General features: G+C 38.9%; 2 protein-coding genes across 2 annotated transcripts; both read right to left on the reverse strand.

Moving 5' to 3' along the window:
- Nucleotides 1–33,521: 33,521 nt before the first annotated feature.
- On the reverse strand, nt 33,522–42,273 carry LOC310649302 (mitochondrial amidoxime reducing component 2-like; the record flags this gene model as incomplete). Its single annotated transcript, XM_083377631.1, has 7 exons — nt 33,522–33,648; nt 34,466–34,537; nt 34,653–34,714; nt 35,209–35,349; nt 37,872–38,034; nt 39,427–39,600; nt 42,005–42,273. 7 exons carry the CDS (start codon nt 42,271–42,273, stop codon nt 33,522–33,524), a joined length of 1,008 nt encoding a protein of 335 aa, XP_083233757.1.
- Nucleotides 42,274–47,618: 5,345 nt separating this feature from the next.
- Nucleotides 47,619–60,424, reverse strand: LOC310643610 (mitochondrial amidoxime reducing component 2-like). The gene is made up of 7 exons (XM_083368083.1): nt 60,109–60,424; nt 58,147–58,320; nt 54,842–55,004; nt 53,186–53,326; nt 51,370–51,431; nt 51,219–51,290; nt 47,619–50,403 (listed from the first exon to the last, which is right to left on the reverse strand). The coding sequence occupies exons 1-7, from the start codon at nt 60,369–60,371 to the stop codon at nt 50,277–50,279; spliced, it is 1,002 nt and encodes a 333-aa protein (XP_083224209.1). The 5' UTR covers nt 60,372–60,424; the 3' UTR covers nt 47,619–50,276.
- Between the last annotated feature and the right edge of the window lie 524 nt (nt 60,425–60,948).

Raw genomic sequence — 60,948 nt, forward strand, 5'->3', positions numbered from 1 at the left:
GAGTGGCAAAACGGAAGACCAGCCGCAGGAGATGATCATCGGTCCATGACAGGGGCATAACAATTGGGGAGCCCCCACTGAGATCATCTAACCACCGTCCAGATAGAAAAACCAAGTCAAGGGTGTGGCCTCCCACATGAGTCGGTCCAGGAATTACTTGCGTCAGGTCCATGGCCGTCACTTGCTTCTAGTATTTTAGAAATTATACATCTGTTGATGAGCTTAGAATTGCACTTGCCTTCTCTGTAGTTAACAAACTGATGTTCAGTTTACAATCAACTGTTATTCTAAGATCATTTTCACAAGGATTCTTACTAGGTCAGGTGTTCCTCATCCTACACCTACATAGTTGATCTTTCTTTCTTAAGGGAAATAACACACTTTTGTTTCTATTGAATTTATTCGGTTATCTCTGGGCCATTTTTCCAACTAGCCAACCAGGGTTCTAGGATTTTAGCTATCTCACCCCAAATTGTACAATGTGCAAATACGATAAATATTCCCTCCATTATTTTTTCATTCATATTACTAATGAAAACATTGAGGAGTAGAGAACTCAGGAGAGACCTTTGAGGCACTTGCCCTCCAGTCATCTGGCACATCCTCAGTTTTCCAGAACTTCTTAAAGATGCTATAAGGGCTAGTTCCTAAGGTGCCCTGGGACGCATTTCATGTGGTCCTGAAAAGTTCCACTTCTTAAACAAAATTCCTGGGATAGAATTATTTCTTTCAGAAAAAAAGGTCTCTTAAATATTTCCAAAGTTACTTATTGCACAAAGAGAGGGAAGTTGTAACAATCACAAATAATGGCAACTATAAAATGAACATACCCCCATAGCCTCCCTTACCATGGCAGCTATTTTGAGGGTAGGCAGGTCACCCATAGTTAGGACTACCAGAATTGGATTTAGAGTTTCTCTAGCTCTTTGCTGCCATCTAGTGGTCATTGGATTTTTACAGCAATAGTAACCATTGTGCCAGAGCATTCACAACACTTTCTTAAAATTTCATATGTGTTTGCTGGTCAACTGAATAAATAAAATAAATACATTTAGGGGACTGCTGCTATAATTACAACATCATATTCTGTAGTTTTCACAGCTGTACTTGCTTTTATTTGGAGAGTTGCCACAGGAATTTCTGGAGGGAATCTCACAAAGGCTTCCAGGAATGAAGAGAAAAATCAATTAGTGGTCTTCATCAAGTCACTCTTCCGCTGCAGTTCTTTAGCCTTATTTCTAATATGTTTTGAGACAGAGTGGGATGGGATGGGATGTGGGATGGTTGAGTTCTTTTAATGTGCTTTAAACACTTGGTTTGTTTCATTCTTCTTTCCGCCCACGCAGGCATCTTTTCAATCTATCCTGATATATTAATTCTTGGTTGAAAATTATTGTACCTGACCAGTGGGAACTGCAATGATGAATGTGAAAGAGTCCCATGCACAGAATTCTTGGTACTTTTAGGCACAGATGAAAGTCAGGATTATGGTTTGGGTCTCCCCTGTTCTTGATGTCCCTACTTTGTACATCTGTTGAAGTAGGCCAAGCAGCCAAATCAAAACCCATTCTTCCCACTGAAGGAAAAACAGTCTCTTGTGCCTGGGTGGTGGAAGCCTATTTTTATATCTTCTGTTTGTTTTGCAGGTTGACGCTGTTCGCCACAATCCCACCAAGCGTCTATTGTTTTGAGAAGAATGCTCTTATATTGATTGTTTGTGCGTCAGCCCAGCTTTCTCTGGAGCTGCACTTGGGATGAAATGAGATAATTTCCATTAACAGGACATGCATTATTAGTCCCCTGTGCCAAATAGAGAGGCTAAGCCAAGGTTGCTATTTCTGGTCATGTTCACCTCAGGAAGGAACTTTCTCAGCTTTAATGGGATTTTGCTATTGTTGGTCGCCTTCTGTTTGACAGAGCGCCAGCAGGGTTGAAAATTGTTTAGAAAGCAAGTTGAAATATAATAAATCCCTAACCATTTGCTACAGCACATTCCAATGTGGTGTTTATTTTGAAAGGGGGGGGAGTGTAATTATTGTCTTTGGCAGGGGGGAAATAATAAAAACTGGTGCGTAACTCATATCTGAGGACATATTTCTCACAGCTTTTGAATTTAAAAGCTTATTGCAAATGTCACTGAGCTGAATTGTGTTTGGCTATGTTGCCCTGGCAGTTTCTTCCCTCACAGAAAGCAACAGTTTTGGAGATTGTTCAATCTTGCTCTGGAGAGCCACCGTCTTGGGAATTATTTTAATGGCCACCAGAAGACCATCATAGCAATGGCATTCTTATTCTGGAAAGTTCTCATTCTTCTCTTCGAAATCAAACCAAAGCTGGCTCTTACTAGGTTTTAAAGAAAAAATGGCAGTCAGACAAATGGCAGTCCAGTCTCTTCTTAAAAACTTCCAAGGTTGGAGCATTCACAACTTTTGGAGGCAGGTTGTTCCACTGGTTAATTGTTCTAACTGTCAGGAAATTTCTCCTTAGTTCTAGGTTGCTTCTCTCCTTGATTAGTTTCCATCCATTGCTTCTTGTCCTGCTTTCAGGCGCTTTGGAGAATAGCTTGACTCCTTCTTCTTTGTGACAGCGCCTGAGATATTGGAACACTGCTATCATGTCCCCCCTCGTCCTTCTCTTCATTAAACTAGACATACCCAATTCCAGCAACCATTCCTTATACGTTTTAGCCTCCAGTCCCCTAATCATCTTTGTTGCTCTTCTCTATACTCTTTCTGGAGTCTCAACATCATTTTTACATCGTGGTGACCAAAACTGGATGCAATATTCCAAGTGTGGCCTTACCAAGGCATTGTAAAGTGGTATTAATGCTTCACGTGATCTTGATTCTATTCCTCTGTTAATGCAGCCTAGCACTGTGTTGGCTTTTTTGGCAGGTGCAGCACACTGCTGGCTCATATTTAACTGATTGTCCACTAGGACTCCAAGATCCCTCTCACAGTTACTACTATTGAGCAAGGTACCACCTATACTATACCTGTACATTTGGTTTTTCTTGCCTAAATGTAGAATCTTACTTTTTTCACCATTGAATTTCATTTTGTTAGATAGTGCCCAGTGTTCAAGTCTGTCCAGATCCTCCTGTATCTTAAGCTTATCTTCTGGAGTATTGGCTATTCCTGCCAGCTTGGTGTCATCTGCAAATTTGATGAGTTCCCCATCTATCCCCTCGTCCAAATCGTTGATGAAGATGTTGAATAGCACTGGACCCAGAACAGAGCCCTGGGGCAGCCCACTACATACTTCCCTCCATGTTGATGAAGTTCCATTGAGGACCACACGCTAAGTATGGTCGGTCAGCCAGCTATGAATCCATCTGGTGGTGATGCTATCTAACCCACATTTTTCTATCTTATCAAGTAGTAGGTTGTGATGTACTTTATCAAATGCCTTACTGAAGTCCAAGTAAATTATATCCACAGCATTCCTCTGGTCTTCTAATTTTGATGCAGTATTATCTAAGCTATTCTTTTAATACAAGGAGATTTATTTAATTGGTTTCTCTCCAAGATCTCCCTTGTCAGAGCTACCTGGTGGGCAACTGCTAGTAAAATTGCCAGACTGTGAGGACCTTTCCAGAAGTCAGTGAAAGAATCTGAAGTAAAGTACAGAACTAATGATATAACAGATAGTTAAGAAAATTTGTTCAATCATTCAGAGATCTAATTGGGGGAAGGTTCACTGAATAAAAAAAGACATCTATGCTGCTTTTAACCTACAGAATTTACCATTGCTTTTTTCAGATTTACTAATATCCAGAGGAGGAATGCCACAGGCTCTACATTGGACTTTTAAATATTCCCTTTCAATGCAATGTAATTACATTTGTCTTCTCTTCCAAATGGTAGTTCTTGCAGAATATTTGGAGTGCAGCAATGGTGGGAATAAGTACTTTCTCAGCCTTGACAACTCCCCAAAGATCTATTTTCACATGATATGGCTTCATTCTATAAATGATATTTTATAACAAACATTAATAAAAGCAGTAAGGATCTGGACAGAAAATGCCTAATCTCTTGGTTTTTCCCACATTTAAAGCACTAAAGCATATCTCAGGACTGTGGTTGCAAAAGGACAGAGATAATCCAAGGCACTATTTTTCTTGCATGCTGAACATGAAGAAAATAGTGTACCAAACTGTATAAAATGAAAATGTCTCCAAATATGGCAGGTGTCTGAGAGGAGGGAGTTATATCTTCCTTAATTTTGAGAATCATAGGAATTGTCTACTAGAACCCTAGCACAGCAGTATTTCACTTGTCAGACAGACTCGGATATTTCTCTGCTGTCAGAGACAAGAACTTCAGCTCATTGTTCTGTACCAGCCTGCTACCGGCCCTGCAGATAAGGCAGGGACAACCCCTTTTACAAGAAGGCAAGAGGCTGGAACTAAGCCTGCCAAATTTATTAACATAAAAACATAAACAGAGCAAAGAGAGCAAACACGAACCATGAAACAGGAACTATTCAAACGGTTGCCTTCAGCAAACCAGCCCTCCCACACATTCCCCTTTTATACAGTTCAGGACATGGCTTCTCTCTGCCTCCTTCCGAGGTGCCCCATTGCCTTCCTCTGTTTACTCCTGATTGACTGCCTCCTGCGTCGGGCGTCCTTGAACAGGGCCAGCTGTGGGTCATCTTCATCCACGCTGTCAGGCTCACACAGCTGGGTCTGCGTCGTGACCAGGTGGGAGGGGCCTGGCTGAGGGCTCTCATCAGCAAGCTCTCCAACCCCCTCAGCAACCTCTCCAACACCCCCCTCCTCCTCCTCTGAGTTGTCTGACCCAAATGACGAACCCACAGGCTGACCCTGAATCACAACACTCACCTGGCACAAAATGCTACAGTTCAATATTTCTTAAAGCCCAACCTATCTAAAAGGTGAGGGTCTACTGGGTAAAATGACACGATGCAGAGCAACTCTGTCTTCCAAGAACTGAAGACAGAACTCTTTTTTTAATGAGACAAAGTAAATTGACTCTTTATCTCAAATACAGATAAACTCCATAAAACATATATTCAGTATCTGAAATAAATTCTGGATAGGAAGATTTCATTCATTAGCAATGAAACTAATTGGAATTTCTGAAGGTAATAATCCCAAATATTTGGAATTTCTCCACAGTTTCTCATGTACTGGGTTTTAATTAACATGGCATAAATAAAAAAGGGAGGGAGGTGAAATTAAATGCTATGGGGAAAAAGTAGATAGGTTCAAGCTTTCTTTTCCAAGATGTCTCAGATTTTAGGAAGACCCAGGTTAGCTTGCTCTTTCAACCTAAGCTGTCTCTTCCAGTTGTTGTAGGATAGAGTCATATAAACAATTTTGGGCTTCTTAGATAAAAGGGAGTCTGCATAAGTGGTGTATAATAATGTCTCATGGTGTGAAAAGCATTCATTTATTCATGAGCATCCTAATCAATCAAATATGTAAATCTCTAAATCAGTTTTCTGCTGCCTTCCATGTGTTTATAGGAAGCTAAGGTTCAGCACATAATGTAAATAATATTATGTCCTTCAGCCATTCCAAGTGGACAGAATTTTAATTCTAACTTGGAATGCTGACATGATTCCAAAAAATGTTAATTCCTTCAGAGAACAACAATTAATTTACTACTAAGTTTTTTTAAGTAGTCAAAATTTTCCAATGAAATTATGAACAAAGATTTAAAACAAATTTTAGAAATCAAAATAGGAGGCATGTGCATGATGAAGAACAGCTATAGTTCCTTTTCTTATAACAGTCATCGTCATTAAGAATGAACTTAGTAAAGAATAATTCCATTCAAACCTTCACTTAAATGTGTGCTGCATAATAAAGATTGCAATGTAAATTTTATTTTTTTAAAAAGAGCAAAGCTCTAGAGGATCTACTTTTGATGGACACAAATTATCTTCAAGTGCCAAAGAGATTACTAAATTGGGTAAACATTTATGGGTTGTTGGCTAAATATGGAAATAACTGAGGTATATGGCATGCAGAATTAGATCTAGAAAATTTGCTGTTATTGCAGTGTTTAAAATTATGTTTCTGAAAAACTGCAGTTTATACTGCAAGTCATGGTTCTTTATTGTTTTGGGTATCTTGGCTCACACTCATAAGATTGATCTAGCAACCTTTCCCAGTCTGGCATTTGCCTTCTCCCCAGAGGTGGTGGAACTGGAGTTCCCAACAAAAGCAGTAACATGCTTTTGCTATGTCCAAAAATATTTTATTAAAGATATACAGTAAAAAAACTTGTAATTCCCAAATGCTTGTTTTGTAAGAGGTGACTGTCCTCATCTGAGCCCTTGTGTTGGGGCTCTAGTTCTCAAACTTCCCAGCATGTTGATTGGGAATTCTAGTAGTTATCCTAACACACATGAAGGACAGCAGGTTAGGAGAGGCCAGCACTGAGGAACTTCCTCCCATTTATTTTTCACAAAGCCAGCAGGATTCTCCTTCTAAACACATAAAAGGCAAGCGATAGTATGGAGACTTTATTTTCTTTGCAAATAACATTTTGGCTGCCAGATGTCTAAGCACAGAGGAAAAATACAATGAGATAAACAAGATAGAGCTATTGTGTTGACCTTGTCCTCACAGAGATTAGCTAGACAGACTGACTTTGCTGAATAGCAATTCCTTTGACTTCTTCAATGTAAATAAGATTACAGGGAATCTTTCCAACTAGTTATTAAGTTTAAGTGGCTAATTAATAGGTGATTGTTCCTTAATTATTAGAATTTTGGAAGAACAGATTGTAAGATACAGTCTTACTGACTTTCTGTTATAAACTTAGTTTATTGCTTAAATATGTTTGGGTATTTTAAAATGATTGGGCATTAATGAAAGCAATCACTGATAAATTATAACATAAAACTATTAAGTTCATACATCTTAAGCATAGATAGCAATCAGTTTACAGACAATTCATACAAAAATCAAGAATCATGCCTATTTTGCCTTTTAGTCATTTTTGGCCATTAGATCAAACATCATTTCTGTCACTTTTAGCTACAGACCTTTAACAGGCTTGCTATAAGAATGGAACCACAGGAAAATATATGAGTGATCTGATTTTTGTGATGAAACTGATTTCATCAATGCCAATAAAGTAGCATTTTGGAGGCAAAGTAGAATAGCAGAATAATTACAGTGTTGTTCACATCATCAGCATAGCTGGTTGAGAATTATTGGCACTGAAGTTCAGTAAACTGATGATCACCAAGTGGGAGAAAAGTGAAAGTGCCCTGTGGAGACCTCATCTGAAAAAGGTATGGGTAAGAACAAAAACAAAAAATTCATTTGTTGTACATTTACATTTAATTACAATTAAATAGGCTCCCTGGAATATTCCTTTATCTCATCTTCAGATTAGTATTATGTAAATTCGGGAGGTCTTGAAAGGCTGCAGCCAAAGCTTTTTTTTGACTGTGAAAGAATTGGGGCTACAGGTTGCACGGCTATGAGTTAAAAGATTTGCCAGGTAGTAGTGCAGCAACTACATACATTAAAAAAGGCAGATCTTGTTCATGGCCAGCATCTTGACTTTTTTGACCACATCTATGGATACAAATCTACATAATTGCAAATGCACATATCAAAGGAAAATGGAGTTTCATGGAAATTGCACACTGGGGAAAGATTAGACAACTTGTTTTTCTTCCACTGTGTCTCTACTTCAGAAAAAGGCCCTAGAGCATTTATTTCTCATATTAGAATAAAATGAATGGCTACTTAATTGCTGAATTAGAAGATGGTAAACTGCTTTTTAGGTATTCTGCAGATTTTACCCCGAAATTGACCATTAAATAAATATTTCTCAGATATGAGTCTCAGCAAGTTGGATTCATATATTCTTATTCTTTTAAATATAGCATGAAAGTTACCAGAAGCTAGGGCTATCAGAGTGCCTCAAACATTTAGATGACCTCTAGACTAGAGGTACCCAACTTTTGGGGCACCAGGGACCGGTTCTGTGGAGAAAGCTTTTTCCACAGACCAGAGAGTGTGTGGTTTTGTGTGCTGCCTGTATCCCATGGATGGGGCTTTGCTTGTTAGTGCGGACTGGTTGTTGGCGTGCCACAGCCCGGTACCTGTCCCCGGACTGGAGATTGGGGATCCCTGCTCTAGACAGCAGCAAAGAATGGGTGCCTTCTGTATTTTGCTATGGCCATCTATGATCAACCACATTTTTGCAGCTCAAAATTAGTAGATCTATAGAACATAGAATTTGTCAAGGTATAAATCACCTTAGTAGAGGGTGAAGGACCGTGCTTCAGAGGATGCATGATGTGTATGAAGGAAGGAAATAAAACACGATGCATAATCTTACTAAATACCTTTTAATTACAAAAGCTATATATATATATAGTATATATATATATTGCTTCTCAGCTAACAAAGTGAGATAGAGCTTGTGGCCTAGAGGTAAAAACAACTGCCTAATGTGCAATCAGCCCAGGTTCGAATCTCAGAAGGGTATGGCTGACTGATGAAAACAAATAAGTTTGAAATGCATATCAGTCTCCCTTTAATTCTTTGTTAGCAATCTAAAAAAAATTTACACAAATATGAGCTGTCACTGTTGTGACTACTGCCTGTCGATGGCCTTCAGTTAGGCTGAAACAGGAAATAAAGATTTGTCCCATGTTTGGGGCCTAGCAAGGTAATCTAAATAGTTAACAAGCATTTAACATACACACACACACACACACACACACACATATATATATATATATATATATATGTATATATATATATATATATATATATAAAAGAGAGCTAGCTGACTACATCCTAACGTAACAGACAGCAAAGTGAAAGAAAGTAAAGAATAACTGTGAGAAACTTTTTCTAGACATGCGCACAAAACAGTCTGAAACCATAACATAACTGGTCATATGGGATTCACTATGGTTACCAGATAAGCTATCACCACAGGTGCAGAGAGCAGGGAAATGTACAGTTAGAAATGAACTTTTCTGACAAAAAAAAACATGCAGTGACAGAATTCAATAACTTGTAAAGTAAAATTCCCCAGAATCGATATTGGTTTAGTGATTATGTGGACCAGTGCAGGTGGTTTTCCTGGCAGTGTTTGGGAAATAGGTTTGCAATTGCTTTCTTCCTATAAAAGTTTTTCTGACTTTCCACCTACCCTCTAAGTTTGTTAGTTCTTGATGGTCTTCCATCAAACTACAAGAGGGTGCTGACCCTCTTGACTTTCTGGAGATCAGCCATAGTCAACTAAGTGTGTGACATGCTGCGATTCTCCAGCCAATATCAAATTGCCAACTACTTATTTCTTTCCATAATTTATTATTATCATTGTTTTGAAATATGTCCTTTGTTACATCCTTTCAAATAAAGTCCAGAGTATTGCACTGGATTTTTGTTTTTTGTTATCTCACAGCCACTCTCTTTTGCACAATATCTTCTTCTTCAGAAGCTAGGCATCTTGTTGTGATCTTTTTCCCCCTCTTCCATTAATTTTGTAACCAAAGAATGGGATATAATCTTTGATTACTCTCATTAACTGCCTTTAAGAGCTGTCTGGTTGCATAATTAGTACTGCATCATCTGCATAGCATTTCATTTTATATCCCCTTCCTTGAAGTTTAATCCCAGTTATTTATCTGTCTGCCAAAACTTCTAAAGCAGTTAAAGCGAACAGCAGGCACCCTTTCCTGATACCCTTAGGGCTGTGGTGGCAAACCTATGGCACGGGTGCCACAGGTGACATGCAGAGCCCTCTCTGTGGGCACACACACTGTCGCCCCAGTCCTAGGCCTTCAGCTAGGTTGTATTAAAAAAAAATCGTTTTAGGCCTCTGCCGCCATGTGCAAAAAAAAAAGGTTCAATCAATCAATTTCAACTTCTCGCGAGAAAAAAAAGATCTCGCAAAGTTGGAATTGATTGATTGAATTTTTTAGTCCCACCCAGACTGCCGTTACCACAACAGCCATGCCCACCCAATGGGCCATGCCCACCCAGCACCCGACGATACATAAGTGGGTTTTGGATTGCAGTTCGGGCACTTGGTCTCTAAAAGGTTCGCCATCACTGCCCTTAGGCATTAAATAAAACTTATGAATAGTATTCCATTTGCTGCATTCTTTGCTGTTTGCTATTGATGTATACTTTCCACCCAAATGTTAATTCTTTTCCTTTCCTTCTCTTTCCTGATTTGATATACCAGATGTTTCCCTGGTTTATTTGCGTTCTCAAAACGATTTTGTTCGACATAATTTTAAAGCTCTTCCATTTCTATTAGGACTAATAGTTGTTTCTTTAGTTCTTTCAATACCTGTCATTTGAATTAGCTTCGTTAATGTTTTTCTTCTTTTCTTACAACTGTGAGTTCAATCTACTTTTTTTTATTTTTATAATTCTTACAATAATTCCTTTCATATAAGCTTTACTTGTCTCTAATCTAGTTGTCTCTGACATCCCTGCATTGTATTTACATTAAAAAAAACATTTTAGTTCTTCTTTAGATTTTTGTAGAGTTCCGTAATATGCTTTCTTGGATGAATAGCTATTCATTCAGTTTACATTTGAAAAGCAATTTTTCTCCTTGAAACCATGAAATTAAAATTGGATAATGATCTTCATATGTCATTGGAGAATCTTCACTTCCCTGATAGATGCTATAAGAGCCTTAGAAACCCAACACATATCAATTCTTGAATACACATGATGTCTTGCTGAAAAGAACACATAATCCCTTGCTTTGGGGATTTTTTAGCTTCCAAACATCTGCCAAAACTGTCCATGACTGCAAAATCTTTTGGGGGATCATATGGAAAAAATAAAACAGGATTGAAAGGTGGAAAAACAAAGCATAGTTGGCTAGGACTTACTGCAACAATGAATGCAGTGCCCAAGGTGAACTTCTTATTTCAAATGGCACCAATTCCAATCTTAGAGAAAAACCTACAACACTGCAAAGACCAATCGACAGATTCATATGGAGTGTGAAAGGTTTTTTGTTCTCTTCTGCTATAGAATCTGGGCTTCAAAATGTCAGATGACACAAGACTGCAGCAAAGATGTATAAGGAACTCTACCTTTTTTATTTCTTTATTTTTTATTTTTTATTGAAAAGTTTTATAAAAGGTTACAATATTATCCCCTTCCCAACCCCCCCTAACCCTCCCCCTCCCCCACTTCCCAAAGATAAGGAACTCTAACTTGATGCCATCTTTTTATGATTGACTTGTGTTTTGCACCAGACCTATTTAAATCCTGATTTCAGTGAATGAACTAGAGCAGTGTTTCTCAACATCAGATACTTCAAGATGAATGCACTCCAACTACCAGAATTCATGTTGAATGGGGAATTCTGGCAGTTGGAGTCCCTACAAAATCTACTCAGTATGAAGTATGATTTTGCTTTCTCAGTTTTAGAACCTTAATATAATCTTGTCCTATTGAGCTACCTTTTAAAGAAGACCTGGAACCTGTCTGTGAATTTTTATAAAAAGCAGCTGCATCTGAAGACATGATTTCTGCCCGATGTCAGGAGATTCTGTAATGCTCGGCTGCCCTCTGCAACTAAACAACGGAAATACACTGTAATTCAAATAGGCTTTTTTTTAAAAAAAAAACTTAGCAAATAAAAATATTTTTGCCATTTTAAAAACTAAGAGGTTATAAATATATACAGAAACCCTGGATTCTGCCCAAACTTTCTTCCTTGTCAGCTGATTGCCAGTTCCAACTAGAAGCAATCCTAAAATATATTTTTGCCCAATAGTTGCTCAACCGTTGTACGTATATGTACTGTATATCAGTTAAATAGGATATGGGCTAAAACAGGGCAGGACAAGACAAAAACCAATTGTTAATTAATGACTATTGGTTAAAATTATTTGCCTGTAAAATAAGACACTTCATTTGTAAAATGAATTGATCCTCTATTCGTATTTACAAATCTAAATCATCCTCTCACACACAAACTGCTTTCTTTAACAGATGTTTAGTATACAGTAAATATGTACTTACACAGAGAAAGAGAAATCATGGAAATCTATGGTTAGTCCGAATTGACTTCAGTGGTTCATACTCTCATGTTTGAGCTACACAGGCTATTGCCATGTTGGAGATGAATGTATTTGAGAGTAGAGTAGAGTAGAGTAAGTATAGAGTAGAATAGAATAGAATAGAATAGAATAGAATAGAATAGAATAGAGTAGAGTAGAGTAGAGTAGAGTAGAATAGAATAGAATAGAATAGAATAGAATAGAATAGAATAGAATAGAATAGAATAGAATAGAATAGAATAGAATAGAATAGAATAGAATAGAAGTTGGAAGGGACCATGGAGGTGTTCTAGTCTAGTCCAGCCCCCTGCTCAAGCAGGAGAACTTATACCATTTCAGACAAGTGACTGTCTAGTCTCTTCTTACAAATCTCCAGTGATGGAGTGCCCATGATTTCTGGAGGCAAGCTGTTCCACTGGTTAATTGACCTCACTGTCAGGAAGTTTCTCCGTAATTCCAGGTTGCTTCTCTCTTTTATCAGTTTCCAACCATTATTTCTTGTCCTGCCCTCTGGTGCTTTGGTGAATAACATGACCCTGGCTCCTTGGTGGCAGCCCCTCAAATACTGGAATACTGCTATCATGCCTCCCCAATTTCTTCTTTTCTTTAGACTAGCCAAACCCAAGTCCTGTAGCCATTGTTTGTATGTTTTAGTCTCCAGGCCTTTAATCATCTTAGTTGCTCTTCTCTGAATTTTTTCCAAACTCTCAACATCTTTTTAGTGATATGGTGACCAAAACTGGCTGCAGTATTCCAGGTGTGGTCTTACTAGGGTTTGATAAAGCAGTACTAATACCTCATGTTATCTTGATTCTATGCCTCTATTTATACAACCCAGGATTGTATTAGCCCACGATTGCTGAAGGCAAACTGTTCCACTGGTTAATTGTCCTCACTGTTAGGAAGTTTCTCCTTAATTCTAGGTTGCTTCTCTCTTTGATCACTTTCCAACCATTGTTTCTTGTCCTGCTCTCTGCTGCTTTGGAGAATAGTTTGACCCCGTCTTCTTTGTGGCAACCCCTCCAATACTGGAATACTACTATCATGTCACCCCTGTCCTTAGTCTCCAGGCTTTTCATCATCTTAGTTGCTCTTTTCTGAATTTTTCCCAAAGTCTCAACTTTTCTTTTCTTTCTTTCTTTTTTTTTTTTTTTTTTTGTAGTATGGTGACCAAAATTGATTGCAGTATTTCTGGTGTGGTCTTACTAGGGTTTTATAAAGCGGTACTAATACTTCACGTGATCTTGATTCCGACTGGAGTGGAATTGAGCTTTCCTCCCATTTATTCTCCTCCACACATATAGATGAGTGAATTCAGTGGAGAATAGGTTAGCTAAATAGGTAAAAGTGTTAAAAACCACCATGGAAGCAACAAGGATTGCCTTGCCCCTTCTCACATCATGCTGTCTTCCTTCAGGCTTTTAGTCTTCAGCCATTTGGTTAAATTAGCTGCTTTCAACTATTCAAATCTTCCCTCCCCAGAAGTTATCAGTACGTATTTGGGATATAAAAACAAAATCCTAAAATAAATGCAATACTGCAGAACAAGAAACAACGAATGGATACTAATCATGGAGAGAACAAATCTGGAACAAAGGAGAAATTCCCTGACAGTGAGAACAATTGATTAGTGGAACAACTTGCCTCCCGAAGTTGTGGGTGCTCCAACAGCGGAGGTTTTTAAGAAGAGATTGGACAGTTGGACAGTCTGAAATGTTATAGGGTTTCCTGCTTGAGCAGGAGGTTGGACTAGAAGGCCTCCAAGGTCCCTTCCTACTCTGTTATTCTGTTAAATTTTGGTGAAGGGAGAACAGCCCATAATCAACATTTCTCTACAGATGCACACAAAGAGATGGGAATAGAAAACATGCTAGTGAGGTCAAATGGTAAAAAGGAGAGCCTGGGGTGATTAAACAAAGTTTCTTGTCATTACAAGTGGGGTCTCATTACAAGAGGAAATATATAGATCTATATTTACAGCACAGAAAACAAACTACATCAAGCAGCAAGGCCAATGTTTGCATACTTAGAGCAGTTTCCATGATGGCATAAACTAGTTAGTGAAAATTAAATCGCAACTCTTTATACTGTGCCCAAAAACCCACCCCCACAATAGTAACACTATCATATTTCTCTGTTGCATTCTTTCCTAAAGAATCTTCCTCAAATCCTCAGAGAATATAAAAACAAAAGGAAAGTTCCTCATAAAGATTCTATTTGACCAGCAGATGCCTTCAGAAGCGTCATGCACATACATACACAGTCTTCTTCATAGCAACTTGACAGGATCTACCATTGCCCGCTGATTGATTGTGACCATTATGTTGCTCAACATTCTTTTCAGACTCCAACTTGCATCCAGTTGCTGTCTCACAATCCTGGCTTATGCACATCTTCTGTTGGTAATAGATGGAGACTGCCTATTGTTCCTACCACACAAATCTGTGCCCAGCCACCACCATGCAAATATCAAGTGACAATTTGGTGCAAATGTTAAATGGGCTTGGCCCTAGAAACCCAGCTACCCAAACATTATACCAACACCCAAGACCCTTCTTCCCTTGTAGGAAAAATATGCCATTGCAAATATTTACAACAGCTGATTTAGAGTTATACAGTTTCCCTTCAGCCATAAACCAGAACAAATACTTAAAGATTTATTACATCCTTCCCTCCAGGGACTTAAGTAACTGTAGTTAAATAATACAGCAGTTAAATAACACAGAGTCTCATTATTTTACTTCCAGGATTCCTGAGAGGCATATTGTTTTCCAAAAGGATTAAGGTCTAAAAACTAAACCTCTAAATATGTCTTTTGTCATTCTCAGTGAATAAAAAGGCCATTTGTAAAGTTTTCTTGTATTTGCTACAGTATTACGCTCTGTTGACTCCTGGGCCAATCTCAAAATCTTCTAGGCTTACTAATGGGCGATTTGTACATTTTCTTCTACCTTGAAGAAACCTCTTGAAACAAAGTCCTTGTGATAGCTTCCTCTAGTAGTTGTAATAACCTGAAGATAATGGTCATCATTTTTACCACACCCAAATTTAGTGCCTGTATACATGTCTGATATATATTGTTACAATTGATATTAGCATTAAATGCTGCAAATGGCACAATATAACTAAAGCTGGTACACTAGTGTACAGTTTTTCTATCTTACTAAATGGCATTGTGTGAAAATTTGGTCTTGCTTGACCAATGTCATCATGTGCAACAGCAAACAATATTATGAGCCTATTTAATGATGACCATGGCATATAAGATACTATAATTTTGGATTAAAAGGAATAAAAGGTAGAAGATGAGGATAAATTAACTAATGAAAAAAGGAAGAAAAATAGAGCTGTTGTATAGAAATATAAATGTAGGTTTAATTTCTAATTTAAAAAGTACATGAGCTGGTATTATGCAAAACTTTGAGAAATACAACATAGCTTTATGTCAGGGAAGGACTGTGGATGAGATTTTAGCTCTTCAGCAGATCACTGAGAAATATATACTGTGTTTCCCCCAGCCTCCATTTCATTGTCAGTGGCTTTCAGGAAAAGCCTCTGCAACCAAGAAACAAGCTCTGGATTAATGCACACGGCACCACCTCCCAACCTCCATTTTGCCATGGAAAGGCCTCTGCAGCCAAGAAACGAGCTCGGATAGATGCACATGGTGCTCCCCAGCCTCCGTTTCACCATCAGAAGCCGGGGGGCACCACATGCATCTAACTGAAGCTCATTTCTTGGCTGCAGAGGCTTTTCCTGAAGGCCTCTGATGGCAAAATGGAGGCCGGGGGTGCAGCGTGCATCTATCCAGAGCTCGTTTCTTGGCTGCAGAGGCCTTTCCTGAAGGCCTTTGACGGTGAAATGTAGGCCAAGGCAATGTGCGTGGAGCTGCAAGTGGCCACAGAAGTGGGATGGCAAGGTGAAGCAGGTGCTGGGGTATGGGAGACCTAGCTGCAACTATCGTAAGGTAAGTAGGTGCGTGGTATGTGGGGCAGTTCCACCCCCCCATCCCTAGGTTGATTTTTATGGGTGCGCCTCGCCCCACTTCGTGCAACCAGGTGTAACGGAGTGGGCGGGGTCTTAACTTGGGCTTATTTGGGGGTAGGGCTTATATTGGGTGCACATGTAAAAACCAAGCTAGGGCTTATATTCAGGATAGGTCTTATTTTCAGGAAACACAGTAAATTTGAGAAAGAAGATTTATTTCGTATTTGTTTTGAAAGAGCATATGATGTAATTAATAGGATTATGAAGTTGAAAGTTGGTTACTGAATGCAATTAGCATGTTATATGATGGAGTAAAATGTGAGAAGAAATGGAGTTGCAAAAGGTTTAACTTTGAACAGGGAGTAAGATAAAGATATGTGACATCTGCTTGGTTTCATGTACTTGTGGATAAATGTATATAAAATATTTGAGGGTTGATATCACATGTTAGCTGAAGGGAATGAATGGCCAAACATGACATGCTGTGGGGTGACAACCCAAATCATTTGCAATGAAAGATGATGCAATAAGCACGATTTGAAAATTAATGTATCCCAGACTTATAGTTCTGGGGGACTTTAACCTGCCTTCCCTGGGGGGGTTGTCAGAGTTGGCTTGGGAGTTCATGGCCTCCATGACAGCCATGGACCTGACCCAAGTAATTCAGGGTCCGACTCATGGAGGGGGTCACACATTCGACCTTGTCTTCTTATCTGGACAGTGGTTTGATGATCTGGGAGGGGGTTTGCCAACTATTGTCCCCCTGTCATGGACTGATCATTATCTCCTGCGGTTGGTCTTCCGCTTTGCCACCCCTCGCCACTGGGCTGCGGAGCCGACCAGGTGGTTCCGCCCCAGGCGCCTAATGGATCCAGAACGGTTCCAGACGGCGCTTGGGTCTATACCTATCTCCCTCACTCACAGCCCAGCTGACACCTTGGTGGATGCCTGGGAAAGGGCGGCCACTGAGGCGCTCGACCGTGTTGTACCCTTGCAACCCCTGACCCGGCACAGATCCCGTTGGGCTCCATGGTTTTCTGTGGAGCTCCGGGAGATGAAGCGCCGGAGACGGGGTCTGGAGAGCTGTTGGAGATCCAGCCGGTCCGAATCTGATCGATTGCGGTTAAGAACCTCAACGAGGTCTTATCTCGCCACGATGGAGGTGGCGAAGTCTAACTACTTTGCTGCCCTCATCGCTTCCGCAGATAATCGCCCGGCCGCCCCGTTTAGGGTCACTCACTCCCTCCTTAATCAGGAGGTGAGGGAGGAGCCCTTGCAGGGGCGGGCCGAGGAGTTTAGTCAGCATCTGACGGATAAAATCGCTCAGATCTGGGCCGGTCTGGACTCCGACTGGGCAGTCGGATGGGGGGGAGACGAGCGGTCTTGGAAATATTATCTGGGATGAATTCAATCCTGTGACTCCAGAAGAGGTGGACAGGATCATGGGGAGGCTGAATTCCACCACGTGTTTGTTGGACCCGTGCCCCTCCTGGCTGGTGTATGCAGCTGGGGAGGGGACACGAGGCTGGATCCATGCAGTAATAACTGCTTCTTTGAGGGAGGGTAGCTTCCCTGCCACCTTGAAGGAGGCGGTGGTGAGGCCCCTCCTCAAGAAGCCTGTCCTGGATCCAGCTGTTTTGAACAACTATCATCCTGTCTCCAACCTTCGCTTCATGGCGAAGGTTGTTGAGAGCGTAGTGGCACATCAGCTCCCTCTATTCCTGGAGGAAACTGACTACCTGGACCCGTACCAATAGGGCTTCAGGCCCGGGTACAGCACGGAGACGGCATTGGTCGCACTGGTGAATGATCTCTGGCGGGCTCGGGGCAGGCATTGTTCTTCTGTCCTAGTCCTATTAGACCTCTCATCGGCTTTCGATACCATCGACCATGGTATCTTGCTGCAGCATCTCAGGGAGTTGGGAGTGGGGGGCACTGTTTTGCAGTGGTTCTCCTCCTACCTCCTGGGCCGCTCGCAGTTGGTGTTGGCAGGAGGGCAGAGGTCGGCCCCGAGGCCTCTCGTTTGTGGAGTTCCTCAGGGGTCGGTCCTCTCTCCTCTCTTGTTCAACATCTATATGAAGCCGCTGGGTGAGATCATTCGTGGTTTTGGGGTGGGGTATCATCAGTATGCTGATGATACCCAGATTTTTCTCTCCACCCCGAACCAACCCAGTGATGCCCTCAATGTGATGTTCCGTTGCCTGGAGGTAGTCCAGGTCTGGATGGGGAGAAACAGGCTTCGACTTAATCCCGCCAAGACTGAGTGGCTGTGCATACTGGCATCTCGGATTAACCAGTCTATTCCATCGTTAACTATGGGGGGTGAGGTGTTATCCCCCGTAGATAGGGCCCGCAACTTGGGCATCCTCCTGGACTCACGGCTCAGTTTGGAAGATCATATAGGAGCCGTGGCCAGGGGGGCTTTTGCCCAGATTCGCCTGGTGCGCCAGTTGCGGCCCTACCTGGACAGAGACACCCTACGTACAGTCACTTATGCGCTTGTGACCTCCCAGATAGACTACTGCAATGCTCTCTACATGGGGCTGCCCTTGAGGACCACTCAGAGGCTTCAGCTGGTGCAGAATGCAGCTGCACGAATCGTGATGGGGGTTTCCCGATACTCCCATGTAACACCTCTTCTCCGCGAGCTGCATTGGCTTCCAGTTGCCCTCCGGGTGAGATTCAAGGTGCTGGTGATGACCTATAAAGCCCTAAATGGCATGGGTCCGGATTATCTTTGGGAGCACCTGCTGCCAGCATCAACTTCCCATCGTCCTGTGCACTCCCACAGGGAAGGCCTCCTCAGGGTGCCGCCGGTCAGGGAGTGCTGGCTGGCGGCCCCCAGGAGGAGAGCGTTCTCTGTGGGCGCGCCTGCCCTTTGGAATCAGCTGCCTGTGGAACTCCAGATGGGCCCCGATCTTCGCTCGTTTCATCGGGACCTAAAAACATGGCTATTCGAGCTTGCCGGCCTGGACTGAGGGTTTTTGGGTTAAGGTTTTAATTTTTAATTATTTTGGGGCTATTTAATTTTATTTTATTTTAACCTGTATATATTGTGTTGTTTTAATTTGCCCTGTAAACCGCCCTGAGTCCCTTGGGAAAAAGGCGGTATATAAATCGAAACAAACAAACAAATAAATAAATAAATAATGTAAGCTATGTTTAAAAAGGAAAGTGGAGTGAAAAATTGCAGTCTATATTTAACTGGCAAAAACCTAAAGCAAATATATTAATTTGTACTTTGGCAGGATGTCTACTGAAGATGAGAAGTAGAGAAATTTTAAGATGTGCAAATACTGAGAAAGACAGAGGTAGCACCTGCCTGTTGCCAGAATGAACACTTGTTAAAGGAAGTAAAAATGGTCTTGTGTAATTGTAATTGTACCCTCTTTATTATAAGGAATCAAGAGTTGGTTTGTTAAGAGAAACATAAAAGTTGAATGCAATGGGAATGGGGTACTTAAAGAATGTGTGTGGTAAAACAAGGAGAAAGTCAAGAATGAATGAAGGTATAATGAACGTAAATAGAAAGAAAAGTGAGTACAGCAACCAGCATAGAGAAGTATATTATGTTCTATTTAATAATATAGAAATAATTAATTATGTTTCAGCAAACTAAACATATAAAGGAAGAATGTGTGGATCAAGAAGAAAGAAGAGACTGAAAAAGTCAAACTTAAATGGAATTGACGTGAATCTCAAAGATAGATAAGAAATTTAAAGAACAAGTACATTTGGGCCCAGATATATTGGACTCATGGGAGTAAGGATGCTTTGCAGGAAAAGAAAGTTATGGTGAGATATAACAACTTGCGTTGTTGTAAATTAGTTTTAGCTGTGTTTACTTAAAGACCAATGGAAAACCATACTGTTGCCATGAAGTGAACAGGAGCCAAACTTGATTCAAGAGAATTCTTACTTTTAGATCAGGGATACTAACAGAGGCACCAAAATCAAAATTGTGGGAACTAAATTCTACTTAGTTTGACTCCAACTAATAATAAAGAATTGCCAACAATTTATCCAGTGAGGAATTAATTTAAAAGGTCTATCTGTATTCCTGAATGCTCTGCACTTTGGGCTAGAACTAGAGATCTGGTGAAGGCCCTAACTGCATTACAACAGATTTGTATCCTTCTTTAACAGCTATAAAGGAGGTAATTACTGTTCCATGAAAAGAAAAAGAAAAACAAGCAGTACAGAGTGATGAGGAGGGAGGCCATATTAACAGCCTTCTGACAACAATGTGCTTCAACTGACTCAGACATTCTCTCCCTCACACAAAAACATAAGCATACAGACCCAAATGTTGTGTGCTTCGCTTGGTTTGAAATATAGCCTAGCATTTATCTTGGCTACATTAACAAGATCTGTTTTACCAATACATTTGTATTTATGATGACTAAGGGCAGATTATAGCTGTTAAAGTTGGTCCTCCTGACATGAAAACACGACTTTGTCATTAATACATTCTGTAGTATAAACTGTGATGTCAGGTCAGTGGAAAGGGTGAAAACTTTCCTAAAGTATGCGCACACCACTTTTTTTCCCCCCAGCAATTGAGCACTAATGGAATAACAAAAGGTCATAATAACAAACCATTACAGCTTTGGTCTTGGCAACCGGGCCCACAGAAGAATCTGCAAGAAACAGCCATCATTTCTCCAGTGTTATGGCATAAGGCTGACAGAAATGGTACACAGATGTGAGTACAGCATGGCGGTAGCTATGTGAGAGCTGAACGATCAATTAGTCTGTTGTTTACCAAAAGCTTTCTTAAGTGATGCTAACCAGAGCTCAAAGCAAGAAAGAAGATCCCAGAGACTGTCATAGGAAGCTCTCAGAGCATGTGCTCAGAGGCTAATATGACAGTTTTATTCAATCTAACATTTCAAATGAGCCATCAGTGCAAGACGCAAGAAAGGATGGGATTGAACGATCCTCCAATTTTCTTATCCCATCTCACAATTGAGTGCATGCAACATCTCAAGTTAAGGGCGCAAAGGAAAAGCAACTTCATATATAGTTATCAGACTCGACATTTTGCAGCTAGACCTTAAATGATGCTACACAATGTTTTTCCTATCTTACAGTTTTCAAACATTTAGTTGCCATTTGATAGGAGTTGGCTGACTTTGGAGGGCCATGAGGTACACTTCACAGTTTAGGAGGCTAAAAGCAGCAAAACAGTTGGAACCGTGGTGGGAAATGCATGGCTTTCTTTTTTAAAAATAAATAAATAAATGTATTTTTACATTTTTTAAATAATGAGGTGCTTATTTGAGGATTTAAGCTACAGTTCTCATGTGTTTCCCAGTTCAAAATGATAGGAGAATATGCAGTGGTGGGATTCAGCCAGTTCGCATCCCTTCGCCAGAACCAGTAGTTAACTTGTTGTTGCCCAGGCCCAGAATGGACTTCTGGAAGTGTCATCCACACAGAGAACTGGTTGTTCACATATTTGAATCCCACTACTGAAAATGTGCTTAATATTTAACTATTATGACTGGAAGGGGAACTGTGAGTGTCATGTAATGCAACAGCAATAGCACTTAGACTTACATTCCGCTTCAGAGTGCTTTACAGCCCTCTCTAAGCGGTCTACAGAGTCAGCATATTGCCTCCAACAATCTGGGTCCTCATTTTACCGACCTCAGAAGGATGAAAGGATGAGTCAACCTTGAGCCCGGTGGGACTCGAACTGCCAAACTGCTGGCAGCCAGCAGAAGTAGCCTGCAGTACTGCATTCTAACCACTGTGCCATCAGGACTAATGTAGGTTGCCTATTACTTCACTAAGATACATATTGGGGGTGCAACTGTTTCATCTCTTTTGCTTGTGAATCTCTCTTGTCCTTCTCACCTCTGAAGACTTAGCAACATAGATTCCAGGAGCAATATGGACTTCAAGGAAATGCTGCACTTAGAGCACAATCTGATGTCATTCTGAGGTTTCTTTTATATTGTGTTTCAGAAATAATATGAAATTTACTTCTGGGAAGGCGGTTCTTACTTCTAGAAGAGGGGGTGTTCATACTGGACCTCATGTTCTAATGGATAAACCACATTCTCCTCAGTGATACTGATTTCAGAATATATTCTGTTTGAATATATTGATATATATATATAAACATAAGCTATCAAAATATACAGTGTATTTCTGAATGGATCAAGAAATGACTTCTAGCCTTTGGCACAGTAAATTAGCTAGTCCTACAGGAATTTTGTAGCCTTTTCCAATTACTTTCAGCTGTCTTGAAAATCGACTTTGCATTTTCATACTGTACTAAGAAATTCTAATACTACATAACTTGCAAAAATTAAAGCAAAGAAGACAAATCATGTTCTGAAAAAATTATACAGAATCTATACTGTATGTTAACATTTCTCCAATCAACCAAGCACTTACAGGGAGTGTGTTCCACAATACTGTAAATTCACATGATTCTTCCATGCACACTTAAAAAAAATAATCATCCCCAGCTAGATGTTCTGCATTCTCTATTGTAATATTCTAGTACTTTATGCACAGGGTTTTAGATTTTTAAACATTCTAATCTTATCAACTCTAAAAAGTTTCAAAAAAATGGGAGACTATTTTGTAAATATACTTCAGAAACAGATCATACATGCCACAATTGCAATGAACAAAGGGTACTTATTATTGAAAATATTAGAAAAAAACCTAAGATATCTACATATATAAACATATGAAAACACTTATGCATTCATACACAGATGCATACTGCTATTCTTTCCAAAAGGATTATAAATCAGGAATGATAAAATTTATTTTTGAATACTTATTTCAAATTTTGGCAACTCCAGTTTAAAAGATTGGGTCTGGAAGGATATACAGTATGTGTGAGAAATAGTATCAGAGAACATAAACTTAAGGACTAGGTTCTTCCCAACACTCAGCGATAATATAGTTGTTGCAGTTTGGCCTAATGTGTTAAGTGATCCCAATCACTATGGCTTGACAAATGTGGCTTGTGGCCTAGTAAATGAACCCAACTGTAGTTCATTCAATAATCCATAGTTAAGCAAGCTATGGCTTAGCAAATATGAACCACATCATAATCTCAGCCAGCTCGATATTGCTTTAGATATTGAAGGAAAATAATTTGAGTTCCACAGATTTCAAGTTAGTTCTACATTGGTCCAAACAGATTAGACCTAGTAAATATAATTGAGACTAAGCAACGCACAGACATACAAGGAGATTCTAATATTTCATCTAATCTGTTTATCCATAGTTTAACTATAGTTTTTGAGTAAGTCATATCTGCCTGTATTTACAAATATACTAAGGCTAAGCCATATACTAAGGTTTATACTGTACATCACAATGGCTATATTCATACAACATGCTAAGCTAAAATCAAACTCATTGTCTCATTTGACTCTCCTGGGTGGCTAGAATTAGAGCAGAAAGCATTAAAAAGGCTCTTATCTTGGCTACATTTTAATTTATTTTCGTGGCAGCAGCACTGTTGTCGAACAAGTGATGAGGTTGTAGGGGTAGGAATGTTTTTTGCTATTTGGACATCTTGGAGATAGAGTGGTAGAAGAATTATTTTCTTTTGACCATTTACCCAGCTGAGATTTAGTATCCTGTCGTGCTAAACTCTTCCCACCCAGGCATGGAAAGCACTCTGCCAGAAGAGCTATTGGGATGATTATGGAAGACCTTTGTCCACTCTAATTTATGGTGCCCCCCCTGAAAAGTTTATACTTAGTTATATTTATAATGGCTTAAAGGCTCTGTAAAAATCTGGACATTGACTCTGTTCTGCTAAGATCCCCAGACTTTATTACACAAAATGAGGATGAATGCTCTGATGTTAGAGAACAGATGACAGGAAGGGAGCTTGCGAGATCCTCTGTGTTATCATCAGACTTGTCAAGCAATCAAAGAGTTATTAGTAGCTTAACAGGATTTTAAAACTGTTGATTAAGTAACTAATAAAACTAAATAGATCTGTATATTACCAAAACTCTGATACCACTACCTTCTTAAGTTGGTGAAAAGAAGAGTAAATTAACTTGCAGTGGAATAAACAAAGCTACCACTGGCTGTTACAACTATTACATTGAATATATTTTTACACTGCTTATTAGAGAAATCCACCAGAAGAAACATAGATCTTAAAACATATGCAAATGTTTACTGAAGACATGCTGATTCTTAAGCCCTACTGTAGAGAAATATGGAAGTGTGGTGAATTAATGCATACTTATTAATACATAGTTATTTTTAATCAGAGATGGAACTTGTTTACTTTCCTGTTATTATGCTGAAAAGGGCTATTAATATTCCGCTCAGCTAAGAATGCTGTTCATCACTTGGCGATATTGTAAGAAATAAATGTAAATCCAGCAAAAGCCATTTCGAGCATAACAGCAGCCCTTGAACTTTACTGTGAGACAAGCCTACATGGTTATCCAAGCAAAAGCTTGGATATCCATAATCTGAGCAAGAATTTGCTTAGATTACAAGCAAACATTTTGCTGTTGTTGTTGTTGATATGGTCCTTCAAGTTAATCCTGATGCCTGGATTATTACAGGAACAAGTCCATGTTGTTTTCTTGGCAATCTTTTGCTGAAAATTGCCACTGCTTTCCTAGGGTGAAAGAGTGAGCAATTGACTCAAAGTCACCCAGTTCATGCTTAAAACAGGATTAAAACTCATGGACTCCTGACTTCTCATCCAGCACCTTTTAACCATCACAGATAATCCTCCCTTAGCAACCACAGTTGGGACCAGCAACTTCATCATTTAGGTACAAAGCTTCCTAAGCATAAAATCGTATGACCACAATGGACTTATGTCACTTCATTCAATCATTTAGCAAGTCACCGTGATTGTTAAGCAAGACATCACATGACCACAACTTGCAATTTGACTTCGACATTCTGCATTAATTCTGTGTAAGCCAGTTGGGAAGCATGAAAATGATGATCACATGACCATGGGATACGGCAATCATCATAAATGAGAAGACTTTGTTGTAACTTTGAATGGTGGCTAAACAAGGCAGTTGGTAAGCCAGGACTATCTATACACCAAATTAGCTCTTCTAAAAAGGATGGACAGATGGCAAAACAATCCCAGTGATCACTAGATAGCAGCAAAATATTACAGCAGAGGTCCCCAACCTTTTGAGCACCAGGGCCTGGTTCCGTGGAGAGAGGTTTTTCTGTGGATCAGAGGTTTGTGATTACATGTACTGCCTGCATCCCGCAGATGGGGCTTTGCTTGTTTGCATGGACCGGTTCCTAGCATGCCACAACCTGGTGTCAGTCCACGGACCAGGGGTTGGGGACCCCTGTACTACAGTATAGCTTTCTATATCTCTTTGCTGCCATCTAGTGGTTGTCCAACATGCCTGTGCTTTTCAATACCTTTGATTCCATCCCATAACATGCCAATTGACCTCACTTCCCAGATAACACATCTCCAAACACTCAGATGTTTCATACCTTGAGGACATACTAGTGTGTTGCTGTCAGCTTATCATAAGAAAATCATACTTTAAAGCAAATATCCCTCCCTTCTGGTAGCTTCCCAGTTTTGACACAACGAATTCTCTCCCAACCTTCTTTATTTGGATTCAGTTTCTTGAGGTTTTTTTTCAGATCTGCCCACAACACCTATGCCCAATTTTCAAAATCAGCTTCTCTTACAAGTTCTAAAAAGATAGAGAAGATAGCAAGACCCCACTTTTTAGTTGGAGAACACTGGCCATGTAAGTACTATTTCTTTTAACAACATTCAAAAATAACTAGACTGCTGCTATTCTATTTCAGGAAATCAAAGGACATTTTTGCACTTTTCTGTTTTACAAGAACTCTGAAATGTATGTTTTTCTCTAGATGCAGCACTCCTGCTTGTACTCAGTGCGAAGTTCAGAAAATAATAAGGTGTGTTTTTTTTATTTGCCAATTTCTTTACATTTGTCAGTTTCTATCATGTTCCAGCTCTCTCTTTCAAACAAGGGCCTTGTTTTCTGAGCAGCTAGTCAACTTAAGCTTGACAGGATCCAGCTAAGTTGCATAATCGTGGCAAGTCTGCTTCCCTTCATTCTTAATTATTTCTGTCCTAGTTTCTTCCCATGTGATTTCTTTGCCACATTACTGACACTTGGCAGATGCCCAAATGAAACATGGGAGGAAGGGCAGGCAAACCAGCCTTTGCCATTCTTGCTGCAGAGCTTGGCTGACAGGTGTTTTCCCCCTTGCTGATGACATGCTGAAAAGGTATGACAACAAAGCCAGAAGAGAAAACAAATCACCTTATCTATAAGGAGTAGTACGCTTACAGATCAGGACAATGCAGTGACTTGCGGCAGATAGAATAGAGAAAGCAAAAAGACTGGCACTGGGTAGGCAGATAACCATTGAACTTGTACTGAGGAAAGGCTCTGAGTATCTATGTAAATGAAACTAATACACCAACATTACTGATTTGATAGAAAGTATGAGTAAGCCTTTCAAGGTCATACGAGAACCATACAGCTTTTGCCATCTATCTGGGTTTCTTTGAATATACATCCAGTCTTCCTAGTCCTCCAGAGATAAATATCTCTACAGTTGAAATAAATGGATTAAGTGAACTTCTGTAGTGCTGAATTTTAATGATTTCACCATCTACAATAGCTCCAGGTAGTTCTACATAGGAGTCAAACCACAAATGTTATTGTTGCTGTTAGCTGCGAAGTCGTGTCCGACCCATCACGACCTTATGTACAACGTTCCTCCAGGCCTTCCTGTCCTCTACCATCTTCTGGAGTCCATTTAAGCTCACGCCTACTGCTTCAGTGACTCCATCCAGCCACCTCATTCTTTCTTCTCTTGCCTTCAATCTTTTCCAGCATTAGGCTCTTCTCCAGTGAGTCCTTCCTTCTCATTAGGTGGCCAAAGTATTTGAGTTTTAGCTTCAAGATCTGGCTTTCTAAAGAGCAGTCAGGGTTGATCTTCTCTAGGACTGACCGGTTTGATCGCCTTGCAGTCCAAGGGACTCACAGGAATCTTCTCCAGCACCACAGTTCAAAGGCCTCAATTCTTAGGCGCTCAGCCTTTTTTATGGTCCAACTTTCACTGCCATACACTGCAACTGGGAAGACCATAGCCTTGACTATACACACTTTTGTTGACAGGGTGATATCTCTGCTTTTTAGTGTGCTGTCTAGATTTGCCATGGCTTTCCTCCCAAGGAGCAAGCTCTTTTAATTTCTTGGCTACAGTCCCCATCTGCGGTGATCTTGGAGCCCAGGAAAATAAAATCTGTCACTACCTCCATTTCTTCCCCATCTATTTGCCAGGAATTGAGGGGGCCTGATGTCATGATCTTGGTTTTCTTAATGTTAAGTTTCAACCCAAGTTTTGCACTCTCCATCTTCACCCGCAACAAGAGGCTCTTTAGTTGTTCTTCACTTTCTGCCATTAGAGTGGTATCATCTGCATATCTTAGGTTGTTGATATTTCTTCCGGCAATCTTAATTCCAACTTTTGATTCATCTAGCCCTGCCTTTCTCATGATGTGCTCTGCATATAAGTTAAATAGGCAGGGTGACAGTATACAGCTTTGCCGGACTCCTTTCCCAATTTTGAACCAATCAGTGGTTCTGTGTCCAGTTCTCACTGTTGCTTCTTGGCCCACATATAGGTTTCTCAAGAGACAAATAAGATGGTCTGGTACGCCCATCTCTTTAAGAACTTGCCACAGTTTGTTATGATCCACACAATCAAAGGCTTTAGCATAGTCAGTGAAGCAGATGTTTTTCTGGAACTCTCTAGCTTTCTCCATGATCCATGTTGGCAATTTGATCTCTAGTTCCTCTGCCTCTTTGAAATCCTGCCTGTATTTCTGGTAGTTCTCGATCCACATACTGCTGGAGTCTAGCTTGTAGGATTTTAAGCATAACTTTACTAGCATGAGAAATGAGTGCAATGGTGCGATAGTTTGAACATTCTTTGGCACTGCCTTTGTTTGGAATTGGAATGTAAACTGATCTTTTCCAATCCTGTGGCCACTGTTGAGTTTTCCAAATTTGCTGGCAAATTGAATGTAGCACTTTTACTGCGTCTTTTAAGATTTTGAATAGCTCAGCTGGAATACTGTCACCTCCACTAGCTTTGTTGTTGCTCAGCTTTTCTAAGGCCCACTTCACTTCACATTCTAGGATGTCTGGCTCGAGGTCAGTGACCACCTCATTGTGATTATCAGGGACGTTAAGCTCATTCTTGTATAGTTCTTCTGTGTAATTTTGCCACCTCTTCTTAATCTCTTCTGCCTCTGTTAGGTCCCTGCCATTTTGGTCTTTTATCATTTATTATTTTTGCATGAAACGTTCCCTTCATCTCTCCAATTTTCTTGAAAAGATCTCTGGTCCTCCCTATTCTATTGTTTTCTTCTATTTCTTTGCACTGTTCATTTAAGAAGGCATTCTTATCTCTTCTAGCTATTCTCTGGAATTCTGCATTCAATTGGGCGTATCTTTCTTTTTCTCCCTTGCCTTTCGCTTCCCTCCTTTCCTCAGCTATTTGCAAAGCTTCCTCAGACAGCCATTTTGCTTTCTTGCATTTCTTTTTCTTTGGGATGGTTTTGGTTGCTACCTGTTCTACAATGTTGCGAACCTCTGTCCATAGTTCTTCAGGCACTCTGTCTATCAGATCTAATTCTTTAAATCTGTTTGTCACCTCTCCTTTAACTAATAGTACTATGAATAACAATGATGACAATGAATAGCTATATCAACCCTTGGTGGTCAGTACTGACCACTTTGGAAAATCCTGTCCTAGACCACAAGCAGGGACAATGCAACAAATCTGAAACAAATGCCATCCTAAACTAGTATTCTGCCACTTCCCAAAAATAAGACTCCTGATTTTATCTATATGGTATAGATACTTTCTGGGAAAACATTAGCATTCTAGCTGCCCACTTACTGTGTCCAAACCCTCAACCAAATAAGGTCTAATCTACAAAGGGTACCACTTCACTTTGCAGGCAAATTTTGTCTTGCTGCAAACTGGATAAGACCAAGAAGTAACCAAGTTGCATAACAAAACCAGATCTAGCAATTATCAAAGAATGCCTAGCTATTGATTAGGTGCTGCAGAAACTCCAACCACAGTTGTGGAAACCCTGTACTTTTAAGTAAGCATGCAAAGAAATGCAGTCTTAGTTTCTGACACAGTGTCACATAGAGTCACACTATTTTTGGCACAGAACTGGTTAAAAATGTGCCATTTTACCTTTTTAGAATTTCCAATGGTTCTTTCCCATCTAGAGTCAATAGTATTTGGGTCAATGCTTGTCAACATGTACCTGAAGTTGTAGAGAAATATTCTGCAGGAAATATGATCAACCACAGGAGCATCTGGAAGAGGGGGTGTTTATAAAAAGTCAAGAGGACATCTTTAACACACAAAGCCCTGCATAGCACATGAAAAACAGGTGTGTGGCTTTAATTGCACTTCCACAGAGGCCCCTGAATAACTAAGGCCCAAATTTACCTGCCAGTTGCCACTTCTTATTTTAAAACCACAAATTACAATCTTGTGCCAGGTATCCTAAAAAAAGGAGGAGGAACAATTTAGGCAGATTTGTCTAACAATTGCTCATGATACAGACATATAGAACACCAGAAGTTTCTATACTTGTACAATAATGTAATATTTGTGAATGGTTTTCTCTCATTCTTAAAGCCTCTCAAAGACTTAATGCAATTAAACCTCCTGGTAGCAATTAAGATATCGAGGTGTACCATGTTCACATGGTTATGGACTACAACTCAAAAACAATTTAACAAAATGCAACAGCACCTCCCATCTTCCTTCCCAACCCATCCCCAACCCAGTGCTCCTGTTCTTGATTATATTTCTATTAATTCACTTCTATTCCATTTCTATTAATTGAGAAAATCTCACTGTACCAACCCGATGTTTATGAACACATTTCTCCACAAGGTGGCAATATTACCACTCTAGTATAAATGAAATCTACCTGCATTGTTAATACGTTTCTAAAAAATGAAAAATGGAATTTTCCACAAATTAATAAGTCATAAATTAAATATGTTTACATATCTGCATCAAAGAAAGTCAGAAGTCATTTTTTCTATTGTTCTTTTTCTGTGGAGGATAATGTTCATCTAAAGGTTTTTGTACTAGTTGCTGGAAATCTGCCCTTGTTCTGTGTGATTGCTGTATTCTCAGCAGAACTGTCCTTACAGATCCATTTAACAGGAAGCGAAGACCTCTTTCTCAATTCCAGCACCAAAGGCAGCTTCCCCAACTGATGCTGCAATGCTTGAGTTAGATGCATTTCATCCCTGTTCGATATTCCCAGCACTGGTGGCTTTAGGGATGCACACAGGACCAATTCTGAGGACCTCACATTTTGGAAGGTAGCAAAATCTTGTACATTTCTTAATGGACAAAGGTTTAACAAGCATGACCGTGAGTTACCCACAGTAAAATTGCTTAGAATGTATTTATTGCATCTATAAAGGTACTCTTCACTTCTGAAATACAAAATTTCTTTGTATTTATATAATTATACATAATTATATATAATTATACATGAAGCATTGTTTAAAAGTTTTATAAATCTAAAAAGCCCCATGGCTATATATATATATATACAATTAGGATTTTTTCCTTTAACATGACATAAATCATTATAAAACAGCATGTTGTCTGAGTAACATTTATAGGACAATCCTTAACAATTAATTTCTATAATGTATATTCCTTCTGTAAATTTCATTTGATTTCCCCTATCCCTTGCGTATCTTTGCTTGCAAAACATAAGATTAAAACAATTTTGTTTGTTTAACAGTTAAATATATAGTCTCAATAGTCCTATATATCGTTTTAGTTGCCTTATCTTTAAATCCTGTCACTATATCTATTTCAGTTTACTTTCCCCCCCAATAAAAGAAAAAACATTTACAGATAAAGTCTTTTTCTAAATGTTCTTACAAAAAACAATCATTTCAACATTCAGCTATATTTACCTTTATGAATTTAATTCATATATATATATATGTGTGTGTGTGTGTGTGTGTGTGTTTGTATGTGTAAACCCTCTATATTTTATATATTTCTTAATAAAGAGACAAAAGAGAGGCAAATACAAAGTTAAAGAGAAGGAAAAAGTAAAAGAAAAAAAAGGAAAGAAAAGAAAAGAGAAAAAAGAGGAAGAGACATACATTTCTTCCAATTAAAAATGTATCCATTTCCTCAATTTCCACTCCTTTCAACCTATACTAAAAATATATTTAATCTATTTAAACTTTAAACATTCCTTTAATATTTCCAGTCATCTAATCCTCTAAAACTCATTTAAAACATATCTTTTATATTTTATTCCTGTTCAAATCGTTCCAACATGAAAGAATAAAACAAAAAAGCAAAAGGGAAAGAAAGAAAAGAAAAAGTCCCTCTAAAAGTAACATATTTCAAGATTTTCCCATTATTCAGCCAAATTCAAATATGTGTGTCTTCTTTCTCCTATATTCCAGATTGTTTAAGCATATTAAAATATTTCCCTTTTGAATTAAATCATGGTTTTTTATTTTATATAGTTCCATCCTCCAGTTTCTTTTCTCAGGGTTGCATTTAATCATCTCTGCTGTCTTCTGAAGAAATTTTTGAGATGAAGTTGAAAGTAACTTGGTTCATACTCTCAAGGTTCTTCTGCGTTGTCTTGTAGTTTAAGGTCATTGTTCTTTGGAAGCTTTGCTGCATGTTATATATCTTTTGCAAAGTAAGCATTTTGATCCTTCTATGTTTTCAGAAATTTCTTGAAGTGAAATTAAGTTGAGAATAAGTTGATTCATCTTCTCAAAATTATTCTGCATCTCTGTATAGTTTAAAGTCATTGTCCTTTGATGTTGTTGTTGCTCATCACATATTTCTTTTTGTAACGTACTCATTGCTTCAGCCATGTTATTGTTTACACAGGTGCAGTTTAAAAGCTTGAAAATTCAGAGAAAAGGGGAAAAAAGAGATCCTCATCCACCAGCAGGTGTCAGCATTTACTTATTTATCATGTCTTTCTGTTTGTTCCTTTGTTTGTTCCTTCTCCAGAAGAATAAGGAAGGGGCCGCCCGAACAAAATCTCTTCGGAGATTTTAACTTTGGGGATTTCTTCTTCAGGAAACGTAAGTAGAATAAAGACAATCGATATTCTTACCCAGATTCAAGCATGCTGTTTGTTATTCGCTTATTCAATCGCTTTGACCCCTGTTGGTATTTCAGCTATGACTGGACACGACGTTAGCCAGCCTTTTCTTCTGTTGGTTTTTGGGAGGGTTCTCCTGGGTTGTTCGGAGAGATTGCCGTCTCTCCTAGATCCCTGGAATTTCCTTCCTTCAGTCCACCCCTCCAGGGTGGATTCTGGTCCCTTAGGGTCCCCAACAAAAAGAAATTTCAGCCGGAGGATCAAAGCCTCCAGCCAGCTCGCTGAGCACCGGAACAGGAAGTCCCCATGGCCATATTTTTATCAATTAGTATGGTAGTTAATTTACAGGGATTAATTAGTTAATTTTTTATTTTTCTGTGTCTAGCTTTCTGGGAAAAAATGTAATGTACCTTTAAAAAATGAAATGCAATAAAGTTTGATCTATATAGCACTGTTTGTAATATTCCCATAAGATAGCCTTTACAGCTACAAATTTAATCATATGGCACATAGAAGTACAGTGGATATATAAAGTCTACACACACCTGTTAAAATACCCGGGTTTTCAGATTTAAAATAAAAATCAGATGTAAATCATTTCAGATTTATGGAAATTCCTCCAGTAAAGAATTTACTTTTCAAATTTATAGGTGTTGATAATTCTAGGTAGCTCAACAACTATACAATTGCTTTTACAAATGGTCAGTCATTTGTAAATTTAGCAATAAGTGAGCCAAGCATGCTGAAGAGGATTTTCACTTTTCTTGGCTATACAGTACAGTAAAATGCCACATACTTTCATTATGTTCATATTTAGCCTTTTCAGGAAATAAGTAAACCCAAGCATATCCCAGAAATAGATATATATCTGTTTCATCCATGTTTCTAAAAACAGCACCGTATTCTAATATGGAAAGTTTTACTTTCATTATCACAACCTCAATATTCTGCAGTCAGCAAGACATGGCCTCACCCTTATTGCATTAAGAATACTGATTGGAAAAGATTCTAACTATTACTTGTTATTCATCCAGTTTTCCCTTCATTCAAACTTTTCTTGAAGCAATAAAGGGACATAACTGTATGTTTCAGCTGTGAAGATGATGTGATGATGTATATTCTCAGTCATGACAGTGATAATTTACCATTAAGCTGGAGATGACCCTTAGTGACAACATGCAACTGCCTGCAATAAATAAGTATCCAATTTACAAGGAAGAAAAAAAGATCTTAAAAAATGAATAGAGAATCCATATGCAGAGAAATTACACTCCACAGGTGCCTCCCATCATGAGATTATCTTGTACACAGGATCCCCAACTTCAAGTATTCCCATTTCCTCAATTCCATATAGCCATCCAAAAGGAGGATTAGACTTAAAGTCATGTTCTTCAGAAGGATCACACTTGCGATAACTGAAAATAAATTAAATGGAAAAACAGCATTAGAAATTATTTTTGAATAAAATAGATGCTATACATTCCAGGATATAAATGAATAGTCAACGTCAATTCTGCAGCACTGGAGATAATGGATATTTATCAACAGTGATTATGATAGAACAATCATCTATTAGAATGGAATGTTTTCATGTAACCTAGAATTATCATGGTTTACAGAGACATTAATGTCACAGCCATATAATATGGAATTAAGTTAGGGACATGCACAGAGCCAGACAGAGAGCAATCTGAAGCAGTTAGTTAATTTCTGTAGGGTAAAACTGGATTTACAATTTTGTATAAATTATTAGAAATATTGAAGGTTTAACTGCCTGCTCAGCTATTTCAGAATTGTAAGTCTAATAGATGCAGAAGCCCTGCTTCAAAATCAGAAAGAGAAGAAGACATGGAACTAGTAATGGAAATGAAGAAAAAAATATTAAGTGGTTTCAGTTAATAGAAGAAACTAGAAAGTATTTCAAATTATAGTAAATGGGGAACTGCTTTGAAAAAACTAATTTAATCAATTTATGAAAAGCTGGATCTTGACAAATTAACCGATTTAAATGTGTACCATGTGAATCTGTCTGCCTAACATTGTATGTATGAGCTATAAAAGATTTATTGGAAAGAGCTTAAAGTGCTAAGGTATTTGAAGATGTTAAAACAATAAGAATGTTCCTTATCATATATGTGGTGCTGATTTCTGTTTGTAAATTGCTACTTTATGAACTGGTACAGAGACATCCAGACATCTAAAGAAGGAGCATTCATATACATTATATGCTACCTTTTCAGGGCTTTTAGGATTTCCTTTTCACCCAGGATCCCAGTATCCGGATCCACTGCTGTGAAAATGCACCTATGGACATAGATGTTGTTACATTTTAATTTCATAATAGGAATGTCTTTAAAAATGGAATTACTCATTTTGTGCAAGATCATGAGATCAAAATACCAACTCTAAACTCTCTTACCTTGGACAAGACATTTTTCCTTTCAACTTAACAGTTCCAATTAATATATCAACCCAAGAATCCTATATCAAAGAAATTGAGTCCCATTAGATACTTTGCAATTGCATTGTTTAACTATATTCCAATAATAGATGTCAGTTATAGAGCAACATTTCTGCAGTTTTCTTTTTAAACCAATATATTCATAAGACCATATTTAAAAAGCTATTGATTAAGTTTAACATCTCAATACAACTCTTTTGAGGCATATCTACAATAACATAAATTAGAGATGGAGAAAAGTAGCAATTCAAACAAGATAGACCTGTAAGAGCCAGTCTGATCTAGTAGTTAAGACACCAGGCTTGAAAGCAGGAGACTGTGAGTTCAAATCCTGCCTTAGCCATGAAAGCCGGTGGGGGATTTGGGGCCAGTCATTTTCTGTCAACAAAACCCACTTTGCAGATTTGTTGTCAATAAAATAGGAGGAGGAAGTGTATTGCATATGTTCACTGCTTTGTTTATAAAAATAATAAAGATGGGATACAAATAAATAGAATAAAACAATAATACTTACTTCTTCATAAGGGCTACAATCTTTAACAACAATATTTGGTCGGAAGATAGTCATTGAAGCCTTCTTTTCTAATCTTGTATTTAGATCATTCAAGGAAGCTTCAGAAAGCAACAATATTGGACTGCCTTCAGCATAGGCAATCTTTAAAAATAAATACAAAAAAGTCTATCATTGAAAATCATAAAGATTGGGATTTGTCTCAAAGTGCCACCATTGGGTGACAGAACAAAATCCAATCTTCACTTGTAACTATTTCATTCCAAAGAGGACCCAGATTGTTGGGGGCAATAAGCTGACTTTGTAATAATGCCGCTTGGGGGCCCCCGAAAGCCCTAATAAGCAGGCATATACATAGAATGAAGGCTACTGCTAAGCACATTGATTTGTGCTTTAAATTGTAAGCCGCCCTGAGTCTTCGGAGAAGGGCGGGATATAAATAGGATTAAAAAGCAAAAAAACAAACTGCAATTTGATAAAACTACACTTTAATTTCAGAAAATGCTTTTAATTAAAATATGAAATCTCTACTTCATAATTTTTATTGTGAACATTAATAGTTTAAGCCATGATTTATTTAATTATGATTGGTTGAATACTGTAATCCTAATTGGTAGATTTCACACAAAATGTTATATCATAAAATTATAGCTTGTAACACATATGAAGTCAAATCTCATAAAGTGACATTTATTTATTTGTAACATACTATTTTTATTATTAGAAGTTAAAAAAAGGTGCAAAGAGAAAAAACTAAATATATTTTTAATCATGGTTATCAATTATAGGTGTACGTAAATTAAAGTAGAAGTGAAAATTATGAACTTAAAATCAATAGGATGTGAAATGGCTTTTTTTTCTTTTGCTTTCAGTGTTGCAATTCATACCAGTTCTTTAATCATTCTTCACCATGAAAATAATCCCTCTGCTATCTAGTCTTCCTGGCTGAATTAGTCAAACATGTTTATCATCATAAATTAAAGGAATAATAATAATAATAATAATAATAATAATAATAATAATAATAATAATAATAATAATAATAATAATAATAATAAGTTGGAAGGGACCTTGGAGGTCATCTAGTCCAACCCCCTGCTCAGGCAGGAAACCCTATACCACTTCAGACAAATGGCTGTCCAGTCTCTTCTTAAAAACTTCCTGTGTTGGAGCATTCACCACTTCTGGAGGCAGGTTGTTCCACTGGTTAGTTGTTCTAACTGCCAGGAAGTTTCTCCTTAGTTCCAGGTTGCTTCTCTCCTTGACTAGTTTCCATCTGTTGCTTCTTGTCCTGCTTTCAGGTGCTTTGGAGAATAGCTTGACTCCCTCTTCTTTGTGGCAGCCCCTGAGATATTGGAACACTGCTATCATGTCACCCCTCACCCTTCTCTTCATTAAACTACACATACCCAATTCCAGCAACCGTTCCCTATATGTTTTAGCCTCCAGTCCCCCAATCATCTTTGTTGCTCTTCTCTGTACTCTTTCTAGAGTCTCGACATCTTTTTACATTGTGGTGACCAAAGCTGGATGCAGTATTCCAATACCAAGGCATTGTAAAGTGGTATTAGTACTTCACGTGATCTTGATTCTATCCCTCTGTTAATACAGCCTAGCACTGTGTTGGCTTTTTTAGCAGCTGCAGCACACTGCTGGCTCATATTTAAGTGATTGTCCACTAGGACATATCTTTAAAAAACCCTATATTTTGGCTGTTGCTCAGTATGGAATAATGTGAGGATAAGATAAGTTCCTTAAGACCTTGCAACTTTATAATGAAATCTCAGTGGATTTTAATTTTATATTAAAACAAGACATTTTCTTCCAATTACTAAATATAATATGAATCATTTCTGTGGCTTATCTTTATACATTCAATGCTTAACTAATCACTTAAACCTTATTAAAAACTTAAATACATAAGAATCTATTCTGTTAGTAACATGCATGATAATTCAGTGAATTAATTCCTGAGTTATTCTATATGTGCAGAAGAAAATAGTTAAAAGATATATAGCATTTATTAAGAAGCCTCAACAAACAGGGACAATGAAGAGGAGCAATCTTGGCTCCATTTCTGTTCCTTGATTACATTTTTGGCACAAAGATGGTACAAATTCTGCAAACATAACTTTTTCTCTGATTGAATTATACATATTTTTGTATTACCATAAATAAAGAGGTCTATATAAAATGATTATTTGATTTATTCTGATCCCAGAGCAAACATTCTGGAAGTCACAGCACACAGTCATACTTTTCCGGGAAGTTGGCAAAATACACTGAAACCTCCATGCTATTTAATAATTTTAATACATTTAGCTAAATATAAAATACTAATTTCAATGGAACATAATTCTAAGCATACTATATAACAGGGGTCTTTCAAACTTGCCCCTTTTATGACTTGTGGACTTCAACTCCCAGAATTCCTCAGCCAGCAGTCTCAGAAAATTATTGGATGACTTTGAGCCATCCAATCTCAATCCAATCTGTCTCACAGAAGCTTGTATGTAAGTACAGTTAGCAACCTTGAATTTCAGGAGGAAGAAGAGCTGAGGCATTTCAGCCATTACTATAGAAGTATTCTTTGAAACAGAAACTTACGGAGTTTAAAACTAATGCAATTATTAAAAATATATTTTTGAGGGAAACTGTATTCTGACCTCATCTTTTGGTAGAAAAGCAGGCAATAAATCACTTGGCTTCCTTGAGACCATATTTGTTTCATAATGGACCAAACGATAAGGCTGTATGTTCAGGAAAGTAGTGATCCATTCGGCTGCTTCATCTCCGCAGTCCCTGCCTTGAGTTTGGAGTCCAAATCGTCTAATAGACCATAAGAAACATTTCTGCAATTGCTTGGAAGCTTGACATTCAATACAGTTACTAATGTTTCAGTATTTCACGGTCTTCCATGCTTTGCCTTTCTGTGTTCTGTTTGCATATAAAGCAGCTTAACTACCATACCACCCATGAACATCTAAAATTGCTCCACAAATGTAACACCACTGGAATTTTAATTTAATTTAATAGCTACCTAAATTGACAGGAAAAAGGATAGAAAGAAAGCCACATTCAGATTAGGATCCAGTAAAAGTATAAAGACATTTACTGAGAAAAATAGCATTCATGAGTATTAATAAAAGTCCGAGATAGAAATAATTATTTTAACTCTGAATATCTTCCTATCATACCAAAATAAATAGCACTGAGAAACAGAAGACAGTGTTAATGGGGTGTTTATAAGGTAACACAAACTCTTCAAAATATTGGGATATGGAGAATGTGGAAACTAACATGCATGAATAAAAATAAAAAAAATTGGAAAATTAGCAAAGACAAAGGGATATTTCAAAAGCATTTACCACAGGTATTTAGCAGTGAATCCGTTAATGGCAGAAATCTCTTATCAAATACATTGATGTAATAAAGAATAAAATTCAATGAAGTTTATAAATTATTAATGATTAGTATAAATTATTAATCATGATAATTGCAGAATTTTATAGCTTGCTGAACTACATTTAATATAAAATGTAATGTATTTTGTATAATATTGAAATATAGTTTATTCCTTTTGTACTTTTCTTGGCATTTTTTTCATTATGAATCTACAATCAGTAGTAGCTGGAAGATGGTGTTTAAAGATTAATGAGGGCTGCAGTGAGCAAGTAATAACAAAATGATGTCAGCAAGCATGTGGGATTGGGTGCCCTTTCTGAGTTTGAGTGGTGTGGGGTTTTGAGGAAAGAGATTTTTAAGTGTTAACTTTAAGAGTTACATCTATCTCCTAATCCGCCTTCCACTTCCACTACACAATACTGGACTACTGTACCTCTATTATTCAGTAGATTACAACAAAACTATAGGCTCTGGAGGGATAAAGCAAAGCTACCAAAGCCTACATCCCAAATATTCTAATAACACAAAATAAAAATGATGCTTGCCCCACAATCATACTATCGGCCCCAAAATCTTTCAGACCTTCTAAATGAAAGGGCAGTGAGGGACAACTGAATTTGAATGGGTGATGGTGGTAACAAGACCCCAGAGTGTGGAGACTACATTTCACCCACCCACCCCATTTTTGCTTATTATGCTCCATACAAAGTCTGAGTGACTGTGGAAATAAATGGAAACAAATAAATGGAAAGAATATCAGAATAAAATTGAAAAATTTGTTAATCAGGAAGCAAGAAAAATTAAAACTTTTAATACGTGCAATTCCAGATTGAATTTGTCTGTGGAAGTTCAACAGGAATTCGCAGTGTCTTCATTTCTGGGGCATTCAGGATTAAATAGTCATCTTCATAAGATGCACTAATTAAAACCATGCGAGGAATGTTCTTAGCAGATATCATTTCTCCATTTTCTTTTATCACGGTCCAAAATCTACATAAGAAAGAGCATGTATTATTTAAAAACACCTATATGTGAAACTAATAAGCAACAAAAGTACGCTGCAGCTTGTAAAATCAACAAGACTCAATAGCATACTGGACTCGACTGGGGAATTCAGAAAGTCCACACATATTAAAGTGGCCGAGATTGAGCAACACTGCTCTAGACAAAGAATTAAAACAAGAAATCTATTGCAAACCTTGCTAATGATACACTACTACATACAGTGGGGGGGGGGGGAAGACTAGAGACCATGGCCTCAGGCAATTTTATCATTTTTTCCCCCAGGAAGGTTGGGTTGGCTTGGATTTGGCAACGTGTTTTTCTCAATATAATGAACTCTTTCTAATCCAGTGGAATATTAGAGTGGAATTTTGTAAATTCTATGACTCTTCTTCTATCTATCAACTATCCATAAACTGAACCAAATAACAGCAAATGTGGTACGGTGGGAAAAGTTGGCTAAAAAAAACTGTTTAAAAAACAAATACAGTAGAAGTCGTGTGTAGGGGGGGGAAAAATTCCAAGGGAACTTCCAAGAGAGGCAATTGGTCAATGGGTAAAAATGCTGTTTCATTCAAAGCTAGCCACATCACTCTAACCAGGGCATATGCAGCCCATCCTGTGCTTTCCAGTGCATGAAAACAGAAATGCACCAGGAAGACACTAAAACAGAGGGAGAATAATTACTTAACTATAAGGAAGAAAATGCAAATATTTCCAGTGGTCACTGCTTGTAAAAGGGTTGGGGGAAATTCCTGAAGCAATGCTTTTGCTATTTACGTAATCTAATTCTACACACAAAAGGCACGGTAAAAGATATATTCTCTTTCTTGGGTTTTACAGCTAGCATTTCCATAACAACCAAGGCAGCATAATATTATTAAGAGAAATGATAGGCAAGCAAGAACTCTTCCTATTGAAAGGAAGGAGAGATTTCCTACTAGCCAATGCAGTTAGGGATTCCTTCTGAAGAGGAGTAAGGCATCCCTCTAGAAAACAGGGGCAAGAAAGTAAGAGAGTGCTTTCAATTGTATTGTAAAGATCCTTACAGCAGCAATCAGAGTAACAGAATGACAGAGTTGGAAGGGATCTTTGAGGTGTTCTAGTCCAACCCTCTGCTCAAGCAGGAAAGCGTATACTGTTTCAGACAGATGGCTGTCCAGTCTCTTCCTAAAAACCTCCAGTGATGAAGCACCCACAACTTCTGGTGGCAATTTGTTCTACTGATTATAATAGAATCCTAGATTCAAAGGTAGAAGGGACCTTGAAGGTCTTCTAGTGCAACACCCTGCTCAAGCAGGAGACCCCAGGCCTAGACCATTCCAGACAGGTGGCTGTCCAGTTTCTTCTTAAAGGCCTCCAATGATGGAGTACCCACAACTTCTGGTGGCAAACTGTTCCGCTGGTTGATTGTTCTTGCTGTCAGGAAATTTCTCCTTAGTTCTAGGTTGCTTGTCTCCTTGATTAGTTTCCATCCATTGTTTCTTGTCCTGCTCTTTTGGAGCTTTGGAGAATAATTTGACACACACACCCCTTTCTTTGTGGCAGCCCCGCAAATATTGGAAGACTGCTATCATGTCACCCCTGCAATTCCTACAACCGTTCTTCATATGTTTTATCCTCCAGCCCCCTAATCATCTTTGTTGCTCTTCCCTGCCCTCTCTTCCAAATATCCATTTCCTAGCACAATTTTCTTTTCTTTGTTTACTATTTATTTTTATTTTGCCCAACTTTAAGCTGGGTGGACTTCAACCCCCAAAATTCTGACTCTGGGAGTTGAAGTCCACCCATAAAATTACCAGGTTTGAAAAACACTGTTAGGCTATCCTTCCATACAGTATTCCCGGGCTAGCAAGAAACTTTCCTAATAGTTCGCTTAGTTCGCTTTAAAAAACAACAACACTAGATCCTCTCCTTCCCTTCCTTGGAGCAGTGGCAATCACTTACGAAGGATTGAACTTGATAACTGGGAAATGGGACGGTGGGTGTTACTGAGTACTTCGATTACCCAACGCCGTTCTCATCGAGGTGGTTAAAAACAAGCAAGCCGTTCAGAACAATCCCTCCGACGTTACCTAGAGCAGCGTTTCCCAACCTTTAGGAACTTGAAGATGCGTGGACTTCAACTCCCAGAATTCCCCAGCCAGCTATGCTGGCTGGGGAATTCTGGGAGTTGAAAGTCCACGCATCTTCAAGTTCCTAAGGTTGGGAAACGCTGACCTAGAGATTCCTACGAGGACAACTTAGCGGGATCGGGAGTTGATGAACTACAGTCCCAAACAACAACCCTGAAAGAAGCGGTCCCTTGGAAAGGTACCAAAGAGCAAGGCAGTCGGAGCCGCGGGAGCGAATCCGCTCCTCGAAGGTGCCCGCTCTTCCGCGGCCTGCTTACCGGTCCCGCAGCTTCTCGCTCCCAAGGCCCAGCCTGGTCATCTCGGCTCGCTTCACAGCCACCCCTCGGCAGGATTTGACCGGGTAGATGAAGAGACCAGCCACCGTTCCCACCTGTTTCAGCCGCGGGCGGTGGCTTCGGCGACCCCGCTGCCAACGCCAGGCCGCCGCCACCCCGCAGAAGAGAGCGGCGCCGGTGCAAGTCCAAGCGAGCAGACTCTGAGGCAGCGGCAGCCCTGAGAAGGGGAAGAGGCCCGCGGAGCCAGGCATGATGGAGTCTGCGTGGGAGAAACGAGCCTCAGTCCTCGGTCGGTGACTCTTATAAGGGTGGCGGTTGACCTTCCTCCTTGTCGTAATAGCAGTGGAAGGCGGAAAAGGAGAGTCTCGCTTCTGCTCATTGCCCAAGCCTTTCAGCCCTCCGGCTAGAAAAGTTTCTGTAGAACAGAATTAGAATTAGAGCTGGAAAGGATTTTGGAGTCCAGCCCCCTGCTCAGGCAGGAGAACCTATACCAGGGGTATGCAACCTCGGCTCTTTTATGACTCATGGACTTCAACTCCCAGAATTCCTGAGCCAGCTATGCTGGCTCAGGAATTCTGGGAGTTGAAGTCCATGAGTCATAAAAGAGCCGAGGTTGCCTACCCCTGACCTATACCATCTCAGAGAAGTGACAGTGTCAAACTCGCAACTCGCAACTTCAAGTGACGTGTGCGCCACGTATCACAACTTTTTTTCCATTGACGGCACGGCAATGGTTTTGCCTTGACACATCCGGCCCTTGGGCCGGCCGTTTGACACCCCAGTAACCTCTTCTTAAAAATCTCCAGTGATGGAGCACCCATGATTTCTGGGGGCAAGCTATTCCACTGGTTAATTGTCCTCACTGTCAGGAAGTTTCTCCTTAATTCCAGTATGCTTCTCTCTCTCTGATCAGTTTCCAACCACTGTTTCTTGTCCTGCCCTCTGGTGCTTTGGTAAATAACGTGACCGCCCCCTCCCCTCTCCTTTGTGGCAGCCCCTCAAATACTGGAATACAGTCTGGTTTGGAAGCCTCACTGCTGCAGACGGGAAGGCAGTGCAGAGTGGTGAGGATGGCTGAAAAGATCATTGGCAGTTCCCTTCCCTTCCATCCAGGACATAGCACAGAAGTGTTGTTTGAACAGGTTCCGTAAGATTATCTGGTCAACTACTCATCCTCTTCACAATCTGTTTTCCTTATTATCTTCTGGGAGGAGGCTCCGTGGTATCTGAAGCAGAACATCCAGATTCAGTCACAGCTTTGTTCCATACAGTATTGACCTTGTGGACTCTAAAGCTTTTTCCTTCTGTTATGTATTCAAGATGACAGTGAATAATATTTATATATTACTTATACGTAAGGATGTAGGTCTATACATGTTGTATATAGTATGTTCAAAATGTGTTATGTATGTGTACACTTTGAAAGGAAGCAACTAATTTTCATTTTTAATGTGTGCCATTGTGCCCACAGGAAAAAAATGACAATAAAGGTTTATCTCTCTCTCTCTCTCTCTCTCTCTCTCTCTATCTATCTATCTATCATCTACCTATCTACTAGTCAAACCCAAGTCCTGCAGCCATTCTTCTTATGTTTTAGTCTCCAGGCCTTTGATCATCTTAGTTGCTCTTGTCTGGATTTTTTCCAAACTCTCAACATCTGTTTTGTAATATGGTGATCAAAATTGGCTGCAGTATTCCAGGTGTGGTCTTACTAGGGTTTTATAAAGTGGTACTAATAGTTTGTGTGATCTTGATTTTATACCTCTGTTTATACAACCCAGGATTGTATTAGTTTTTTTGGCGGCAGCTGCTGCACACTGCTGGCTCATAGTTAAGTGATCGTCTGCTAGGACTCCAAGGTCCCTCTCACAGTTGCTGTTTTTGAGCCAGGTCTCGCCCAATCTGTACTTGTACCTTTCACTTTTCCTGCCTAAATGTTTGATCACGTCTACGTGGCTCTTCTCCTCCATTGGAAACTCAGGTCAGAAGCAGCCTTGCAACCTCCACCCTTTCTAGGCAGATGTTAAATTAGTAGCACGGTTGTTAAGTGGATCTGGCTTCCCCATTGACTTTGCTTGTCAGAAGGTTGCAAGAGATGATCACATGACCCCAGGACACCACAACCATCATAAATATGAACCAGCTGTCAAGCATCTGAATGCAAATCACACGACCATGGGGATCCTGAAATGGTCACAAGTGTGAAAAATGATCATAAGTCACTTTTTTCAGGACTGTTGTAACTTTGAACAGTCACTAAATGAACTGTTGTACATCGAGGATTACCTGTAGTTTTTTTGATGTCTTGGGCTTATTCATGTGTGATTGCTTTTTCCAGCATCAGAAAGGCTGATTTTTCAATTGTAGTATTTTCCCAACAAATCTTTATTTTTAAGAATTTATAACTAAACATAATATAAATCTATGACAGTGCGCTTTTCAGTTTTCACCAGATACCTATGAGTCATGCGATCCACAGCCTACAGTGATCACAGATTTGAAGAGGCTGGATTGAACTAGATTGCTGGAATCAGGAAATAACGTAGACTGTCAGGTCTGTCCATGGAAGGGGAAAAAAGCAGACATTTCCCAACACACAAATTTTTGAATAATTACTATTGTGAAAACAGTCCAAAATTTAAAAATATTCAAAAAGCCAGACAATGTTAGATTTTAAAGCTAAGGCTACCAGGTGGTGGGCTTGAAGACGAAAACAATGAGCCATCCTCTTTTTGTCAAGATATCGGATAACCTTATTTCAAGGTCAGGTTACTGGAACACAGTTTTCAAAACAGCGTTAGGAAAAGTTAATCATTCAAAATTATATCTTAAAAATTGACAAAGGTTGGAAAACATGTTGAAAACTTAGTGTACTATTTGAGATATGAGCCAACAATAAGTTGCCCTGTAAGGTAGTCTTAGGATTCCAATTTCAATAGAATAATGTGAACATATTTGAAATAAAACTAGGGGTTTATTGCATTTACAGTGTACTTGGCTTTTATGTCTCAGAGCTGACCGATACTCTCCTTCCCTTTATCAGGGAGCGCTGCATCCGGCTTGGGGACAACTAAGGCTGATATCCCATCTCACTAAAAAGGTTGTGTGAAAGTTTCAAAGCCAAGATGGGTGGTAGAGCTCAGTAGCTATATAGCCCATTTGGTAATGACCATGGCATATAGAAGATTGTAAGGTAAGAAGACTGCATGAATTAATGAACAAAATAGAAAGAGGAGAAAGAAAAGGAATGTGTACTTTAGTATTCGCATGATGCCATGTTTAATTTAATAATTTAATAATTTAATAATTTAATTTGTATACCGCCCTTCTCCTGAAGGACTCAGGGCGGTGAACAGGGCAATACATAATAAAAAACAGGATACAAAAATTAAAAAGTGATTAAACAACTATGCCCGTAGTAATTGATACATATTAAAAGTTAAAACTAATTATAAAAAAAACCCAACCCCATCCCGTCAGACCAGGCCAGCTTGTTCAAAAAATAAGGTTTTGAGATCGCGCCGGAAGGAGCGAAGGTCGGGGGCCATCCGGAGCTCGACCGGTAAGCGGTTCCATAGGTCTGGCGCGCCCACAGAGAACGCTCTCCCCCTGGGGGCCACCAATCGGCATTCTTTGATCGGAGGCACCCTGAGGAGGCCCTCTCTGTGGGAGCGCACTGGACGGAGGGAAGTTGACGCCGGCCGCAGGTGTTGCCGTAGGTAATCCGGACCCATGCCATGAAGGGCTTTGTAAGTCATCACTAACACCTTGAACCTCACCCGGAGAGCAACCGGTAGCCAATGCAGCTCGTGGAGCAAAGGTGTAACATGGGAGTATCGGGAAACCCCCAAGACAACTCGCGCGGCTGCATTCTGCACCAGTTGAAGTCTCCGGGTGGACCTCAAGGGCAGCCCCATGTAGAGAGCATTACAGTAGTCTAGACGAGAAGTCACGAGCGCATGAGTGACTGTACGCAAGGCATCCCGGTCTAGATAGGGCCGCAACTGGCGCACCAGGCGAACCTGGGCAAAGGCCCCCCTCGTCACAGCTCCAATATGCTCTTCCAAAGAGAGCTGTGAATCTAGAAGGACCCCCAAGTTGCAAGCCCTATCTACGGGGGGTAATAGCTCACCCCCCATGGCCAGAGATGGAATAATCAGAATTTCCCGGGATGCCGGCACGAACAGCCACTCAGTCTTGTCAGGGTTGAGTCGAAGCCTGTTCCTCCCCATCCAGACCCGGACCACCTCCAGGCAGCGGGACATCACGTCGAGGGCATCACTGGGGTGGTTTGGGGTCGAAATAAAAAGCTGGGTATCATCAGCATATTGATGATACCCAACTCCAAAGCCACGAATGATCTCACCCAGCGGCTTCATGTAGATGTTGAACAGGAGAGGCGAAAGAACCGATCCCTGAGGAACTCCACAAATGAGAGGTCTCAAGGTCGATCTCTGCCCTCCTGCCAACACCGACTGCGAATGCCCCAGAAGGTAGCAGGAGAACCACTGGAGAACTGTGCCTCCCACTCCTAACCCCCTGAGACGTCGCAGCAGGATACCATGGTCGATGTTGTTGACGGAGAATCCAAATTATTGCTATGTAATGTTACATAAATGATATAATGAAAAATATCAAACACCAAGAGGCCGCAGGAAGTTCTGCAGGAAGAATATGGAAAGACAGAATGATGAAAATGATATGGTGACACGATGTAAATCTCACTGCTTTTGTATGTGGATCACGACACTGCATGCAAATACTAAAGAGGCAAAGTTTGTTATACTGGGCGATACCATGACATCTCTTTCCTCATTCTGATAAAAACAGCAAGTCCTGCAGATGCTGCTCCCCCTTTGGTAGCTATGTTTGGCAGGGAAACAGTGAACAATTGCAAATTATGCATAAAAAAACCCTAGAGCACGTTGATGAATTTCCGTTCTGATTGCTTATAGCGGGAAATGGACAGGTAAATTTTAAGATGAACAAATGCTGAAGGATAGTGAATAATATTTGGTCTGTTTGAAGGAACGCTTATTGAAAAAAGTGGAAATATATGTATAGTGCATGAGCATTTCTGCCCACTTGTATTATAAATGAAAGTATGACAGGAGAAATTAAAAAATGTATAAAAGGAAAAGGGAAGAGCAATAAAGATGTAGCTGGATGGAGTTGATGTGAACAGTTTGAACTCCTTGGACCTGAGAAGTGGACAGGGTTCTTGGGCCTGGGAGCTCAACCATCTGCTCTTTAGATTCATGCCTCTCCTGGCTTGTTAAAGAGGCTCAGAGATGTTGTGGGAATGGGTTCCAATTGGTTTCATACAGTATATGAAAAAGTATCACACTATTTATCATTTTAGGGGAGCATTTGACCTTTAAATTCCATGGTACCTTTTGCTGACAGTAATGCCAAGAACATATACTGCAGAATAAAGAAAAAGCACGCACCAAAAAAGGAACTACATTCTTATGTCAAATCCATAATTCTATGATATGTGTAATTTAATCACCCTAAATCATATTATTATACAAAATAAGGTTCTTAATAATTTTGCAAATATATTCTTTCAGTAATTTCAGATAAATAATTACATGGAAAAACACTTGTACATTTTATATTTTTAATTTTAAAAATCAAATAATTCCTGTATCACTTGCAAGGTTTACATTCAGTAACCTGATAATATTCTTATAAGCAAGAGCATATATTACCAATGTTAATAATTTCATCACTTAAAAATAAATTGGATACAAATCATGATATAAAGAAAACTTATCGATATATATTTTAATCTATCTTTGTGAATAAAATAAAAGGAATAAGGAGATGTGAAATTTGACATTATCATATTATAACAAAATCATATTGAAATCAATGCAACTTAGTTCCAAGTAATAGAATAAGATATATAAAAATATGGATTGACAGTGAAGAATTAGGAACTTAAATTTAGAGCTAAAAGAAATCATTTAGGCCCGTGGTGGCGAACCTATGGCACGCGTGCCACAGGTGGCATGCAGAGCCCCCTCTGTGGGCACGCGCGCCATCGCCCCAGTCCTAGGCATTCAGCTGGGTTTTATAAACCCTTTTTGCTTTAGGCCTCCACCACCATGTGCAAAAAAAAAGGTTCAATCAATCAATTTCAACTTCTCGCAGGAAAAAAAAAGATCTCGCCAAGTTGGGATTGATTGAACTTTTTAGTTCCGCCCAGTCTGCCAGTACCACTGCAGCCACGCCCACCAAATGGGCCATGCCTACCCAATGGGCCACACCCACCCAATGGGCCACGCCTACCCGATACCCGATGATACATAAGTAGGTATTGGGTTGCAGTTTGGGCACTTGGTCTCTAAAAGGTTCGCCATCACTGATTTAGGCTATTAAGTCCAAACCCGTCTGGTGCTAGAATCCAAATTAAACCATCTCAGACAGTTGGCCCTCTGCGTGAACATATCAGGCAGATGAGAGAGCCCCACCATTCTCTCATTTCACTGGTTCCACTGTCAAACTAGTATTCATTGATTGACTGATTGATTGATTGATTCGTTTATTCATCAAATTCATGTAGCTACCCATCTCACAAAAAACAATTAGCAATAAAACTATAAAACAGTACCATATAAAAATAATTACCAAGAAAAATTTAAAAACCATGATTAAAGTTAAGAAAAAGCAGCAGATGTCAATAACAGTAGAGCCACCTAGGAATGTGTTTGACACTTAATGGGAACCTACCCCTCCCTATAACTTGAATCAGTTACTATTTAATCAGGGTGGATTTGATTTAAATCAAGTCCATTGAAATCACAATTTAAATCACTAGTAAAAAGGCTTGATTTAAATCAACTTGATTTAAATCACAATTTTTAAACAGCAACTGTCATCTCTGTCCCGCAGTGGCTCCTCCTTTGACTCGCTGTTGACTCACCAACAGTCCCATTCACTTTAAAGGGACGGCTGGTGATGTGGCAGTGACACAAGAAGGTGAGGGATGTGGCGGGCAGCAGGTGAGTGGATGCAAGCTAACAGGCGCTGCCATGATGGATCTGAAATTGCAGGTGCTCTTTAAATGTAAGGACTCATTCTTGCTGGTAGTTAGAATCTTTAATATTATTTGTAAACAAAATGAAGGTTTCCTACTTAGAATAAGCTGCCAGGTTAGTAAAACAGCAATATCACAACCAATTTTAGGTTAATAGGTTAATCAGACATATTTGGAAAACTACTCAAATTCTTGTATTTAACTAAAATACTTAGAGCCTGGTATAGATGCATTTCTCTTCAAACAATCATAGTTTGAAATGTACATAGATTTGCAAAAAATGGGATAAAGGAATATTCCTGAACTTTGTTTTATGATTTATCTCATGGTTACTGTGAAATTGTGTGAATGCATCAAGGCAGTGCATGTTATCTCAGCATGCAGAGCTTGGATTCATTGAATGAGTTTACAAAAAATGTAAATATTACAGAACATACAGCCTCATGCTACATAACAAAGCTCCATTTCATGCTGAATAAACTAAATTATTAATGTATCTTAAATAGAAAACTATATTTAGATATATTTTACTCCAAAAGCATTTTATTAAAATAAATTTGATAAAAATAAAAATCTGATTTTTTAATTTTTTTAAAAAAATCATCATTATCCACCCTATATTTAATTAAATACACTAATAAGTTAACCATCTTAACCTTCTTCCATGTGACATCCTTTCAGTTATATGAACAATTATTATAGCCCCCTAAACTATCTTTTTTCAAGGTAATCACACACCCGCTTCAGTCTCTCTTCAAAATCTTAGCTTCTTATCCCTTAATTATTTTTGCCAACCTCTGAACCTGTTTAAACTTCTTTGAAAACTTTAAAGTGTGCTGCTCAATTACAGCACTGAACCACAAAAGAAATAGAGTGGATTGATTATATATCTCATGATTTGGAAATTATACTTCAGCTTGATGTAGTCTAAAATTGCATTTGCCTTCTTGGCAACACATTACATGGATGGCTCATATTTCATTTTATCTTTCACAAGCTTTCCGTAATCATTCTGTATTAATTACCATATAAACTTGAATTTTGACAGTGTTTTAGATTCAATTCTAGAAAGCAGAAAATATTTATAACCAATACAATTGCATTTAACATGTTACAGAAAGTATTCGTAGATGAAAGATAGAAAATTTTCATTAGACATTCACCTTCAAAAAAGATACCAAAAATGCATTTCCATTTGAGATTTTTCTTTTACCACATTATCTTGTAAACAAGATCTCCAACCTTAAGTGTTCCTGTTTTATCTACTCCAAAGTACCACCCAAACAAAGGGCTTGATTTGTATATATGCTTTTCAGAAGGCTCACACAAACGGTAACTATTAGAAAAAAATAAGATCATAATGAATTACTCATAAAACAGTTAACTGTTTTCAAATAAGCAGATATTTTATTATAAGAAGCTAATAAACATTAGTTTCCTATATGCCTAAAATTCCAGATTGCTACTAAATCTCACAATCACATAGTAACAACTATTTTGAAAGTCTAAAATTAAAGCTGAAACCTAAACATAATTGTTTGGACTATCGTTAAACTGAACTCAGTGGGACTTTCGTGTAACATATATTCTTAAAAGTTGCATTGTACTTGAAATTATATGTTCATTTTTTAAATTTAAATTATATTTATTTCAACTATTACATAAAATTATTAAGAACATTAAAGAGGAAAACTAGGTAAGACAACTGCAACACTGAAGATGAACTACCTATCTATCCTGGGAATGTAACTTCCAGCTGAAGTCTAATCTCATCTGGAGGGTACCAGGTTGTGGAAGGCTGTTCTCAATAAAATTCTAGCCCTCCAAAATGTGCAAAGATAATTGCCACATTTGGAAAAAACCACAACCATGCAGTGTGTGTGCACGCGCGCGCACACACACACACACATACCAGCAACTGCCTGGAGAAACCCACACACAATGGGGTTTATTTTTTTCAACATCTTTGGAATTGGTTTGCCATTGCTTCCATTCTAGGGCTGAGAGTGTATGACTGGACCAAGATCACCCAACTGCTTTGTGCCTAAGATGGGACTAGAATTCATAGTCTCCCAGTTTCTAGCCTAATACCTTAACCACACCAAACTGGCTCTCGTCAATTGTATTGAAGATGTCAAAATATTTTATTACCTTTTCAAAGTATTAAGAGGTTCTTTTCTGTCTATGATGCCAGTATCTGGATCAACTGTTGTAAGAACACACCTACAATGAGAAAGTTGAATGAGGTAACAACAGCCTTAAATTAATTTTGGCCATAAAATATGTAACAAAAAATGCATACCTGGGACAGGCCACTGCCCCTCTCATTTGTACGTTTCCAATTATAATATCATTCCAGGTATCCTATAAAATATAATGGTTTGGTATTTTATTTCTTATGATCCAAGGCAATTCAATGTGCTCAAATGAATTCTGATTATGAGCATTCTGACCTGAGTGTAATTGTTATAAAAGAAACCAATAAAAAAAAGAATAACAAGTGCTCCAGGATTTATGAAAGATGTGGTGCAATGGTTCTGAGATAACATCTGCCAGCTCTTTCAGAACTCTGGGGTGTAATCTGTTGGGTCCCGGTTATTTATATTTGTCAAGGTCGGATAAGTGTTCTCTTACCATTTTCTTGCTTATTTTAATGTTTGTAATTTGTCGTTTGCAGTGGTTTTTGGGTACGTTGGGCTATAGTTTCTTTTTGTGTGAAGACTGACAGAAAGTATGAGTTAAGCAGCTCTGCTTTCTCCCTGTTGCCTGTTATTTCCTTGCCATCTTCTCTCTGGTCCTACAGTTTCCTTGAGTTTTTTCTTGTTAATATATTGGAAGAAACTTTTATTATCCATGATTTCTGTTGCAAGTCTTTGTTCGTTCTGAGCCTTTGCTTTCCTGACTTCATCCTTGCATGTTCTGGCTATCTGCTGATAATCAGCCTTAGTTATGTGCCCCTCTTTCCATTTTTTGTATTTGTCCTTTTTGTCTTGCAGTTTGTCAGATCTTTGTGCAGCCATGTTGGTTTCCTCTTAAATTTCTTGTTTTTCTTTTATGGGGACAATTTCTACCTTTTTCAATTGCCTGCTCCAGGCTCCCCAATTTTCAGAAAGTGTCCTAACCCAGGGGTCCCCAACTCCTGGGCCGCAGTCCACTACTGCCACCCACACAGAACCATCACCTCCCCCCCCGCTGGGCTACCAAGCTGGAAAGTTTGGTGACTGCTGTCCTAACCTTCCAGAGGTGATTTTGATGAAAGGCATTGGGAAAAGAAAGGAACCAGAAGAACATCATGCTGGATCAGAAGACTTCTGCAAGTTTGCCAGCAAAGAAACAAATTTTGAAACTATCTTGTCTATATGTGTGTGAGGGAAAGAAATAAAATTCAGTATGATAAATACTGCCTCGCTGATATAAGAATCTCACCAACAATACTGGAGTAATTTCTCCAAATGCTCATTTCTGCTACATATTAAAAATGACATCATTATTTTTGGAATGAATATTATTTACGAAAACTAACCTTTAACCTAATCTAAAGCTTTAGAGTCCAGGAACTCTAGCTTGCCCCACAAGTTCTTTGGTTTTCCTCAAAAAAGGATACTTTTTAAAGTCCTATTATTCAGTGTAAATAAATTAGACACTGCATAGCTTCATCATGCATTTTATGCTTTACCACTGACTTTTAAGTTTGATTTCACCTTTAGTCTAGAAATCCATTGTGACCAAATAAAGAGCAGACTGATATTTCCACTTGCCAGGATGGGAGAAATAACTTACATCAGAACTTTTTGTTGAATAAAATAATTCAAAAAATATTCTGGTCAGCACTAGTTAACATTATTACTTTTATCCACACTAGATAGCCTCCCCACTTCTATAAATTTAGGAATATACTAAAGAAAAAAAGCTTTCCTTCCCTGCAAAGATAATTGGCAATAACATGAACTTTTCACCAATGTATTAACTGCCTTATGTTCATTTTCTAGACTTCCAGCAAGCTTTCTTGCTGGCTCATATGAGAGGTACTAGTTTTAAAAGTTTCATTAAACAGTTACATGCATATGTAAGTCCAAAATTATTCTAAATGTGAACTAAAAAATTACGCCCAACCTTACCTCCTCATGAGGACCACAGCCAGTCACCAAAATGCTTGGCCTGAAGTTATGTATTTGAACTTTCTTCTCCATTCTGGAATTAAGCTCTTCCAAAGAAGCTTCAGAGATGAGCATGACAGGGCTACAGTCAGAATAAGCAATCTAGAGAAGTATATTCCATAAATGAACAGTGTCAAAACATCTACATAAAATACAGAGAGAGGGTCAATCTGTAGCACAAAAGGAAGCAATCCCCAAATAATTGTCTCTACAGGTGGGTCTTTGTTTAACAACCACTTGTTCAACAATCATTCAAGCCCATGACAGCTTTGAACAAATGGTAGTTAAGGTCAGTCCTTGGAGTTCCTGCTGCTGCAGCATCCACATGGTCCAGGCATTTAGCAAGTGGCTTAAGATTATGTCACAATGAGCCATGGTCATGATTGCAATTTCCAATGTTCCCTGTCAGCTTCCCATAAGCAAAAACAATGGGGAAGCCAGCAGGAACTCAGATGTTGCTGTCATGTAAGGTCCTTGCTTAATGACAATAAGAACTCCCATCACTAAGCAGCATAGTCATATGACATTGTGGTTTATAACTGCATTATTTAGCAATGCCAATTCCAATCCCAATTGCCACTGATAACCAAGGACTACTTGTGATAGCTGGTAGACTTATTAAACTATGTGTTAAAATATCTGACTACAGCAATTTACTGAAGAAAAAGTATATTTGTCACATGATAATCAAATCTATTTAGGTTTTAGAAAAAAAAGGACCCAGCCAGTCACCACTTGGAAACTGATTATCAAGGCAGCTCTCCTTGCAAAGGGATCTCCCACACAGTGACACTTTTCCATTATAGTTGTCTTTTAGTACCAATTGCCATTCCTATGCAGAGATGTATGAATGTACATTATTGAATTGGTCTCTCCACCCGTCATCCTTAGTGAAGCCTGCAAACCAGCGTCTGCATTTCCTGCAGATGAGAAGAACAAATCTTTCTCCTTCTGTCCTGGCCACTTTTTACAGAGGCATGATTGAAAACATTTTAACAAACTGCACCACTGTCTGGCTTGGTGGCAGCAGTGCCTCAGATAGAAGGTCCATACAGAGAGTGGTAAGGACAGCTGAGAAGATCATAGGAAGCTCGCTTCCTGGTATTCAGGTTGCTACTTTAAGCGCTATGTGCTTAGAGATGAAAGCATTGTTAGAGACCCCAACAGACCCACTTTACAGTCTGTTTCTGTTGCTCCCCTCTGGGAGGAGGTTTAGAAGTATTTCTAGCAGGACTACCCGATTCTGTAATAGCTTTGCTCCCTATGCCATCCATCCGGTAAACTCACAAAATTCGTTTTTATCGCCATGCACATATATACATAACCCAAACTAGAATGTTGTTTCTCTATGTCATATAATATATGTGGGTATATGCATAATTCTGTATTTATTTAGCCATATTTATGTAACATATATCGGAGGTGGTAACCCTTTGAGAGCTGTATGCAATGAAATTTCATTTTAATGTATGCCATTAGTGTACATTCAAAGTAACAACAAAGTTATTATTCTATTCTATTCTGCTCTGCTTTACTCTATTCCTCTTCTATTAAGAAAAAGTAATCACATTTTTAAGTGAAACATGCACCATAGATCACTGCAAGCACAAAGCTCACCTTATCAGTTGGAAGAAAAGGTTCCATTAAATCTTTTGAATTTCTTGGAACCATATTTGGTTCAAAACAAACCAAGCGGTATGGTTCTGACTTTAGGTAGGATGTAAACCATTGAGCAGCATCTTCTCCGCAATCTCTGCCTTGAACATCAAAGCCAAATAGCCTAAAACAATTGTGAAAGGCATTAAATAAGACCTCTGCTGGACACTACGATTATATTTAATAGAATCATAGAGTTGAAAGTGATCACAGATGTAAATTAGTCCAACTGCCTGCTCAGTGCAGGTTTTACTAGAGATTCTCTGAAAGATGACTATCCAATTTCTATCAGAAGACCTCTAACAGAGTAGTAGCCACATTTCCATTGGCTGGCTGTTCATACAGTCAGAAAGTTCCTCCTAGTGTTTAATCTAAACCCCCTTCTTTAAGTTTTAACCCACTGGTTCTTGTCCTGGTTGTTTTAACATTGATTTTGGAACAGCAGATATAAGTCCACTCTCTCTTCTAACTTTCAAATATTTGACAAACTTTCAGATATTTGAAAACTAATCCTCAAAGAGCTTAATTAGACTCTTCCCCATTTTGTTAGCCTTTCTCTGAACTTGCTCCAATTTATTTCTTGTGTGTTTTGAACTGTGCTGATGGAATTGAAGTCTTCATTTAACAATCATTCATAGGAATGATGGCCTCAGAACAGTGTTGCCACTCTCATATGGCAGTATTTTGAGTGGTTGGCAATCTGTTCACATTTATTGCTGTTGCCAAGTGCTCTGTGATCAAGTGATTGCCACTTATATTCTCTCTGCTGGTTTCCCCAGAAAGTCAGTACAGTAATTCTTCCTTGCACTCAAAGAGCAGACCTCAAACCTGATGAAGACCAGAGTTTTCTCCTCCCCTCCACACAGCCCAGAAAGTCCTTGGAGGGACGGGAAAATATTGATCCAGACACTGGCATCCACCAGCATTTTCCCCTCTCCTCCAGAATACTCAGAAAGGCTCCAGAGGGGTGGGAAAATGCTAGCAAAGTTTATGTATTTTCCTTCTTTCCCCAAAAAAAATCCTTAAATCCCATAAATAAAATTCTAACTCATGTTTTCTTCAAATAACTTTCCCTCTTCTCTCAAGGTTCTTTGATCTTTCAAGTCCACTTGTAATTTCATGAAGTGACTCCTGTAAATCTCTTATATTTCACTTTAAAAGGGTAAGTCTACAACATCTTTTTCAATTTTTAGATGATTAGAATTCTTTATTGGCCAAGTGTGGTTGGACACACAAGGAATTTGTTTCTGATGCATAAGCTCTCAGTGTACATACAAGTAATAGTGATAAACATTGTCATATACAATATGAAAATACATTCAGCATAAATCATGAAATACAATACTTCCTCATAAATCCTAAGATGCAGCACTTAGTGATATTCATCAAGTACTAGCTAAGCAAACAATGTAAATCATACTAGGGTACAAAAAACCCAATATAAATTGTGAGATACAAGCAGCAAAGATATAGTCATAAGAAGATAAGGATAGGTAATAGGAACGATGAGGAGTATCATAGTAATACAGAGGAGTATCATAGTAATACAGCTTTACTAAGTATTTTGACAGTGTTGTAGGAACTAGTTGTTAACTGCAGTGATGGCATGGGGGGAAAAACTATCCTTATGTAATTCTGGTGTGCAATGCCCTGTAGTGTCTTCTTGAGGGAAGAAGCTGAAATAGTTTTTACGTCCAGGATGTGAGGGGTCTGTAGATATTTTCACAGCTCTCTTTCTTGCTCATGCAGTATACAGTATACAGTATTTTTATTTCTTTAAACTGTAATTGTTAAATCCACCTTAGAAACCACTTCAGTTATCATCAGAAGAATTTTGTTCATCTTGCTTTAGCTTTTGGTTCCAGTGAGGAGTGAAAAAGTTCACAGGCCATAAACCAAAGATTTTCTTTAAATTAGCCATCTTGTGTTCTACTATCATTGTTGTGCAAGTGATATATAAACAAGACAGATTTTCCCACACAGAAGGCTCTTAATAATTAACTTCAAACTCTAACTTGATATCACAAAGTCTAGCATTTATAAAAGCTTTACAAAAACAATTCTGAAATCACCTTACCAAAAAATAAAGATTTTTACAAAGCTGGAACAAAGTGATGCTGTTTCTTTTTAAATGGATTGAATAGAATTCCACACATCAACTAGTAGACTTCCAAGATTTTTCAATCTTAAAGGAGCAATGAAGGTAAAATTTCAAAATAATGAAAAGGATGAGGTTTGTAGAATCTTGAGTCCTGAAAGACTGCATTTATGGCTCGAAGTATGAGGAAATTCATAACTTCCAGCGATTGCAGTCAGTTGTAAAAATGATGGTTTCTACTGTCTACTCACAAAAACCAACTGTCTAAAGTACATATCGGCAATTTCCAGATCTCAATTTCTTCCCAAGAAAATTTTGGCAGTTGGGACCTCATTTGCAGCTGCCTATTTGAGCTATAATTCCCCCACAGGCATTGGTTTTGCCTCATCAGAATTGTTCTCCAAACAATCTTTAAGTAAATTAACATTATGTTTTTTACTAGTATGAATGATGCATGTATATATGAATAAGGGCTGGAGAAGGGGGTTGAAACTACATCCTTATAACATTCAAACATAAGTTAAATGATAAACTGTTGGTGGAGTGGGAAAGAAAGACACCATGCCAGAAAATCTACAGCAGTTCAACTCATAATAACGGGAAGCTCATCTATCTTGCTTCTGAAACGTAAAGAACTAAAGGCACGAGTGATAATGTGACCTACCCTTCTGATGATAAATTACATTCACTAGGGCACCATAGGAATAGGAATGTTATGTGGAGAAAGTTTATGAATGGACAAAAATAGTTAAGTTTGATTAAAAGATTTGATTCTCTTTGTTATTCTATGTTGATTTTCTATGCATTCTTAATAGCTGCAATTAAAATGTGGATTTTTATCTTAAATGTTTACTTTAAAATTGCATTAACCAGTTGTGAATATCTCTAAGCAATCTGTGTTAAATTGAGAAGTACATTAAAGGAATAGATTGGACTTTTGAATCAATCTGTTGTTGGTATCCCCATGAGGGACAAAGATCCTAAACTGGTTTATTAAAGTCAGTTGGCCCAAGACTAATACAAGGGTCAAACTAAATGAGGTACAAAATATGTGTCTAGCATTTTCTAGAAGGGCCTAGTTTAGACTGGTTTTAAAATGCAGAACTGGGAAGAGTTTTAATTTTGCCCTGTTGCTCAAGAAGTTGAAAAAACATAAAAGAAAAAGCACCTGCAATTCCGTACTGGATTTTTGGTTGACAATCTGACTGGAATTTGACAGTCCTTCATTTCTGGAGCACTCAGAGTCAAGTAGCCATTTTGATTGGTGATAGAGACCAACACTAGTCGAGGCTCTTGTCGAGCAGTCACCATGTGTCCATCTTCTTTTATCACAAGCCAACATCTAAGTTAAAAAAACATATCAAAATATTCTAAATACTGAAAATCAAGCCTATCTTTCAAAAGGTAACTTATGCTAAAACATGAACAGTAGACTACCAATTTAGCATCGCCTTTTATTAATTTCCATTCTGTTTCCAATGAATGAATGAAAGAAAACCCTCTAAAAATGTCAAGTGTAAATGGCACATATTTGCTTTTAAGAAGTAAAGGCTCAGAGTATATAAGGGGGAGAAAAATCCTGGACAAACATGAGAAGCTGGCATTGCAATTAAGATTCAGAAAATATATCCCTATCCTTGTTTTGACTGTAAACAATAAACTGGGTCAAATTTTTACAAGGCATCCCACATTCTTCTATTATCTTTACTTTGTTAATTCAAGAGGCTTAACATCAAGAGGGGAACGGAATGAGAGGGAAATAAATGCCACTTTCCAGAAGTAATTTTGATTTCTGTATGTGCATTTAACATACTTTTTTTAAAAAAAATCTGTATCTGTACATGCATAGGCATCTGCAACGTTTGAAGCTCTTGAACTATCATAATTTAATCTTGATCAAAGCAGCAAGGTGTACTATGGAGTATATCAGAAAAACACAAAATCAAATCATAAAAAGGGGGCATTTAAGCTATTAATTCCAACCAGTTGCTTTCTGCAAAAATTGTACAATTCATTAGTCTACAGCAAGTTATTTATATATTCCCATCACATAAGGGTAATTCCTTTATAGTCACTCTTAATTTGAAGTATAGAAACATTCACTGAAATAGTAAAAACCATTTTTCTGATACTGTTTTAATTCTGATTCAACGTTCTTTCATCCAAAGCTTTTATGAGATGATCTCTATGTCTCAGCCACAGGTAATTTATAGATATCTAAATATAACCAGTTTCCACTTACACACTTCTCAAGTATTTCTATTACTTCTATTACTACATATTTTTTAAGTTCTTCCAAACCCCTTTTAAAACAATTGAAAGGCATTTCAAAATGTGAGTCAAAATGGCCTGGGGAAGAGGTGTGACCTGTTTGTTTTCAAGTAGCGGGGGTTTGTGCACACAAACTGGAGGTACTGTCAAAACACACTCTCATTTCACCTATGCAAACCACCTTCAGCCTTGTCAAAATAAAGCAGAAGCCCGGTTTAGTGTCACAAACATTAAGGACCCCCGTAGTAAATGTTAAAATAAAACCATCTCATTTTTTTTTTGCTTAGCTATAGTTGAAACCAGTAGTTTTATTATTATTGGGGGGGGTTGTTCCACAAATTCATGTATTATTTTAGGGAATCACAAAGTTTGAGAATTCATTTTAATTGATTTTTGTTTACCCGGTAAGGAAAGAAACACAAGAAGGAGCAAGAAAATTCAGAGAGGTCACCAAGGAAAAAAAAACTTATCTAAAATTGCCAAATTTGTTCCAACAAACGAAAGCCCTGCCTGGAAGAACCACTAACGAATGCACAAACACACACCAGAAAAAAAGATAAAAAATATGTGGGTAACTTTAAACCTAATGGCTTTTGGATTAACGCCTGACAAAAAAACTCAGCCGCTGAGGTTTCTAAACCAGGGGTTGCGACTTCATGTGTTGCCTGATGATGCAGCCGGTTCGAGAACGTGATCCGAAATGCAGAGCAGCTACACCAAGTATTTGGCAACGCCAGGAGCTTGCTTGAAACAACGCTGCGGTAGGCAGTTAAGAGCTGCTCCTTTCCCAGCAAAAACGACAGAATTGGACAGTTCTTGGCATATTTATCTCCTGGCCCCATCCCAACCCGACCCCTACCTGTCCCGCAGATCTCCGTTCCGTAGTCCCAACTTCGTTACTTCGGCCTGCTCCACGGCTACACCCTTGCAGGACTTGATCGGGTAGATGAAAAGCCCGGACACCCTGCCCACCTGCTTCAACCGCAGCGGCCTTCGGCGGTCCCTCCATAACCAGTACCAAGCCGCGGTCATTCCCAGCGTAACCAGCACAGCCAGAGCGGCGGAGGCGGAGAGCGGGCTAAACCCGAGCTTCGTCAGCGAAAACGAACCGGGGCCCGTCATGGCGACGACGCCAGCAGAACCGCGCAGAAACAGCGCCGTAACGGGGGCGGAGGATTTTGAGAGCCGCTCTTTGGGACAGGCGGAGCCAACCCGTCGCTTCAACACGCCGGAGGCCGGAGAGCGGGGACGGCGCTCGGCCGTGAAGGCCTATTGGGGTGGGTGGGGAGGGGCATAGAGGCCGCGTTTAGTCTTGGTGGCTGGGTCTCTTCAACGGGAGTGTCTTGGTTGCGCCTTGGCTGGCCGGCCCCTGAGCACTTCTGGGATTTTAAGGCAGCGTTTCCCAACCTTTAGGAACTTGAAGATGCGTGGACTTCAACTCCCAGAATTCCCCAGCCAGCTATGCTGGCTGGGGAATTCTGGGAGTTGAAGTCCACGCATCTTCAAGTTCCTAAGGTTGGGAAACGCTGTTTTAAGGCATGTGGTACCTAAAACCAATCTCGGAACGTCTGTCGTTTATTAGAAGACAGGCTAGGGCCGCTTGAAGTGTTAATGCGCCAGGATATAAAATGAAAACAATGGAATGCAAGTGGACCGCTGAATTTCTAATGAGTTCAGTGAAGGAAAATGACCTTCAAGG

This window comes from Vipera ursinii (assembly GCF_947247035.1).
Source record: "Vipera ursinii genome assembly, chromosome: 1".
In the NCBI taxonomy this organism is placed as follows: Eukaryota; Metazoa; Chordata; class Lepidosauria; order Squamata; family Viperidae; genus Vipera; species Vipera ursinii.

What these genes read in the sequence shown, in the direction of transcription:
- LOC310643610 (XM_083368083.1), bottom strand. Translation starts at nt 60,371, where the DNA reads ATGACGGGCCCCGGTTCGTTTTCGCTGACGAAGCTCGGGTTTAGCCCG. An exon ending in AACGGAGATCTGCGGGACAG is followed by an intron (nt 58,321 to 60,108) that starts GTAGGGGTCGGG and finishes TTTTTAACTTAG; the next exon opens with ATGTTGGCTTGTGATAAAAG. An exon ending in GCTGTGGTCCTCATGAGGAG is followed by an intron (nt 51,432 to 53,185) that starts GTAAGGTTGGGC and finishes TATATTTTATAG; the next exon opens with GATACCTGGAATGATATTAT.